The sequence below is a fragment of the Bos indicus genome, chromosome 7 (assembly GCF_029378745.1).
Source record: "Bos indicus isolate NIAB-ARS_2022 breed Sahiwal x Tharparkar chromosome 7, NIAB-ARS_B.indTharparkar_mat_pri_1.0, whole genome shotgun sequence".
Classification (NCBI taxonomy): Eukaryota; Metazoa; Chordata; class Mammalia; order Artiodactyla; family Bovidae; genus Bos; species Bos indicus.
Genome location: NC_091766.1, coordinates 62,121,420 through 62,193,117, shown reverse-complemented (window position 1 = coordinate 62,193,117; position 71,698 = coordinate 62,121,420). Strand labels below are relative to the sequence as shown.

The window sequence follows — 71,698 nt, the reverse complement described above, 5'->3', positions numbered from 1 at the left end:
TGGCATATTGAATGCAGCACTTTAACAGCATCATCCTTTAGGATTTGAAATAACACAGCTGGAATTCCATCACCTCCACTAGCTCTGTTTGTAGTGATGCTTCCTAAGGACCACTTGACTTTACACTCCAGGATGTTTGGCTCTAGGTGAGTGATCACACCATCGTGGTTATCTGGGTCATTAAGACCTTTTTTGTACAGTTTTTCTGTGTATTCTTGCCACCTCTTCTTAATATGTTCTGCTTCTGTTAGATCCATACTATTTCTGTCCTTTATTGAGCCCATCTTTGCGTGAAATGTTCCCTTGGTATCTCTAATTTTCTTGAAACGATCTCTAGTCTTTCCCATTCTATTGTTTTCCTCTATTTCTTTGCATTATTCACTTAGGAAGGCTTTCTTCTCTCTCCTTGCTGTTCTTTGGAACTCTGCATTCAGATGGGGATATCTTTCCTTTTCTCCTTTGCCTTTCGTTTCTCTTCTTTTCTCAGCTATTTGTAAGGCTTCCTCAGACAACCACTTTGCCTTTTTGCATTTCTTTTTCTTGGGGATGGTTTTGATCACTGCCTCTTATAAAATGTTATAAACCTCCATCCATAGTTCTTCAGGCATTATATCAGATCTAATCCCGTGAATCTATTTGTCACTTCCACTGTATCATCATAAGGGATTTGATTTAGGTCATACCTGAATGGCCTAGTGGTTTTCTCTATGTTCTTCGATTTAAGTCTGAATTTTGCATTAAGGAGTTCATGATCTGAGCCACAGTCAGCTCCCAGTCTTGTTTGGCTGACTGTATAGAGCTTCTCCATCTTTGGCTGCAAAGGATATAATCAATCTGATTTCAGTGTTGACCATCTGGTGATGTCCATGTGTAGAGTCTTCTCTTGTGTTGTTGGAAGAGGATGTTTGCTATGACTGGTGCCTTCTCTTGGAAAAACTCTGTTAGCCTTTGCCCTGCTTCATTTTGTACTCCAAGGCCAAACTTGCCTATTACTCCACGTATCTCTTGACTTCCTATTTTTGCATTCCAGTTCCCAGTGATGAAAAGGACACCTTTTTTGGGTGTTAGTTCTAGAAGGTCTTGTGTGTGTTCATAGAACTGTTCAACTTCTTCCTCTTTGGCATTAGTGGCCGGTGCATAGCCTTGGATTACTGTGATATTGAATGGTTTGCCTTGGAAACGAACAGAGATCATTCTGTCGTTTTTGAGATTTCACCAAAGTACTGTATTGTGGACTCTTTTGTTGACTATGATGGCTACTCCATTTCATCTAAGGGATTCATGCCCACAATGGTAGATATAATGGTCATCTGAATTAAATCTGCCCATTCGCATCCATTTTAGTTCACTGGTTCCTAAAATGCCAGTGTTCACTCTTGTCATCCCCTGTTTGACCACTTCCGATTTACTTCGATCCATGGACCTAACATTCCAGGTTCCCATGCAGTGTTGTTCTTTACAGCATCCGACTTGACTTTTGCCACTAGACACACCCACAACCAGGCATTGTTTCCGCTTTGGCTCAGCCTCTTCATTCCATCTGGAGCTATGTCTCCACTCTTCTCCAGTAGATATGGGACACCTACTGACCTGGGGGGTTAATCTTTCAGTGTCATATCTTTTTGCCTTTTTTTATTGTTCATGTGTTCTCAAGGCAGGAATGCTGAAGTGGTTTGCCATTCCCTTTTCCAGTGGACCACGTTTTGTCAGAACTCTCCACCATGACCTGACAATCTTGGGTGGTCCTACACGGTATGGCTTATAGTTTCATTAAATTACACAAAGCTATGTTCCGTGTAATCATTTTGATTAGTTTTCTGTGATTATGGTTTTCATTCTGTCTGCCCTCTGATGGATGAGGATTAGAGGCTTAAGCAAGCTTCCTGATGCCCTTAACTTTATTGGGCCTCAGTTTCCCCATTTGTTAGAAAGTAAGATCAAGCTAGATGATCCCCAAGGTCCCTTTCAACTTTGAGAGTCTGTTTATACATGTAGATTGAGCTTCCCTAATGGCTTAGCTGGTAAAGAATCTGCCTGCAGTACAGGAGACACAGGTTTGATCCCTGGGTTGGGGAGATCCTCTGGAAGAGGAAATAGTGGCCCACTCCATTGTTCTTGCCTGAAAAATCTCATGGACAGAGAAGCCTGGCAGGCTACAGTCCAGGCCAAAGGGTCGCAAAGAGTCGGACTTGATTGAACACCTAAACACACATACACATCAGTGGACCTGTGGCTGATTCATGTTGATGGTTGGTAGAAGCCAACACAATACTGTAAAGCAATTATCCTTCAATTAAAAATAAATAGATTTTTAAAAACACATACATACATACCTGTAGAAAACTGGTAGGAATGCTCTGGAAGTCATTTCAATCCCCTTTGGCTAGCCCATTTTAGAGATCAAGAAATTGAAGCCCAGAGAGGGACAGACCTTGCCCAAGGCTACCCAGCAGAAATGGGATGATAATCCAGGTTTCTGGCCTCTCGCTCAGGCTCGCACCTCTGGGTGGCATTGCCAAAGCACAGCCCCTTTCTCACTTCATCCTTCTGAACCAGGAAAGCAGATGGAGGCCTGCCAGGGCCTTGGGGAGCAGAGGCTGGACTGCTCAGGCAGGCCCGGCAGGGCTGGGGAAGGTGCCGCAGGAGTACCCGGGGTGGGACGCCCCATTCAAATTTGCATTGCTTTCATTCCCCCAAATTTTCATCTCATTACAGCCTTTGCCTAGAGCTGTGATTCTCAATGCTGGCTATACACTGGAATCACCAGGAGAGCCTTAAAGAAACCACCTAGGAGCCCAGGCCCAGGCTGCACCCCAGGGTGGGACCCAGGCAGCAACATTTTTTTTAAGTAACCCCCAGATGATTCCTAGGTGCAGCCAATTTGGAGAACTACTGGACAAAAGCAGCTTTTCTCTAACAGTAATAAACATGCACAATACCTGGGATCTCATTAAAATGCAGATTATGCTTCAGCAGGTCTGGGTAGAGCCCAAGAATCTGTGCTTCTAAGAAGTTGCTGATGAGGCCAGGGTTATCCAGGAGACCACAGGGAAGCAATGTCAGGTCCAGATACTCTCTCCAGCCCTGAGCTGTAGGAGTGGGATACAGATGGAATCTCTATTTCCTCTCAAGAAAGGCGTCTGGTGAACTTACTTCCCCCTCCTCTGTTTACTGAGACAGAGCAGAAAGGACAAAGCCTCAGCCGTTGCCAGATTCTCACTCTACACCTCATTGCCCTGCTACATGTTGAGGCAGGATGGATTCCATGATGTCTGAAGGTCAATGCAGATGTAGCGCCCTTTGGTTCTGTGAAGTGTCTGGCTCCAGTGAGCTGCCCAAGGGGAGCTGGGTGGATCCAGGCAGTCTGGCCTAAAGCCTGTTCTTTGAACTGCTCTCCTCAACCTTTCCTACCCTTTCTCCCGACTCCTTCCCTGCTCCTTCACTAGCCTCCAAAGTGGCTCTCAAAATAGTTTGAATCAAACAGACCTTGGCTGTTTTTGCCAGTAACCTTCCAACCAAGGACAACCCCACTGACTTATGAGGAAGGAGGGCAATGCCTAACTGAGGGGGAGAGTATTAGGAACTTTGTCCCTTCTAAGGGCTTGGGACATGAACTCAGGGACAGGGTCACAATGCAACAAATTTCAGTTGAGTGGCACCTTGGTCAAAATCCCTGCATGTGTGCCTTTACAATTGAAATTGAGTCCCCCTAAAACTAACTCCCTCTCTATCCACAACTTTATTCTCTTTCTTGTCCTCTCTGACCTCAAGCCTGTACTAACTGAAAACTAATCAACTAGAGTCAGATAACTAAAATTGCTGTTGTCAATAACATGTTAATGTACCAAAATTACTATTGTAGATATCATTATTAATGTACAAACTCAGGTAGTTTTTTGAGGGGCAAGATGAGCTAATAGACCCCTGAGCCATGGATCACCTGGCTCGAGAATCATAAACCAGAGATATCCTGACCTCCTGAAATGACGATTAAGAAATGTCACAAGGATAATTATTCCCAACCTCTTTGTTCCTCCCCTTACAGAAACCCCTAATCAGTGACTGCACTGGAGTGGATCTCTGAGGCCCGTCTCCCAGTTCCCTACTGTGGCACCCTGCAGTAAGTGCTGTTCTTTTCTTCACTACCACTCTGTGTCAGTACATTGGCTTTCCTGCGCATTGGAGGAGCAGATCCGAGTTGGTTTGATAATATTAATGACAGTTTCCAAAGATTTCTATCAGCTATCTAATTCATTCATTCATTCAGCAAGCATTTGCTGGGCAGAGCAATGCCAGTGTCCCAACTCTGGGATGCAATCTGCCGGCACTCAGTGTGCTCACTTCTATTGCTTCAGGCACCTCACACCCTGAAGCTACTGCTGCTGCTAAGTCACGTCAGTCGTGTCCGACTCTGTGTGACCCCAGAGACGGCAGCCCACCAGGCTCCACCATCCCTGGGATTCTCCAGGCAAGAACACTGGAGTGGGTTGCCATTTCCTTCTCCAATGCATGAAAGTGAAAAGTGAAAGGGAAGTCGCTCAGTCGTGTCCGACTCTTCGCGACCCCATGGACTGCAACCTACCAGGCTCCTCCATCCATGGGATTTGCCAGGCAAAACTACTGGAGTGGGGTGCCATTGCCTTCTCTGCACACCCTGCAGGGTTGGTCAGAAATGAGTAGCTGTCAGCAACTACCTGTAGTACATTTATGCCGCCAGCAGGGGGAGACCGCCACCCAATTTGGGCTCCTTGTTACCTGACACAGTGGCCCAGTGTGGACAGACCTAGTTTTTCAAGAGAAGCTGGGAGTCCAGATTTTTATGTGAATGTTTCAAATCGTTAAGGATGGGCAGAGAATTCAGATCGTAATAAAAAACTGTATAAGTTAAAAATAAGTCTGTAAGACAGATATCCCTAAATAACCCGAGTGGGCACACTCTGAAGTTGACCCCAAAGCGTGGGATCCTGAAATTCATTCAAAAATGCCAGGGCTTCACATAATTCATTTAATGCTTGCTTTTGACATGTGGGGAGACTGAGGATCAGAGAAAAGAGAGACTTGCCCAGGTTTGTTAGGGCAGAGCTATGAGTTGGTGCCCGGAGTCCTACTTCTGGTCCAGGTCATCTTGCCTTGGGAAGCATTCCCACCAAAACCCTGGGGTCCTAAGGGAGACGAGACTGGCATGCTCCGAGAGCTGGTCCTGACCAGGGGAGCCCTGACAGGACGGGGGAGGTCGCCAGAGCCCAAGGGCAGGAGGGGGAGCTGGAGTTTATTTTTAGCTGCCTAGAATGTGCCTCTAAGCCTTATTTAGACATCAGGCGACAGAGTGAGCTGGAGGCAGCAGGGACGGGGGAGGAGAGAGCCCCCCCCTCCCTGGGCTCCTCTTACAACTGCTCTTCCCTGCCCTGCCCCTTATCATCCTTTCTGGGGGCTCTGGGGCTGCTCTAAATAGCAGCCCTTGCTGGCGTGGGTGCTGTCCTGCTCTGGCTGGCTGGCTGGCTTCCTCCTCCACCTCCACCCTTCTTCCCATTCCCCACAGTCCCGCAGAGAAATAGAACTCCAGGATCCTGGGATGTTTTTTCTTCATCTTCTGGGGTCACAGATCCCTTTGAGAAGCTGTAGTAATTTACTATGGTGGTTTAGAGCTTACATTGTGGAGTGTGATGGACCTGAGTTCAACTCCAGCACACGACCCTAAGCAAGACCTTACACTCCCCAAACCTGAGCTTCCACTTCCGTAAAGTGGAAATAGTAACCCCCTCCCACCCCTGCCCACAACCTCCATCATGGTTCCTGAAGATTAAATGTGATAAAATATGTACAGACCTTAGCCTGTCATAACAAATCCTTAGTAAATTATGGCAAGAGTGATTAAAGCTACAGATCTTCTACCCAGAAAAAACAGAATTGCTCATACATGTACAGTTGTGAATGTAATTTCAGGAGGTTCAGGTAGCCCCTGAAGCCTGCTGATCCCAGTCCAACTTTGGACCCAATTCAGCTAATTCAACCATTCATTCATTTGTTCAACAGATTTTGCTAGAGTTTACTCCATGCCTGGCACTGGGTAAAGTGTAGGGTAGGGGGATGTGAGGCCTGAGAAGGGAATGTATGTGAATTATCCAGGGTTAAAAATGGAAACCAATAGCAAGTTAAAAATTAGAATGAAAGTCTCTCTCTTTTTTGAAAGAACTTTCTTAAGGTATAATTTATAAGCAAAATTTTTAAAAACTGTACATATTTAACCTATATGACTGAATGAGTTTGGTCATACGCATGCACCCCTGAAACCATCACCACAATCAAGGTAATAGACATGTCCATCACTTCCAAAATTTTCCTTGCTCCCCTTTGTTTTTTGTTTTTGTTTGTTTTGTTTTTGTGGCAAGAACACTTACCATGAGATTCACCCTCTTAACAATGTTCAAGTGCACAATACTACTGTTAACTCCAGACACTGTGTTGTTCCACAGAATCTCTGTAACCACCGAACTCCTCTCTGCTTCTAAGACATTATTTGAGATACCTCATATGAGTGGATTCATGCAGTATTTGTCCTTCTGTAACTGGTTCTTTTTGCTTAGCACAATATTTTCCAGGCTCAGCCATGTTGTCCCAAGTGGCAGAATTTCTTTTTAAAGGCTAACTAAACTTTGATTGTATGCATACAATCATTTATCTGTCATCAGACCTTTGGCTGATTCCAGATCTTGGCTTTTGTTAATGTTACAGTGGACATTAGGAGTACAAATAACTCTTTACCATCCTGATTTCAATTCTTTTGAAAATATACCCAGAAGTGAGATTGCTGGATTATATTACCGTATTTTTTCATTTTTTGAGAAACCTCCATACTGTTTTTCATAGCAATTGTACCATTTTATATTCCCACCAACATGTACCAGAATGCAAGTGTCTTGAGTGCCAATCTTGATTTCTTTGAGGAAGAATTTCTGTGTCTGGAAAAAAAAAAAAAAAATTAGTCACTCAACCTTGTCTGACTCTTTGCAACCCCATGGACTTGTAGCCCATCAGGTTCCTCTGTCCATGGAATTCTTCAGGCAAGAATACTGGAGTAGGTAGCCATTCCCTTCTCCAGGGAATCTTCCCAACCCAGGGATCGAACGTAGGTCTCCTGCATTGCAGGCTGATAGATTCTTAACCCTCTGAGCCATCAGACGGTGTCCCCATGTCTGAAAGGGGACCACAACGAAGACTTCTTCAAGTCACAATCACAATGGATCTGAGCGTCCACTCCCTCAGCACCCCTACCCCAGCAGGCCCTTGCGTGCTTTTTCCAACATGCTTTACCTCCCAATGTTAGCCTCCCTCAATGGGGACCTCACTCACTGCCAAGCTGGACCCCTGAATCTTGGACCAGCTGGAAGGTCTTTCTTCCCAAGGAGCTGGAGCTCCAACAATCCCTGATTGCTCTACCCACTGCTTCTAGTTTTCCAGGAACACTGATGATCTTCAAGTGCTTGAGATGCAAAAGTGCCTTGAAAAAGGCACAGTGGCAGTGGGGTGACCTGAAGATCTGGTCTCCTTCCCACTTTGCCCAACTTCCAAGGCCTTCCTGACCTCGGGCTCCCCCAGCAGTCCAGGTTCCAGCTCCCTCCCTCTGCAGCTGCTTCTTTAAGAAGCATCATAGGAACTGGTCCTGCTACTGTCCTTGGATCCTGTCCAGGGCCCTGATTTAAAAGGTATTGCAACGGTTTGAAAAAAAAAATATGTGTTGTAACCCAAGGCCCTGGTAACCACAACACTGCCGGCTGCTACAGCCGCCTCCTAGGCGAGAGGAGAGGAAACTGCTCCCCGCCTACCCGCCTACTACGGGACAGACACTCATGCTCAGCCTCCGTGCAGCTCCCGCCTCCCTACCATATTATCTCTGGCTGGAAGCTCAGCGGGGGCGGGACCTGAGCCGGACCCGGGGGCTGCAGGCCTTCTGGAACCTAGTGCCTTTGGGAAGCGCCCCCGTTCCCTCCTGAACAGTTCCAGGAGATGTTTGAGAGCTTCGGAAGAGCACTTTCTGTCGGCTCTCCACCTGAGCCCCGAGAGTGACCGTGAATAATAACACCAATCCGATTGCGCCGCTCTCACTGTCCACATGATTAAGTAAGAACGTCTTGGCCAAGATTTCAATGTTCTCTGGTCTCTCTCCGTCCCCCACACTTCTTGCTCTCGCCGGGCACACGCAAAGCAGCTGAGCTCCTCTGAAAACCCACCCAGCTCTGTGCACTGGACACACATGTTCTTCCCCACTTTCTTTTCATTTTATATATGTATGCTGCTGCTGCTGCTAAGTCGCTTCAGTCGTGTCCGACTCTGTACGACCCCATAGACGGCAGCCCACCAGGCTCCACCGCCCCTGGGATTCTCCAGCCAAGAACACTGGAGTGGGTTGCCATTTCCTTCTCCAGTGCGTGAAAGTGAAAAGTGAATGTGAAGTCGCTCAGTCGTGTCAGACTCTTCGCGACCCCATGGACCACAGCCTACCAGGCTAGATTGCAGAAATATCAGCACAATAAGGTCAGTTAACGCAGCCATGTCCTCACAGAGCTATACTTCCTCCCCACTTTTTTGATAAGAAGAATCCGTGCTTAGTCTACATAGCTCAGGTCAAATATGACATCCCTGGGGAAGCCTGCCCTTCCTTTTCCTCCCAGATAGTGTTGGCTACTCCTTTTGCTTCCATGGTATTTTTCCATACCCCTTGTTGCATTATCTGCCTACCTAGACTAGAAGAGATGTAACCGCCTGAAAATATTTTCTTTAGTTTGCCTGATGGTGTGTGTGTGAGAGAGAGGAAAGAAAAACCAGATTTTAAAAATCCCCCAAGATTTCTAGTTTCTCTTGAAAAGGAAGGTCAGGCCAGCTTGGGATTTCATTTCCTTCTAACACCATCCATCCCAACACATCCACTTGTGCTTCTTTTAGAGGAGTATGTGGTCCCTGATATACGCCCCCTCCCTGTCTTATGCCTCTCCTCATTTATGTACCTTCCCAGTCTCGTAGACAGGTTTTAAGCCTTGGAGCTGGATCATACCTCTCATATGTTCTGGGTTACTCCTGCTTACAAAATATTCTGCCTCCTTGTCCCCATAAACTGTTTGGATGCCCTAGAAATTCCAGTATGTTGGCAAAGAGTAAATGAATAGAATCAGGTAAATACAAAATGTACATGTCACAAATTCCTTTGCTAAATCATGTGTTCCAATTTTTGACTCAGAAAACAGTCCCTGCTTCACCATCTTCCAATTCTTGCTCCTGTTAGTTCCCTGTGGGGAAGATGCTCCCATTGGAGTTGAGCAAGGAAGGAGGCATCAGGGCAGGAAACAGATTTTCCAGGAAGGAGGGATTTAGGGCAAGTTATCTGTTAGAAAAGGATTGCTTAAATTTTGATTACATAGCAGGTGACATAGATGAGAAAATATGGAAAACGGGGCACCACTCGTGGACTCAGCCCTGGACCCCACTCAGTCTCTCGTCTCTGTGCCCATTAAAAAATGGATGTCAGGAAGACATAAGGTTGAAAGCAGTTCAAACATAAGCACACATCAGAATTATCTGGAGGATTCATAGAACACAGATTCCTGGGTCCCCCACCCAGAATTTCTGAGGCAGCTGGTCTGGGTCAGAGCCCCAAAATTTGCATTTCTAACCATTTCCCAAGAAATGCTGATGCTTCTGATCCCCAGACCACATTTGAGAACCACTGATGTTAAAAAAAAAAAGGGGGGGGGGGTTGCTACTGTTCATTACTAGCAGCCTGCAGACCCTAGAAAGCACTTAAAGAGGTAACGTCTATTAATAATTTTCCCTGGATTCCCTTGGCGATGCTCTCTACCCTCCTACTCTGCATCACCAAAGAAGCCCCTTGAGGCCCCTTGAGGACCTCCATCCAAACTGCATCAAACAGAGAAAGCAGCAACCAATGATGATTGCTGTTGTTTAGTTACGAAGTCATGTCCAATCATTTGCAAACCCCGTGGACTGTTCAGGCTCCTCTACCCATAGGATTTTCCAGGCAAGAATACTGGAATGGGTTGCCATTTCCTTCTCCAGGGCATCTTCCCACCCCAGGGGTCGAACTTGCTTCTCTTGCATTGGCAGGCGGATTCTTTACCACTGAGCCACCAGGGAAGCCCCTAAACGATGATTGTGGCATGAAATCATTCTTGGTTTAAAGGAAATGGTAAAGTGAATCTTGTTGCCTCTCCCAAGGCAGCCCCAAGTCCCAAACCACTGGTCTTCTGGGAAAATAGGCAGGGATGGCTTCTTGCTAATTATCATTACTCAGGCTCACTTCTCCTTTCCAAGGAACTCCCCATTAATTCAGTTCAACCCAACTCAATATGATTAATGTAGCAATTCAATTCCCTGGAGAGATGACCCACCACAACCATTGGAGCAATCAGGTTCAAATTTTAGTGTGAAAATGCCTCAGACTCAGCCCTGCAGAGCCTGACTGAATAGATAGCAAAAGGATCCAGATGATTCTGTAGCACACGAATCTGCCCATGCCTTGAGAAACACTCCAATGGAAGCCTAAGAATTCAACAATTTTAGGACCCCTCTCATTTATTTCTCTTATATATATTTCCAAGAGGAAGCTGTCAAAACTAACATTTCTGTCAATAGTCTGGCAGATCCAGGATACCTTTTCAGCAGGTCCTCCTGTTCTGCCCCTCGAACTGAAGCTGGGGTACATGCAGTATCTCTAAGAGTAAACTATTCTAATTAAATTAAATATAACAAACTTTAATTAGTGACTTATGAACTGATTAGAAATGGCATTCTACTGCAGAATCTCAGTGGCAGTAGCTTAAACAAATATTTTATTTATTCTATTATGTGGTAATATTAGGAAGAAATTGATCAAAGCTGGCCCTGAGGCTGCATCAATTCAGAGATCAAGGCTCCTTCCACCTTTTTGCTCAGGGTAATAAAATGGCTTCTGTAATTCAGCCATCATGTCTGTATTCCAAGCAGGAAAAGCAGGGGCAAGGAAAGGGGAGTCCTGCTCCCAGCTGAGTCATTCTTCTATGACATGTTTTCCTGGAAGCTCCAACCAGTAATGTCCCCTTACCTATCACTGACTAGCTGAGTAAGTAACGTGTTCTCCCAGCATACCGCTGACCCAGAGAATATCAGGATTCCGTCACTAAGGGAGGAGGAAGAATGGAAGTTGAGTAAGGTGACTGGAAGTCTCTGCCACAACCTACTAAGGAGCAGGGGGTGTGAGGAGGGAGGAGGCAGAGCTGTGTGACCTGTAGTCCCTTAGGGAGGACTCACAAAGCACACAAACAAGAGAGTTGTAGGGCAGGAGCTGTAGGGCTTTGGGAAGAAGAAGGGATTTGAGCTGCTTGCTGCTGTGCAGGTAGAATGATAACCACACAGACAGATGGTGAAGAAAGTCACTCCCAGCAGACAACATGTTTGGGAAACTACTGGGCCCAGTCGGAACCCACACAGAGAAAACTTTCAGGGCTAGAATGTGGTTAGCGATCACTGCATTGAGAGGTACTTAACCCAGTATCCACACACAGCCCCACTGTGTGTGGGCTGCAGGGAGCCCTGAGCTTCCTGAAATTCTAGGCAAAACTTGTTATGTGTGAGTATATTGTAATTTTCATATGAAAGATGTTCAAGATAAGTCCCATATCGGTCTTTCCAGTCTTTCCCCAAAATTGTTCACTCCAGTCTCAGCTTTTGTTTCTTTACACCAAGTTAGTCACCAACACATTCCTCCTTCCCCAGCTCCCCAGCCTCCACATTTATCCTGACTTGACCCATGCTCTTGATCCTCCCCCTTTTTTCCCTCTCTCTTTTTTATTTTTTAAATTATGAAAGTATGACAACACATTTACAGGAGATATGGAAAATGCAGAACAGAGTTATTTATAGTTCCACTGTATATTACAGTTATTTTAAAGTAGATAAAATAAGATTTTTAGTTAGAGTTTCGATATCAAACTCTGAAAAATTAATAGAATGAATATACAGGAAAGTAGACGGACATAGTAGACCTGAAAAGCACTGTGAACCAATTCATCATAATTAAGAATTATACAATTCTCACACAATGGTAGGATACAAATTCTATTCATGTTCCCAAAGACTATAAGCTAATCCTCCCTCTTGTATTTACTCCTTCTTGCTTCTCCTCTTCCCCCTAGATATGGAAAATAGGTAATCACTGGAAGTACTTTAACATAGACTTCACAAACACAGTCAGAAGGGTAATTATAGAAGAGAAATTATAAAAAAAAGATTTATCTGAGTTGCAAGCAATGAAAGCAAAGCATCAGATTCCATCTCAACCTGAGACTCTAGGATTCCTTTTGCCATGAAAGCCCTTTGGCTTTAGTGTTTCTCCAGGAAATGCCCCTTCCCCATCCCCATCCACCATGGTCTCTTATCTCCTTATAATTCTAACATTGCCCATGTGGATTATGCAACTTTACATTTGCTTTATAACCTGTTTTTATATTTTCCATCTTTTACTATGTATAGGTCTAATACCAAGAAAATAGGTTATAACTAATTCAAGACAAAAACTGAGTCTTCTCTATGCCTTGCTATAGGGTGACCAACCATTCCAGGGTACCTAGTACTGAGTTTCCTGGGTTGTGGGACTTTGAGAGCTACAAGTGGGAAATCCTGAGCAGACCAAGATGAGCTTGCCCAAGAAATGGGCACATCATAGTATTTACTTGTTGACTGCTGTCTATGATAGACATATCTGCTGTTCACCAGTATTTCTGGTTCTCCTCTCCCTCGGGGCACACATTACACGTTTCCATCCCCTTGAAGTTACCCATGGCCGTGTGACTTGCTTTAGCCAATAAAATGCGAGTGGACTTAATGTGTGTCGCTCAGACCCCAGCACCACTCTCCATATACTGCCTCCTCCTGACCTGAAAAACCGTGCAGCCCTGGTGTGGGGATGGCTGCATCCTGGGATGGTGTCGAATGTCTCTGTGAAGCACAGCCCTCAGCCTCCGCATACTGGCCTCACATGGTATGAGCAAAACTCCACTTCACTTATGATAAGCTGCTGAAACTTGTATGTTTTTCATCACGGCAGCAAAACCTAACCTAACCTGACTGGCTCAACAACTTCTAAAAATCTCATTAGCAGCTTATTCAAACTCAAATTCCTAAGGGGGAAAAAAAAATACTTAGGGCTTCTTTCTCAAGCGGAAACTTCAAAGCTTGTAGCCAAAAAGCTGGTTGTGTGAAAGTGGGAAATCTGAACCTGGTCTCCCAAGAAGTTTAAAGAAGCTGGAGGCAAGAGCTCCTGAGAACAGAGGCTTCAGAAACAGAATTTGCCTTCCTGGCTCCTACCCCCCCAGCCCAAGTTATTGATTTCAACTCCTGATATTAAAATTGGAGACCCATTTTAGAAAGCTCAATTGTTTGATGTTCAGACGGGAAACTCTCCCAAAGGAGAAACAAGAGGCTCAGGATCACTCAGGGCATTGCCAGTTAGGATCTCCCTACACATTTTTGGCCCTGTTGACCCTTTACGTGGTTTTTCTACCTAGTTCATCCAGAATCATTGTCTGTTTTTTTGAGATGTCACATATTTATACTTAACACTTGCTGGTGGAAAACTAGTCTCAATCTCATGCCTGGGTTCAAAAACATAGTTTTTAGAAAACTTTTTCTTATCACAATAAATTTTTTTTATTATAGCAAGTACGTACTCATTTTTTTTAATGTAAAAAAACGAGTAATCAAAATCTCACCCTCATCTAGAGGTAATCACTATTAACACTTTTTAAGTATATATAGATTTATTTATTCATTTTTGGCTGCACTGGGTCTTAGTTGCTGCCCATGGGCTTTCTCTAGTTGCAGTGTGTGGGCTTCTCTTTGCGGCCGCTTCTCTTGTTGCAGAGTGGGGCTTTAGGGCTTGCAGTCTTCAGTGGTTGCCGTGTGTGGCTCAGTAGTCTCGACTCGCCAGCGTAGTTGCCTGCGACATGTGGAATCTTCAACCAGGGATCGAAGCGTGTCCCCTGCATTGATTGGCACTAGACCACCACAGAAGTCCAATTTTTTTTTTTAATAAGAATGAATTTTTTACATTGTATGACATTTTAAAACTTTATCCTTATCAGTATGTTAGCAGGTTACATGATATTCTATCTTCATGGATATATCATAATTTATTAATCAAGCTCCTTTTCTTGGATATTTAGATTGTTCTAGTCTTTTGCTGGTTTGTTGGTTTGGATTTTTAGTAAATCAGGAGCATTGCTTCACAGTCACTGATAATTTAAGTAGACACTCTTTCCTCATTACCTGTTCAGCATGTTCTACAGCAGTGGTTCTCACACTTGAGCATGGCTCAGAATCACCGGGAGGGCTTGCGAACCTAGAGGTTGCTGAGCCCCATCTCAGGTTCAGGATATGTAGGTCTGGGTGGGGTCTGAGCTTTTGTATTTCTTTTTGTAAATATTTATTTCTATTTATTTATTTAGCTGCAGTCAGCTGCGGCTCACAGGATCTTTAGTCGCAGCATGCAAACTCTTAGTTTTGGCATGTGGGATCTAGTTCCCTGAACAGGGATCAAACCAGAGCCCCCTGCACTGGGAGCGTGGAGTCTTAGCCACTGGACCACTGGGAAGTCCCGAGCATTTGTGTTTCTCACTAAGATCTCTGGTAGTGCTGATGCTGTTGACTTGGGGGCCACACTTTGTGAATCACCATCTTCTATTATTCTTCTTTCCAAGGACCTAACATAACCTGTGTCCTCAGTTTCCTTTCTTGGAACCTACTGTGATTGGTCTACTCTGGAGGGGAAGTTCTTTTGGGGCCTCACGTTCTTTTTCCATTCCCGACTGTAAGTCCCTTTCATCAACACATCTTTCCAAGTGTCTGTGGGCTGTGTATCATTTTCTAACATACACACTCACACTGACTTTCAAAGTTGCCCTGCATTGCCACTCCCAGAAACCTCAGCTAATAACAAAGCAAGGGTAAACAGAAGTTCTTTTTCCTAGGTTCTGACATTGTATGTCCCTTATTCTCCCTGCATCTGCCTATCTACCTCACAGAGTTGTTTTGATTGGTAACCTCTATTCAAAATGGATACAGTAGAATATTACAGATGAGTGTGAGCTGGAAAGAGTTAGGGACCCAGAGTGAAAGATCATTATAATTAATTTTCACATTATTATGTATTTGTAGGGAAATGGCTGAAAGCTTAGGTTCTGGAGTTAGAACTGGTTTTTATCTGGGCTTTGGTTCTGACTAGCTAGGGGAGTGTAAGCAGATCACATAGCTGAGCCTCGTTTTCCTCACGTGTAAAGTGGAGGAACTAATAATACCTCTGTGGCAAGGAGATGGCAAGAAACAGAAATAATATGTGCAAGGAAGCCAGGACAGAAACAACTCTTGATAAATGATAGTTGTTGTGTTTACTAAATAGTTGTTGTAATTTTTTTCCTAGCCTTTTCTCTGCTGCGAGTCTGGAAAGAAAGCCATTGTTCATTGGGACCTTTTCGGCCCTGACCCGAGTTTCTGTCATTTACTAAGTTTCTGATCACCTGTCAGGCGGCAGCGCAGCGAGCCCCACGGGCTTCCCTGAGGCCCTGCTTTTCGGGGATTTACGGCACACGGCCGCCCCAGCTCCGGCTCAAGTCTGCGCTTCCAGGTTCAGTTTCAGGGTCTCGCCGGCTGCCCCGGCCGGCGGGCGCCAAGCGGGCAGCGGGGCTTGGACGGCAGGGTTCTCCGGGGGCCCCAGAGTTGGGAGGCGGAGTCCGGGAGCCCCCGGAGGAGGATGGGCTGCGGACACAGCAGACTGAGCTGCTGCAAACCCCCCAAAAAGGTAAAGGGCGCCGGCGGAGAAGTTTGCCTTCGGAAAGGAAGGCGGGTGCGGAACCGCTCCGCCGCTGGGGACCCAGGGCGCCCCGGGTGTACTGGGGATGCCCGGCGGTGAACACTTAGAGGCCGGCAGGCAGGGAGGCGGGTAAGGCTTGGTCGGGCAGCTCTCTCTTCCTGATCCAGGGCTGAGCCACGCGGGGCAGCCGAGTTTACAAACACAGCCCCAGGGCCGGGACAGGCAACTGATCCCAGCTGGCGGAGGTGGGAACTGTCTAGCAGCAGCTGCAGCAGGTGCCCTTTTCCGTTGGTCAGGCGCTGCTCGCTGTGTGGCCATGGACGTGTGCTTGACCTCTCTGGGCCTTTGGCTTTCCTACCATTAAGAGGCAGATTCTCTCTAGGGCCGCTACTTGCGCGGCAGAATGGCCCACAGATTTACATCATCGGCATCACCTAGGACTTGCAGAATCTCGGGCTGTGTTCCCGACGTGCTAAAATAGAACTTGTCTTTTAATAAGATGCCCAGGTGACTACAATACACTTTAAAGTTTGAGAAGCGCTGGCCTAGAGCCTCTTCAGGCCCTAGAGCCGGTGCATGTGGGCTGTCCGCGGGGGAGCTGGGAGGGGCCGACCAGGGAGGAGATTTGCGGCCTTCTGCTGCCCTTCCCTCCCTTCCTGTCGCTCCCCCAAGGGGCCTCCGAGCTGGGTTAGGGCCCAGGAGACACTACTCGGGTTTCTAGCAGTGGGACCAGCTGCCCCTTGGGTTCTGACAAGCCCAGAAGGTCAGAGCCTGGAGCCAGAGGACAACCTGAGGCACAGAGAGGGAAGGGTGGACCCTCGAGTCCTGAGCCTTCTTCCTACTCCAGTCAGGTGGGAAGAGGTGGTCCTAGGAACTTGAAGATCAGTCCCCTGAGGCCCTGAGAGGCCCCACACTGTGACACTATTCAGTAATTTTTCACTGAACTTGAGCCTCTGCTGCTTTGCTTGCGCCTGAGCCCAAGCTTTTCTGCCTGTTGAGCATGCCGTACTGTCCCGAACCTGGATGATTCTATTTCTGCTCTGTGCCTAGTCCAGGGAGAAGGACTTTTGTCCCAAGTACAGTACCTTCCCCCTTATCCTTGCTCCTCCTTAATTCCCAATTCAAAATACCTCATGGAGCTCTGACCCAGAAGCCCTTCTGTATTCCTGGCTCCAAGAGGGAAACTGAGGCTTGCCTCCATCCGTGGAAGCAGAAGTCTGGCTGATGGGATGATGAACAGATACACCTGAGACCTGCCTGAGACTTATAACAAAGCTGGTGATTGATTCTCAGTGTTAATCCTGGCTCTGCCACAAACATGCCCATAGTGCTCTCTGTGCCTCAGTTTCTCCCTCTATATGGACAGGGAGGGCTTTGAGCAGGATGATTTCTAGGAGTCAGAGAGCCTGTGTTCTCTGCACCTGTGTTAACCACTCAGCTTGCAAAGTCTGCCAAGGGTGAATTCCATCTACTCGGTGGCGGGAAGAGACTGGAGTAGCCCTGTTCCAGGCCTTGACTCTTCGGTAGTCTGGGAAAGGAGCCCACAGTGAGTAAGGATTCCCCTGCCTGTCTGAGAGCCTTGCCAGCTGTCCCTGTCCATCCCTGGCACAGCCTGAACTGGACCCCCTGTCCCAAGCTGTGAAGGAAGGGCAAGTACAGTCAGCAGAGACTATCCCAGAGGGAAAGGACCTTGGGTACCACCTGTGCTGATGCATGCAACATGCAGCTGGGAGGTTAAAGCCTGGAGAGGGAAGGGTCTTGACTGAGGTCAGAGAACAACTTAGAGCAGAACCCAAATTCCCAGTCCCCAAGCCCTGTGTCCTTTGTCTCTGCCTCTACTCAGTGCTTCCAGTGGCTTCTTGTTGATTCCAAAGCCCTTTGGCATTAAAGCCTTTGCCCTGTTGCCTCAGAGCAGCCTGGCTTGCCTTTCTGCCCCGGCAGTGCCAGGCTCCTGCCCCTGAGTGGCAGGATTTATAAGCTGATTTTGTTTAAAGTTCATGGTAGTTTCCATCCCTCTGTGCTATGCTTCTGCCTGGTTTCTCATCCAGGTGACAACCCCTAAAAGGCCTGAACGTCCAAGCTCACCCCCAGCAGGTTGTCAGCCCCCTAGGAGAGAGGAAACCTCTGAGGATGGGATGTACAAAAATGAGCTCAGACCCCCGGAGGCTCAAGTCACGACAACAATGACTCACCCTGAATGGCAGTTTACAGGGTACTTTCACATCCTGCCAACCTCACTAAAGCCTGGAAGCCAGGCTGAGCTGTGGGATCTTCTCCACTTTATAGATGAGGAGACTGAGGTTCAGGGAGGAGTGATGTCATTCAGTAGGTTGGTAGCCAAACCATGTAATGGAGCCTGGTTTTTCTGCCCTCCCCGTTGGTACTTACTGCCTTGCACAGAGCCCAGAGCTGGTGCCTCCTAAATATTTGAGTGTGAATGAGGGCCACATCAGAGCTGGACTAGAAGTTAACCCAGTGTGCAGCAGGAGTATCTCATCTATCCTTGAGAGACACAGGATGGCCTCTTGGCTGAGGGCTGGGCATGCCTTGGCTGGGTGATGAAGGTTTGGTAGGAATGACCCAGTTGAGGCAGAGAGGACAGCCTGAGTGGAGGCTGAGCTGAAGAAGCAGAGTGATGGTGCTGGTTGCGGAGAGTGGGAGTGGCCAGCCGTGAGGAATGAGGCCAGGGCTTTCAGGGGGGACTTGCCCGGCTAGGGATAGGGGCTTGACCACTAGGACTTCTCAAGGTCCCTCCCAGGGGCCAGGCCCTAAGGGTTTGCTGAGTCCTGTGGTTGGCAGTGCCAGTAGCCTTAGCTGGCCAGCTGTCCTAGACCCCACTGAGAGGCCTGACCTGGGGCCAAGTGTTACTGGGACTTTTGGTGACAAGTTGAAATCCTGGTGAAAAAATGAGTGGAGATCCCTAGCAGGTTGGGTGTAGATACTGAAGAATCATCTGTGTGATGTGGTCCTTCCTAAACCCTTTTTAACAAAGACTATGGCTGTTGTGGCCACGTCAGGAGGATGTGGGAGAAGGCCAGACAGAGAGGGCGTGGCCAAGGAAACAAGCCTCCGTGGACTTGCCTATAGGATGACATGGGGGTTTTTAGGGCCCTTCCATCCCCCAAAAGTTACCAGCCCCATCTGGGCCAAGGTGGGAAGGGAGACCTAGCGCCTCATGGTCAACCCTCTGAATGTGCCTCGTGTGGCCCAGGGTTCAGAGCTTTGGCTCTGGCCCCCATGCCACAGCCCTGAGCACCACACCTGAGACCTGGGCTCAGTACTGCTCCAAAGCGGGGCCTCGGGCAACAGGTTCTCTGGGGTCAGTATCCCTTCATGAGTGCTTCCAGGCAGCAGGCCAGGTAAAAGAGGCAGAGATACAGAAGTGAAAGACATGGAAGTTTGGCATGGGCACAACTAATTCCAAAACAAAACCGTGGACACTAAGGGCCTGGGCTTTAGCACTGAGTCCACGTATTCATTTATTGGAGCATCCCTGGTGGCTCAGTGGTAAAGAACGCCTGCCAGTGCAGAGAAGCAGGTCCAATCCCTGGGTCAGGAAGATCCCCTGGAGGAGGAAATGGCACCCCGCTCCAGTATTCTTGCCTGAAAAATCCAGAGGACAGAGGAGCCTGGGGGGCTACAGTCCATAGGATTGCCAAGAGTTGGACACAACTGAGCGCCTGAGCACATTCATTTATTAACTCTGCTCTCCAGACTCTGGGCCAGGTGCCACTTCAGTCCTGGCACCATCGTGGACCCATTAAGTGACCCTGGAAGGAATTTGGGTTTTCCATGCCTCGATTTCCTCATCTGTAAAATAGACGTGATGTAGCTCCTGAGTCATGGGGTTCTGAGATTAGATGAAAGAATGCATGTGGTAGAGTCCCTGGTACACTGACTGGTTAGCAGGGAATGTAGGTGAGGGACATCACCACCTGGATTGGACCCAAGGAAAGCAAACAGGGATGCGGGAGAAGGCGGCCATGAATGTACTTGGAAGGCCGTTTGGGGTTGCGAAGATAAAGTCTGGAGCCTGGCCACTGCCTTCCAGCCTCTGAAGTGTTGTCAAGCAGCATGGAGTGCAACCTGGTTCTCTGTTGACCCCAGAATGCAGATTGTGGCCAGTGAGGGGAAGCTAAGGGGAGCCAGATTCTACTCACCAGGAAGAAGGGTAGTGAGTTCCCCATCCTGGAGGAGTTCAAGCAGAGGTCAGATGTGATTGCGACAGAAATAGAAGGGGGGCGGGGAGGAATAGAAGAGGTGTTGCGAACCTCCGAGTAGGAAGTACTAAGATTCCACTCGACACCTAATTATTGTGATTATTCATAATGTTTGAGGCAAAATTTAAAATTTGGTAAAATATAAAGAAATTTTAAAATAGTTTTTAACCCCACCATGAAGAGATCACCTCTATGTACACTTTAGTGTCATTTTTCTTCTGTTTTTCCTCACTAGTATGCTATATGTGAGTGTGACTATTTTTGTAGAACTAGGGATATATTTTAAACGATTATATTGTATTAATAGTTATTGGGGTGACTAAAAAGTTTGTAACATCTTACAGAGAAACCTGAACAAACTTTATGACCAATCCTATACCTAATATTTTGCTGGGGGCAGTCTCGCATGTTAAAAGTCTGTGGAAATGTGATTTTTAATGGCCATCTAAGGTTCTGTGGATGTTCTGTGGCTTTTTTAACCAGTTTGGACACTTGGTTATTTACACTCTCCACTCCTACCCTTGTTATTCATGAGCATCCTTGTGTTATCATCCTAATCCTGGGAGAGTGTGCCTTTTGGTTGGAGGGAAGAGGTGGGGGGAGGGAAGGCCTCCAGAGAAGAGATGGCATCTTGGCTGGGTTCTGAAGGTGGGTGGGGGCCAAACACTTGTATCAGGGTGACTGGGATACACAAGATGCAGGGTCCCTGACACCTGATCCGTAGGAGTAGGGCAAACTTGAATTTTAAACTCATTTTAGACATAGGGTCTGTGAAAGAAAATGGCCTTTGCAAGGCACTGAGCCCCCCTGTCCCAGACACTGTGGGGACACTGGTGTGTATGTGTCTTCTGAGCTAGTGAGTTTTGCCCAGCTCAGTTCAGTCGCTCAATTGTGTCCAACTCTTTGTGACACCATGGACTGCAGCATGCCAGGCCTCCCTGTCCATCACCAACTCCCGGAGCTTACTCAAACTCATGTCCATTGAGTTGGTGATGCCATCCAACCATCTCATCCTCTGTCATCCCCTTCTCCCGCCATCAATCTTTCCCAGCATTGGGGTCTTTTCAAATGAGTCAGCTCTTTGCATCAGGTGGCCAAAATATTGGAGTTTCAGCTTCAACATCAGTCCTTCCAATGAATATTCAGGACTGATTTCCTTTAGGAATGACTCCTTGCAGTCCAAGGGACTCTCAAGAGTCTTTTCCAACACCACAGTTCAGAAGCATCGATTCTTCGGTGCTCAGCTTTCTTTATAGTCCAACTCTCACATCCATACATGACTACTGGGAAAACCATAGCTTTGACTAGATGGACCTTTGTTGGCAAAGTAATGTCTCTGCTTTCTAATACGCTGTCTAGGTTGGTCATAGCTTTTCTTCCAAGGAGCAAACGTCTTTCAATTTCATGGTTGCAATCACCATCTGCAGTGACTTTGGAGCCCAAAAAAATAGAGTCTGTCACTGTTTCCACTGTTTTCCCATCTATTTGCTATGAAGTGATGGGACCAGATGCCATGATCTTTTATGTAGCTTCAGTAATTTAGACCTTTATCTAGGTATGAAGTGAAGTGAAAGTCGCTCAGTCGTATCCAACTCTTTGTTACCCCATGGGCTATACAGTCCATGGAATTCTCCAGGCTAGAATACTGGAGTGGGTAGACTTCCCCTTCTCCAGGGGATCTTCCCAGCCCAAGAATTGAACCCAGGTCTCCCTCATTGCAGGCAGATTCTTTACTAACTGAGCCACCAGGGAAGCCCTGGTTTTTGCCCAACCCACAATATAATGTCCTCTCATCCCAGTTAAAGCCAATACAAGCTTTCATACATATGTGCTGTGACATATATAGGTCTGACAGAGGGACCAACCAGGACTCCACCGCAGGCAGAGAGAACGAGCAAGAGAAAATGAGAAAAATCCATCCATCTTTAGCATAGATACATCTAAATCTCTCCATCACCTGCAGACAAGCCATGTGACTTCTCTCACCAGGTAAATATGAATCCCTAAAAATCATTTATCTTGTGTCACTTTATTTTCAAGACTGAATCTTCCAGAACATCTAGGCCAAACGCCTCATAATACATCTATCCCACACATCCCACATCCCATGCTTTCTCCCCAGATAAGCGATGTACAGACTGGCCTACTTCCAATTCTCCTTCCCCCCTGGGAGTGAAGTTCTTTTTCAGAGTGTACAACGAACTTTGTCGTTCCTCCTCCACCCTGTGCACTCTACCCCCTCCTTGAGGAAACAGCTGTGACATCAGAAAAGTTACCTGTAGTGGGCTAAATAGTGTCCCCCCACCCAACTCATGTACACCCAGGGCCTGTGAGTATGACCTTATTAGAAACAGGGCTTTTGCAGATGTAATCCGTCAAGATGAGGTCATACTGGGGGATGGTGGGCTTTAGTCCAAGGACTGATGTCCTTGTGAGAGGAAGGGAATGTGGACAGAGAAGCACGGGAGAAGGCCATGTGCTGACAGAAGCAGAGATGGTAGTGATGCGTCTGCAAGCCAGGGGACGCCAAGGGTTGCTGCGACCACCAGAAGCTAGGAAGGACGGATGGAGCAGAAATTCCCTCAGAGCCTCCAGACTGACCCAATCCACCTGACACCTTGACTCTGGACTTCTCGCCTCCAGAACTGGAAGAGAAGAAATTTCCGTTGTTTCGAGTCACCAACTGCATGGCAATTTGTTACAGCAGCCCTAGGAGATGTATATATTTTATTAATTCCCCACCCTCTCTAACCCCTCCCTGACCTGGCCACCGGTTGAAATGGGCAGGGGAGACCCAGTGCCTCTTCTTTGGCAGCAAAGTAGGGAGCACGGCACACAAGGAGGTGCTTGGACACGGCCCCAGTGCTTTCAGACCAGCTGCAGCATCTGCAGGGGAAAGACCACTGGGCCGGGGGTCAAGAGTGGATCCTAGTCCTTCCTGGTTCACTAACTTGCTGTGTGATTGCTACCCAGGCCTTGACCTCCACACCTGTAAAATGACCCCCTTGGCTGCTTTTAGGTTCCAAGAGAGGTATTGATTCTGTCTGCTGTTCATTTCTTTGTACATGAGTCAAACTTGAATACTCCGTTGTTTTAAAAATTCTAAGAACTTGGGCAAAACTGAAGCTCCCCCTCCTTGACCACAGTAATTCTAGTCTTTTCTCCAGAGATGATGACTGACTGCCCTTGGTGTGTGCTTTTCTAGGTAGTTTTTCCTCTGCATGTTTGTACCATAGAAATCGTTTATTTTGCTATTGATATTCTACCAAACAACTTTCCACCTTTGTTGATAAATACCTACTTTGTTTTTTTAAACAGATGAGTGGCCTTGCATAGTGTCATGTATGGATATGTTAGTGTATGGAGCCAATGCCCCATTGTAGATGTGAGGCTGGTTTCCAGTGTTTCCTTGTTCTAAGTGACCCTGCCCCAAGCACCCTGCAGGGGCCGTCGTCCTCACTAATGGATGCCTCTTTCTCTGCTGGCAGTTCTGAGGCAGGGCGCTTGCCGCCTGTACTTTGCGTGGTGGCTGCTGGGCTATGTCCTCCTCTTCTCTAGGCACTCCAGTCCCCCCTTTTACAGCTTCCCTACAAGGGGCTGCTCAAGAACAGAGGGTGGTCTGAAGGGTTCAGGACACTCCCCCCGCAGGCCCTCCTGAGCAAGTACCCCTCCTGCCTTGTCCTGCAGAGAAGCCCTCTGCATGAGGGGGCTGACCGCTGAGTGTGTGCAGCCACCAGCCCTGCTGTGCTGGGAACCAGCAAGCATGACAGGACTGATGGAGGGTGAGGTGTCAGAATGAACTCACTCTGCCGCTTCTTTTGCGTCCATAGCATATCAAGGCTAGAAGGGCCATGATGTATCCCATTGCCCAACTCCATGCCAGAGAGAGGAGGAAACAGAAGCCCAGAGAGGGGAGGGTGCTCCCCCAAGGTCACACAGCAAGCAAGTAGCAAGTCAGGGCCCTGACTCTGGACTCACACTGCGGGGTTTCCCATTGGGTTGGTGAGACAGGCGGATATCCGGCCGTGTGTCTGCGTCCTCAGCCTGTCTCTTCTCCCGTGGTGGCTACTAACACCACTTTCTGTCCTGCTAATTCAGGGTCCTTCTCCCTGATCGGCTGACCCAAATGCCAGAAATGCTGCTGAGTGCTTCTGCCAGCTCTGGCCCCTCCCAGGAGATCAGAGGAGGCAGACCCATGCGAGGCTGATACAGGACAGGAGAAGGTGGGCTGTAGGGAGGAAGGAAGGGCTATGGTGTATTGGAAACCCTTCCCTAGGCCTCAGCCTCTCATCCGTGCAGGAGGGGCTGGGCCCTGCGCTCACTGTCTGGCGTGGGCGGTCTCAGCAGGTGCTTGGGGGGAAGTGGTTCTGTCCTCCCCTGAGACCTTTCATCGCCTGGTCAGATAGGAGGGATGGAGACCACATCCGCCCCTGACTCTGGGTGTTCTGGGGGCATTGCAGGTGTTTGGAGAATAGGCAGGGCCTCCTGACACAGCTGGGAAGAACCTGCGGTTGCTCCTGCCTTTCATTGGGTGGTGTGGTCACGTTGGTGTGTCCCAGGCAGGTACTGGGTGATGCTTGACACTGTAATGTGTAAAATGAACAAGTCAAAGTAAATCTTTAGCTGTCCTGGCTGCGTGAAAATAAAATCACGTTCAGGCATTACTTGGCAAAATACTTCTGCCCATCTTAGAGATGCGGAAGCTGAGGCCAGTGATTGTGGTATTCTTACCTCTGAGCCTCTGTAGTCTGGGTGTGAAGGCTAACATTTCTCAACAGCTCTGAACATTTAGGCCCCGCCTTTCCTCCACCCCAGGCCCTGGAGGGAGCCCCTTGGGTCTCTGCCCCCACCTCCTTCCTGCCTCTACCCTCAGCCAATGGGCTCTGCCTGTGGTTGTTCAGATCCCGAAACCAGGGCCCCACCCATGCACGAGTCCTGACACCGGAAAGGCAGCTCTGATGTTGCAAAGGAGTGTGACCTGAGTCCCTTGAGGCTCAGAATTCCCTAAATGTTGGATTACTTGGATCAATCTGGCATATGCACGAAGGAAAGGGAAGGGCTCTGGCTTGTCTGGACTCCCAGGAGGCTCTGATCCTGGTTTGTGGCCCCTCTGACAGGCCCTGCCCACTCCACCTCTGGGCCTCAGTTTTTCCATCTGGAAATAGAAGGTGGGGATTGGATAAGCTGTTTCCAGGATCCCTTCCAACCCTATCTTCTGGGTCCCAGTAAGCCTTCCACAGCCAAGGAGCTGGACAGAACTACACAGCCAAGGGAATCCAGGTCTGCAGTTTATGGGGACAGTGGAGGAGCTTGGTGAACTCTCAAGGGTCCTTTGATTACTAAATTCTCTAAGCTAGTCAGGGATAATGAGGCCATAAATCACACCACTCAGTCAGAAATGCACAATGCCTGAAGGGCCATGAAAAGGATGGCATGATCGTCCCTAAAGCAAGGTGAGACCAAGTGTCTTCAGGAAAGGCTGTGCCATCCTCAGGGTTCGACTTCCATCCTGGTAGGATCCCTGAGGGAGAGAATAGCTGGGCAGCTTCTATCCAAGTTGCTTCTGCCTTCCTCAGTCTTTCATGGTGTAAGAAATTCCCAGCTCAAGTTTGAGGGAAGTTGAGGAGTCTGTTCCTGACGCTTTAGTATAAGACTATGAAAGTTCACCCTGAATTCAACTTGAATAATACTCAGCAGAGCCCACTGAGACTCTGATACTATTGGTGGGTCTTTCATACCATCTGCACTAGCTAAACACTTTGTTTAACAGAGATATTTACTTCTTAAACATCAAGGATATCTTACAGAATTGGATTGTTGGAGTTTAGGGACCTCTGAGATCAGTCAGTCCAACCTGCAAAATGAAGTTTGCTTCTTACATGCTACCAGTGATGGAGAGCTCACTACTGCCAGCCCACTCCACCCTCCAAGACAGCAGCCTATCTCTGGGACCATTCTGAGATCCTTTATGTCGCACTAAAGCTTCTTAAAACCTCTAGTCCTTGGTCACCATCCTGTCTTCTGAGGTTGTGGGCCACACACTAGCAGCCTTTACCTCATGGTGGTCCTGCAGAGATTTGGAGCCAGAGTCCAGAGTCTTTGTTTTTCACATTTTTTATTTTTCAAGCCTGATCAACCGTTACTAGTCCCTCCTGTTAATTTACCCTCCAAAACGCAAGCAAGGTTGAGGGGGTCTTGCCAGGACCAGTCCAAGCTTGCTGCTCTTCCCGCCGCTCTGGGTGCTGTCCTTTTGCTCTGCCTGGACTCTGTGTTTGAAACCATGTTCTGCCACAGACCAGGTTTACCTCCGGTTGACCCCAGAGCAGGGCTCTGGTCCTTAGCAAGGAGCTGGGCCCCAGAACTGTGCATGTTCCCAAGACGGAGAGGCCCTGTTTCCAGCCCTCCTGGTCAAAGGGCTGCCCTGGAGCCCATAAGGAGTGAGAAGAACCTCTGTTCCAACCCTGACCCATCAAAGAGGGTCCAGAGAGGGGACAGCACTTTCCTAAAGTCACACAGTGAAGCTGAGACCTGGGTGTGCTGGCCTTCCCCTCCTCCCAGGTCCATTCTGTGCTGCTAGCAGCCACCTCATAGTGTTCTTCTCCCAAGTTTCCATTGACACAGGAAGCCTCCAGCCCTCTTCCAGAGCTCAGCTGGATGACCCTCCCAGCCTGAGGCCTGCCCCACTCTGCTTTTGGCAGGGGAAATCCTTGTGACCCCTTCCCAGCTCCCGTCCCTGCCCACTGTAGAGTGAACTCTGCTCCATGACCTCTGAGGAGAAAGCAGCCAAGGCCCCGCCGTGGGAATTTTCCATGCAGTAGTTGCTTATTGATTCCTGCTCAGTCCTGGGCTATGTGTCTTCAGGAGCCTCAGAATCACCTGGATGGGGTGGTAGATCGGAGCTTCCCAGACCGCACATACACCCTCCGATTCTGTAGGTCCAGAGCTGGGCCTGGGAGCTGTGTTAAGCAAGTGCTTCAGATAGTCCTGAAACAGGAGACCTTCTATTAGGCCTCAAAATCCCTAGAAATACTGTCTGGGCATCACAACAGGCATCAAATCCAAAGTCAGTTTCAAAATTGGTCCCTGTCCTCAAGGAGCCCCCTTGGATTAACAGAAGCACGGGTAACTGGGGAACTAATCGCATGGGTGTTTGAACCGGCCTGCTGATAGGAACTAACTCAGCCCTGGGGAGAGACCAAGTAGAAATTATATATGAGCTGGGCCTGGAGGCCTGAGAAATTATCGACCATATGTCATGCTGGGATGGTCTTGAGCAATTTGGGATCGTGTTGAACACATGGTTGTGCGTGTTGGGGCCAGGAGTACAGTAGGTTGTTTTTGGTTTGGTTTTGGCCTAGCAAATTGATCAACATTAAAAAAAAAAAAGACACTAGTCCATGTTGGCAGAGTTGCAGTAAAACTGGCCTTCTGTATGCTACTAGTAGGTTAGTTAATTGGTAGAGCCTTTTTGAAGTGTAGAGACAGTAACTTTAGATGTGTAAAAGTCTTACAATCATTATGTTCCCTAAGGCATGATTTGAAAATTTAAAAATGAAAATAATGTAAATATTCAACAGTGGAAAGTGAAAGTGTAAGTCACTCAGTCGTGTCCAACTCTTTGCAACCCCACAGACTCCACAGGCTCCTCTGTCCATGAGATTCTCCAGGCAAGAGTACGGATTGGGTTGCCATGCCCTTCTCCAGGGGATCTTCCCTACTCAGGGATCAAACCCAGGTCTCCTACATTGCAAACAAATTCTTTATCGTCTGAGCCACCAGGGAAGTCCATTCAACAGTAGATTATTGATTAAATGATTAAATTCATCATACTGAAGTCATTAAAATCAATTATAAAATATTTAATGCCATGTAGTAAATGCTTATATTTAAAAAAATGAGATGTAAGAGAATATATATAAATTCCAAAAGTGAATAAATGTGTATTCTTTATTACCCCTATATTTGGAAAAAGATGTTTATCAATATTTAAATGTTAATAGAGAGAACAGTAGCATGAGGACTATTATAATGAGTCTTTTTTAATTATTTAAAAATATTTATTTTATTTTTCAAATAGTTATTTATTCTGTGGAGTTGGGCCCTAGGTGTGGCCTGTGGAATCATTATGGGCTTGAGCTCTCCAGCTGGGGTGTCCCACATCCCCACATTGCAGGGACCTGGACCCCCAGGGATGTCCTAAGATGAGTCTTGAATGCCTTGATTCTGGATGGTTATCCTGGGGGCAGAGGTGCTGTCAGGATCTGGAGACTCAAGCACGAGGCCGTGTCCTGCCTAAGGTCTGGAAGCTGTTAGTGGAGAAGAGTTTTTCACCTTCCATGGTGGTTGTTTGGGAGAAGTTTATCATGAGCTTTATGATCTTATTTCAGGCAACCTGAGGCCAGTGGCAGCCTAAGCAGTCTAGCAAAGTACTGTGGTCTTAGATCCTGCCATGCTTTTTCAGATATAAAGTGATAAAAGTCATCATGCCATGTTTGAGCTGTTAGAATTATGGAGTTATAGGTGCTTTATCTTAGCTAATCCTTAAAATAACCTTGTGAGGAAATCAAGGCTTGGAGAGGCAGTGTGGTCACACAGTGTTAAATTTAAGGTTTGAATCCAAATCTGGGTGATTTTAGAATCCAAGAGTTTTTTCTTTTTTTTTCCTTTTCCTTTGCTGTGTTGTGTGGCATGTCGGATCTTAGTTCTCCAACAAGGGATGAAACCCATGCCCTCTGCATTGGAAGCATGGAGTCTTAACCACTGGGCAACCAGGGAAGTCCCTAGAATCCCTGAGTTTTTAACAATACTGTTCTGGTCTCTACTCTTCTGAGACCTGGTTCTCATGCTGATTTTGACATCCAGGCCGCATATGACTGTGTCTTACCTCCCTGAGCTCCAGTCTCCTCCCTCGTAATAACCCTTATCTCTCAGCGCAGTTGAGAAGAGCTGAGATCAAACACTCGGAGTTTGAATACCATGGGCATTGTTGAGTGAAAGTAAGAACGCCTCACACCTCCACTTCCTCTGCAAAGGAGAAAGCGGGAGCCCAGAGGAGGGAAGAGATTTGTCCAAGTTTGTAGAAGAGCTGGAACTGGAATTCTGGAAATCTCACTCCCATAAAAACATTGACCAGATTGACTGTAACCAGGAGTGGCAACAGGGACAAGGCAATCAACCTTTGGTGTTTGTCTGCCTCCTTCGTCCAGCCCAGGGAGAGAGGCTGGCTCCTGTCATTACCCCAGAGTCCTGTGTTGACAGCTTGTTTCTGGGCCAAGCGTCCCCTCTCCCCTGGGCGGGAAGAGACGAGACTTCACAGGGTGGGTGGAGGAGGGTGGCTGGGTTGCCAGCCACTGAACAGATCCTGGGGACCAGGACCTGGGGGAGACACTGTTTCTTGCTCAGTTTGCCAGGCTCAGTTTGCACCAGGCTCTGTGGTGGGCATTGTGGGGCAGGAACAGAAGGTTCTAGAAGCCTTCCCTTCTCATCCATCCCCAACCAGAACTATGCTTTCCAGCAGCATTTCATTCATTCTCGAGTTCAGGAAATTGTTAATAATTTTCATTCTATTAATCACTTAATCTATTATCACAGTAAAAAATAAAGTTTTTCTTTTACAGTGGTAATTCACAATTGAACACTTTCATAGTTTTTTCATGAGCTGACTTATTTAAGTGTTTTCTAAAATGAGGCTTAGAGTATCTTTTTTTAAAATCAGAAAACTTTTTTGAGGTACAATTGAAAAATAACATACTATTTCAGATGTACAACCGAATGATTCAATATTTGTACACATTGTGAAATGATCACAGTAAGTCTAGCTAACATTTTAGAACATTTTGAAAAGTATACAAAACGGCTTAAATTTTTTTCTACCCCACATCTTGGTCCAGTGACCAGTGCTGGACTTTGACCAACTTTTCACATCTCTGGGGTGAAATGAGAAAATTAAAGGTGTTCATTGTGTGTAACTTTGAGTAAGATGTTATTTCTCCTTTCCTGAAAGAACTATCTCGAGCTTTCCTTAGTAGATTTTGAAAGGTTAAAATGTCTTCTATTTTATGAAATGATAGTGGTAGTCTGCAAATTATTTTTTTTTCAGCATTCTTGCTTGTCAACCCATACCCAATCTCCTATTTGAAAATATTATTTATGAAAACCGAAATCTTAGAGCCACTGACACTGTTTTGTGGTATGGAAAACCCTTTTGGGATTTCCCAGGTGGCCAGTGGCTAAGACTCTGTTCCCAGTACAGGGGGCCCAGGTTTGATGGCTGGTCAGAGAACTAGATCCCGCGTGCCACAACTAAAAATTAGCATGCCACAATTAAAGATCCTTTGTGCTGTAACTAAGGCCCAGCACAGTCAAGTAAATAAACATTAAAGAAACAATTATTTCTAAAAGTTATTAGAGAAAGCCCTTTTGCATCAGTTCTCTCCTCTGATTCAACCCCCACTGACCAAGGTTAAAGTGCTTACTAGGTATGGGTCAAATACTTGACTCTGCCAGATGTCCCCTGATCTGCCTTGATGGAATCCTCTTTTGCCTCAGCCTTCTTATTTTTAAATTGGGGGACATACACATTTCCGGGGTTCTTCTGAAGATTAGCTGAGATAGTGCCTGGTATGACCTCGCTGCAGTATTTCACCTCCAGCTGTCACATTATATACTGCCACCTCCATATAGTTGGGGAAACAGCCCTTCTAGCAGAGAAGAAGCATAGTAAAACCACGGCTTGACGTGTGATGCTCTGGCTTCACTACAGCGAACTTGCTGAAAGTTGTGGTAGCCAAGGGCCCTGAGGAGGAAGGGGAATTGTCTCTAAACTGGGGGTTGGGAAGTTTTAGATACTTAAAGGCCATAACTGGGATGAGCGGAATAGCATAACGTCTGGCCAAGTCCATGGAGAAGGAAGATAAGGGCAGGGAGGGGCCCATGGTTGGTAGCCGAGCCAAAGTACAAGAATCTAAGGAGACGTCAACCAGCATCAAGCTCCCCGCTGAGGGGTTCCCTGGCCAAGATGAAATCCTGTCTGAGAACCCCTTCCCCACAGAGCGGGTGCTGCCTTGGGACTGTGAGGAAGAAAGCCTAAGGGAACTGGGCGTAGTGCAGGGGCTGGCACAACCGGAATTCCTATCCTGCCTTTGGAAGGATTACCATAGCGTCTATCCTCACACTCACCTCCGACCTTCATCCTCACTGTTATCTCATTTCTTCCAGAGGCGCCAAAGACCAGATCAGCCTCCCAAACCAGAGCCTCAGGAACTGGGTCCCCTCAATGGTGACACAGGTGAGTAGTCAGCCCTATAAATGTCCTCTCTGACATCTGTGAGGCTTCCTACTTTATAATCAACAAACACGATATGGCTATTTAATTATTTCCTGGGATTTTACTTCGGTTGCTTTAATAGGAGTATCATTTCTAAGATCAGGGAGGTGATAGTTCTTCCCTGATCCTGGCTATTGCTACCACACCTGGAGTGCTGAGTTTATTTCTGAAAAGTACATTTTCAGAAAAATCTGGAAAAGGAGAGACTACAGTGGAGAAGAATCAGGTTGATGAGGAATCTGGAAACCATGTCCTTTAAGGAACAGGTAAAGAAACAGAAGATGTTGCGATAAAACACAACAGTTCTCTCCAAGTGACTCACAGAGAAGAAAGATGAGCCTTGTTCAGTGTGACCCAGAGGTCAGTACCACGGCCCGAATGTAGCCAAACACACTGGCAGAATTCAGTTCAGTCTCAAAGGAATTTTTTTTGTCTGGTTGATGGTTTAAAGTCATCAGAGCTACTGATAGAATGCGCTCTCCATCTCTGAAAGTGTTTAATTACCACCTGGAGACTATCAGGATATTGCAGATGAAGTTAAAGTACCAGATAAGCAACTGGGTCAGAATTTAGATGTTCTCCAATCTGACTATACATAAGAATTACCTGGAGTGGATTTTCAAAAATACCAATTCTGAGGCCCCACCACAGACCAACTAAATTAGGATCTCTAGGAGTGGGGCTGAAGACTCTGCATTGTTAGTTAGCTGGCTAGTTCAGTTGCTCGGTCATGTCCAGCTCTTTGTGAGCCCATGGACTGCAGCACGCCAGGCTTCCCTGCCCATCACCAAGTCCTGGAGCTTACTCAAACTCATGTCCATCACGTCGGTAATGCCATCCAACCATCTCATCCTCTGTCATCCCCTTCTCCTCCCACCTTCAATCTTTCCCAGCATCAGGGTGTTTTCCAATGAGTCAGTTCTTTGCATCAGGTGGCCAAAGTATTGCAGTTTCAGCCTCAATATCAGTCCTTCCAATGAATATTCAGGACTGATTTCCTTTAGGATGGACTGGTTGGATCTCCTTGCAGTCCAAGGGACTCTCAAGAGTCTTTCTCCAATACCACAGTTCAAAAGCATCAATTCTTCAGCGCTCGGGTTTCTTTATAGTCCAACTCTCACATCCATACATGACTACAGGAAAAACCATAGCTTTGACTAGATGGACCTTTGTTGGCAAAGTAATGTCTCTGCTTTTTAATACGCTGTCTAGGTTGGTCATAACTTTCCTTCCAAGGAGTAACCATCTTTTAATTTCATGGCTGCAGTCACCATCTGCAGTGATTTTGGTGCAAAATCAAAGTAAAGTCTGACACTGTTTCCCCATCTATTTGCCATTAAGTGATGGGACCAGATGCCATGATCTCAGTTTTCTGAATGCTGAGCTTTAAGCCAACTTTTTCACTCTCCTCTTTCACTTTCATCAAGAGGCTCTTGAGTTCTTCTTCACTTTCTGCCATAAGGGTGGTGTCATCTGCATATCTGAGGTTATCGATATTTCTCCCATCAATCTTGATTCCAACTTGGGCTTCATCTAGCCAGCATTTCTCATGATGTACTCTGCATATAAGTTAAATAAGCAGGGTGACAATATACAGCCTTGACATACTCCTTTTCCTATTTGGAACCAGTCTGTTGTTCCATGTCCAGTTCTAATTGTTGCTTCCTGACCTGCATAGATTTCTCAAGAGGCAGGTTAGGTGGTCTGGTATTCCCATCTTTTAAAGAATTTTCCACAGTTTATTGTGATCCACACAGTCAAAGGCTTTGGCATAGTCAACAAAGCAGAAATAGATGTTTTTCTCGAACTCTCTTGCTTTTTCAATGATCCAGCGGATGTTGGCAATTTGATCTCTGGTTCCTCTGCCTTTTCTAAAACCAGCTTGAACATCTGGAAGTTCACAGTTCATGTATTGTTGAAGCCTGGCTTGGAGAATTTTGAGCATTACTTTACTAGCGTGTGAGATGAGTGCAATTGTGCAGTAGTTTGAATATTCTTTGCCATTGTGTTTCTTTGGGACTGGAATGAAAACTGACCTTTTCCAGTCCTGTGGCCACTGCTGAGTTTTCCAAATTTGCTGGCATATGGAGTGCAGCACTTTCACAGCATCATCTTTTAGGATTTTAAATAGCGCAACTGGAATTCCATCCCCTCCCCTAGCTTTGTTCATAGTGATGCTTCCTAAGGCCCACTCAACTTCACATTCAAGGATGTCTGGCTCTAGGTGAGTGATCACACCATCGTGATTATCTGGGTTGTGAAGATCTTTTTTGTATAGTTCTTCTGTGTATTTTTGCCACCTCTTCTTAATATCTTTTGCTTCGATTAGGTCCATACCATTTCTGTCCTTTATTCAGCCCATCTTTGCATGAAACGTTCCCTCAGTATCTCTAATTTTCTTGAAGAGATCTCTAGTCTTTCCCATTCTATTGTTTTGCTTTATTTCTTTGCACTGATCACTGTGGAAGGCTTTCTTATCTCTCCTTGCTATTCTTTGAACTCTGCATTCAAATGGGTATATCTTTCCTTTTCTCCTTTGCTTTTCGCTTCTCTTCTTTTCACAGCTATTTTATTTGTAAAGCCTCCTCAGACAGCCATTTTGCTTTTTTGCATTTCTTTTTCTTGGGGATGGTCTTGATCCCTGTCTTCTATACAATGTCATGTCCATACAATGTCCATCCATAGTTCATCAGGCACTCTGTCTATCAGATCTAGTCCCTTAAATCTATTTTTCACTTCCATTATCTAATCATAAGGGATTTGATATAGGTCATACCTGAATGGTCTACTGGTTTTCCCTACTTTCTTCAATTTCAGTCTGAATTTGGCAACGAGGAGTTCATGATCTGAGCCACAGTCTGCATTGTTAGTGATGGTAAGTCCCTGTAGTAAGTAGCACCCCGCACACAAGTTGGGACCAGTTTGGTACTGCTGACCAACATTTGAGATCTTGAGCCAAATGGTTTATGAGAGCCTGGAACTCCATGATCATGACCACTGCCTCCTCTCAGCCCCCCTCCCCCACACCCAGGGCTCCTATCTGATGGACTGACCACAGCCTCTGTCTTCACACTTCTCACTGTACCTTGTAACCAACGTGGCCTATGAAATTCTATAATAATATTATTGCTACATTTATAACAATGCTAATCTAAGCCTCCAATGCTGTCATGAGCCCTGAGAAACATTTAGAGAACAATGAAGAACATTTTTTTGCCACATCATGCAACACACAGGATCTTAGTTCCCCGACTAGGGATCAGACCTGTGCCCCTGCAGTGGAAGTGTGAAAGCTTAACCACTGGACCACCAGGGAAGTCCTAAAGAGCACTCCTTGAGCACCTCCAAATGCCTGGCACTACAGCTACTCCTTTAGTTTTTTATTCATTTGTTTGTTGTAGTTGTTAGATTCCACAAATAGGTGATTACCTAGAGTATTAGTCTTTCTCTGACTTAGTGTGCTAAGCATAATACCCTCTAGGTCCATCCATGTTGTTGCAAATAGCAGCATTTAATTCTTTTCTATGGCTGAGTAACGCCCCTTTGTATGTGTAGACGTTTTTTGTTGTACATCTTATTTATTCGTTCATATGTTGAAGATCCTTAGGTTGCCTCCCTGTGTCGGTACACTTACTGCTTTGATGCATGAGCAGACAGAACAACATGGTAGTTCAGAGTGTTTGCTGTGAAATCAGCTTGTGCAGGTTCACAGCCCCTTACCCCAGTTGTGAGCTGGGTAATCTTGGACAGGTTGCATAATTTCTTTGTCCCTCAGCTTCCTCATCTGTGAAATGGGAAGAATCACAGTACGCACCGCTCTGGGTAGCTCTGAGGATTCAGTGAGTAATACCTGGGAGACACTTGGAGCAGATCCGGGCATGTTTCTGAGCATAATAAGCTCCTGGTATCCTTTGTTATTGTTGTTTTTGTTTAGTCTCCACATTCTTTACATGCTGTTGTTATTTTCATCGCCGTTGTTTTCTGACTTAATCATCTCAATAGCCCTATGAGGTAGGTATTACTATTATCCTGATTTAATGTATTAGGTAACAGAGGCCCGGAGAGGGTGGATCCCCGCCTTAGGTGAGACCCAGAGCCTGCTGGACTCACCAGAGTGACATCACCAGGCCTGTTTCGCAGTTTCCCTCATCAATGGCTAGATTTCCTGTTTTCAAGGTCTTCTTCCTGCTCACAGCAGCCTTTCTGCGCTGTGAGGTGTCACACAGACACAGTGCCCAAATAGCCCCTTAGTGAGGAGACGAGAGGTGAGGACGGTGGTGCACAGCAGAACCACATCCTGGATGGAGGGGGAGGCCGCTGTTCCTCAGGCCAGCTTCTGCTGGACACTGAATCACACACTGCTACTTCTTTGGCTTCTTCAAGAAGAGTTGGAGGACTTCCCTGTTGGTCCAGTGGTTAATAATCAACCTGCCAATACAGGGGACACAGGTTTGATCCCTGGTCTGGGAACTAAGATCCCTCTTGCCACAACTGCTGAAAGCCGTGTGCCCTGGAGCCCCTGCTCCACAAGGAGAGGAGCCACCACAGTGAGAGGCCCATGCACTGCAACTAGGCCTTAGCCCCTGCGCGCCACACCTAGAGAAAGCCCACACAGCAATAAAGACAACAAATAAATAAATAAAAGCTTAGATCAGGACTTTTAAAAAAAGCTGGAAATCTGTAGGATTAAGTCAAAGCTGCCCAGTTATTAAGTCAGCCACTGTTTTTTTAATTTAGACACTGGATGGAGCAAACAGCACCTTTATAGGCTGAATGTGTTCAGTGAGTCACCTGCTCTCCTGTAGATCTTACGGGCAAGATGAGGCCTCTGGCTCCACTTCATGAAGGAGGGTCTCCAAAGGCAGGGAGATTTAAGGAGCTGCCTCTAGAAGTTGATCCCCCAACTGAAACCATTTTTGAGGGGGAAACCAGGCTCCCCACACCGTAGCTCCTGCCTCCCACACCCTCTCCATTGGGCCTGGACCCAACCTCCACTCTGTGATTTTTTTCTCCCTCACCTATAGCCACAACTGACCATGTATGTGCATCTGAGGAGGCTGAGCAGCACCAGAAGGCTATCACCAGAATCCTCCAGCAACATGAAGAGGACAAGAAGAAATGGGCGCAGCAGGTAAGTCCCAAGCTGTTTCTTTTCCTCCTGCTCCACTAACTTCATTAAATTCCAGAGCAAGACCAACTTTTGGTTTTATCATTGTTGCAAGTATCTCTTACTCCTTTTGCCCAGAAAAGAGTCCTATATCTGTTGAACAAATATTTGTAACTGTGGGCATATAATTTGTTTTATTTATTCTATGCAATAAAAGTGGGGAACCACCAACATAGCAAAGGTCCTTCTGCCTTCAATGGCATCAGGATTAGAAGACTCCAAAATCTCTTTCCACATGGTAAATCTCTGGAAGCCCCCTCTTAAGCCCTAAAGAGGGAGAAGTCAGTCACATCAGCTATGTCTTGGAGGCCTTGCGCCCTCTCTGCGCCCTCATAGGAATGTACGCATTATTTCCATCACTCAGATCACTGGGGCTGGGGGGACTCTGATCACCAATCTCCAAAAGGCTCCAGGGGTGGTAAGTGGATAAGTCAGGCTGCCCTGAACCTACTGAATCTCATTCTGCTCGGGACCCTCTGCCTCCAGGTGGAGAAGGAGAGGGAGCTAGAACTTGGAGAGAAACTGAATGAACAGCGAAAAGTCCTAGAGGGAGAGCATGCGGAGGCCCTGCGAGGTAAGGACAAGATGCACTTGGAAGGCTGTGGACAAGACTCCTTCTGTTCCACCTGCCGAGCTCACGTGGGACTCCCATTTTCCCCTCCCACCCACCTCTGGTCCCTAAGCAATTGTCACTTCAGGACTGGAGTCTGCAGAGTCCTAAGACTTGTCCTTTCAGGCTTACAGTATTTGACCCCATGCTTTGTTTTACCTTAGTTGAGAGGTGTTTTTCCTTTCCATTTTAAGAAACAATCTGTATTCATTATAGGAAAGTTGGAAAACCTAGACAAATAGGAGAATATTTAAATACCCATGTTTCTTCCCCACAATGACGACAGCTCTATGCTTCAGTTTAGTTCAGTTCAGTTGCTTAGTCGTGTCTGACTCTTTGTGACCCCATGAACTGCAGCACGCCAGGCCTCCCTGTCCATCACCAACTCCTGGAGTTCACCCAAATTCATGTGTATCGAGTCAGTGATACCATCCAGCCATCTCATCCTCTGTTGTCCCCTTCTCCTCCTGCCCCCAATCCCTCCCAGCCTCAGAGTCTTTTCCAATGAGTCAGCTCTTCCATTCAGGTGGTCAAAGTATTGGAGTTTCAGCTTTAGCATCAGTCCTTCCAATGAACACCCAGGACTGGTCTCCTTTAGGATGGACTGGTTGGATCTCCTTGCACTCCAAGGGACTCTCAAGAGTCTTCTCCAGCACCACAGTTCAAAAACATCAATTCTTCGACACTCAGCTTTCTTCACAGTCCAACTCTCACATCCATACATGACCACTAGAAAAACCATAGCCTTGACTAGACGGACCTTTGTTGGCAAAGTAATGTCTCTGCTTTTGAATATGCTATCTAGGTTGGTCATAACTTTCCTTCCAAGGAGAAAGCGTCTTTTAATTTCATGGCTGCAATCACCATCTGCAGTGATTTCGGAGCCCCCAAAAATAAAGTCTGACACTGTTTCCACTGTTTCCCCATCTATTTCCCATGAAGTGATGGGACCAGATGCCATGATCTTAGTTTTCTGAATGGTGAGCTTTAAGCCAACTTTTCCACTCTGCTCTTTCACTTTCATCAAGAGGCTTTTGAGTTCTTCTTCACTTTCTGCCATAAGGGTGGTGTCATCTGCATATCTGAGGTTATTGATATTTCTCTCAACAATCTTGATTCCAGCTTGTGCTTCTTCAAGCCCAGCATTTCTCATGATGTACTCTGCATATAAGTTAAATAAGCAGGGTGACAATATACAGCCTTGATGTACTCCTTTTCCTATTTGGAACCAGTCTGTTGTTCCATGTCCGGTTCTAATTGTTGCTTCCTGACCTGCATACAGGTTTCTCAGGTGGTCTGGTATTCCCATCTCTTTCAGAATTTTCCACAGCTTATTGTGATCCACACAGTCAAAGGCTTTGGCATATACTTAGGTTGACTATTTTTTTCAAATACCTTTCTTTCCTTTTATATGTGATAATGCTTATCATAAAAAATTTAGAATGTATGGATTAAAAAGATGATCTTGTAATGGCTGGAGCTCAGGCTCTGCAGCCATGGTCTCAGGGTTTGAATCCCAGCTTCACCACTTATCACCTGTGTAACCTTGAAGAAGTCAGTTAACTCTTGTTCATAGGGTCTTTTACAGAGTCAAACAATTTAATTTACAGATGGATAGATAGACAGAAAGAAAGGCAGATAGTGAAAGAATCTAGAACAGTCCCTGATATTTTGCAAGATACTTAGCAAGTATTTATTAGCATTTATTGTTTTATTACTGAGAAAATTAAAATTGTGTGTAATTCCACCCAGAACTAGTCACTGTTACCCCTTTGATATAGATCCCTTGTACTTCTTTAGTGTGTATTTACCTAGAATATACATCTATACACACACCTACTTTGGGGGAGGAGATAAATTGATTTTTCACTGTGCATTGTATTAACATCTTGTCATCAAACTCCTGTAGCACAACTTTTAGTAACTACTTAGCATTCCAGTGTGTTCCCTTGTTCTTTTAACTAGCCCCTTGGGTTAGGCATTTCAGCAAGTTCAAACTTTTACCATTGCTTATAACATCGATGATACACAGTGAACCCCATTTTGTAAAATCTTTGCCACATTCATGATTTTATCATTAGAAAAACATTCCAGTAGGGTTGGTATGACAAAGTTTATGTACAAATATCTTTTATTTTGGTAAAATAAACATAAAATTTACCATTAGTGACATTTTGTCTAGTCACAGTCCCCTGAAACCATCACCACTGTACCCTTCCAGAGCTCTCCCATCCTAAAAGCAAACTCCATACCCACTAAGCAGTCACTCTCCAACCCCACACTCACTCTTCCAGCCCCCCAGCAACTACCAATCTGCTCTGAGTCTCATGACTTTGCCCACTACAGACACTCATGTGAATGGAGTCCCACAGCCCCCACAGCTGGCTTCCTTCACCCAGCATAAAGCTCATCCATGCTGCAGTGTGCATGGACACTCCATTCCTTTCCCCAACACCATTTAAAAAATTTATTCCATTCCTTTTTGTGGCATGTAATATTCCATTGCCTAGGCACCCCACACTCTCTCTTATCCATTCATCTGCTGATGGATGGGCTGTGAACAAATGCCTTCAGTACAAGCCCCTGGTTGATCACCTGCTTTCAGTTCCCCTGGCTGTACCCCCAGGAGCAGAACTGCTGGGTCATTTGGTAATTCTATGCTTAACTTTTTGAGAATCCACCAAACTGTTTTCCATAGTAGCTGTACCATTTTTCAGTTCCAACAGCAATGCACAAGAGTTCCAGTTGTACCACATCCTTGCCAATGCTCGTCATTGTTGTCCTTCTTATTATTGCCATCCTAGTGAGTGCAAAGTGGTATCTCACTGTGGTTTTGACTTGTATTTCCCTAATGACTAATTTTGCTGAGCATCTTCTCATGTGCATGTTGATTATTTGTATAGCTTCTTTGGGGAAGGTTATCTAGATTTTTGATGCTATTGAAATTTACCTCAAAAAAGTGATAGCAATTTTTTTTCATCATCAGTATTTTTATGACTTTTCCCCAGAATTTTTTATCTTTTAAAAACACAGTTAAGATTATTTTATATGTAAAATGTATATACCGTTCTTTTTATTTAACATTGTGACAAACATGTTTGCAAGTACTTCGTCTGCTGCTAAAATGTGTGTAAAGTCTAGACCACTGCACACATGGTTTTCCTTATTTCCTGTGAGTCTAGACATAAAGATTTTAACTACTGTTTAAGTAATACTGCACTAAATGTGTTTTGCCTAAAGATGTGCCCATATTTTACATTATATCCTTAGATTTCCAGAAATGGAATAACTAGAACAGAGGTCTGAACAATTTTAGGAATCTTGAAACATATTGCAACATTAGCATAAAACGTTTTGAAATAGAACTGAAGCCTTTGCCCTGGGAATTTGAAGGGTACTAATGTACCCTGTGAAACTGGGCCTGTCAGTTGACCTCAGTTCACTTTCTACAGTATCTCTGAAACTTACTTTGAATCTCATTTCAGTATCTATATCTCTAAAGTCCTTCCCTCCTTCTCAAAGCTATTATGGGAAAACAGCTTTCTTCTCCAAGCAGAGCATTGACTTGATACTAGTTTTAGTGTTATAAAGATATTAATAAGACAATTTTCCTATTGTAAAAACCCAGAGGGGAAGGGACTGCCTGTCTTGTGTTCTTCCCAACAGTCAGAATTCTTTCATAGTTATTTTTCAGTTGCTTGGCACCTGTTAGGTGCTGCTTAAGGCCTGCCTGGTGGCTCAGTGGTAGAGAATTCACCTGCCAATTCAGGAGATGCGGTTCGATCCCTGGGTTAGAAGGATTCCCCTGGAGAAGGAAATGGCAGCCCACTCTAATATTCTTGCCTGGGAAATCCCGCAGACACAGGAGCCTGGTGGGCTATAGTCCATGGGGTTACAAAAGAGTCAGACACAACTTAGTGACTAAATGACAACAACAAAGTGAAAATTAAATAAATGACTAGAAATATACCATGGGGGAAGTGTAACTGGGAAAGGCTAGTGGTGGTTTTTTTAACACTTGATGACACTTTATTGTCTTTTATTTTCTATTTTTGTTTTTTAATTATTATACATTCAAATGGACTTTCTGATGTAGTTTCATAAATTTTAACACATATATAGATTAATGCAGCCACCACCATAATCCAATATAAAACAGTCCCATCACCCCCAAAATACTCTCTCAGACTGCCCATTTGTATTCACATCCTCTCCCACCCTAACCCCTGGGAAATACTGATCTGTTCTCCACTCATGGTTTTGTCTTTTTAAGATTATTACAGAAACAAAATAATACAATATAATATTTAACACTGGCTTCTTTCCCTCATCATGGTGCATTTGAGAGTCATCTAAGTGACTGGTTATATCAGGAATGCCTCCTATTTCGTGGCTGAATTGTGATCCATTGTTCACTCCTCCCCTTGTCCAAGTGGGGACAGGTCATTTCCAACTGGAGGTAATTATGAATAGTGCTCTCCTCAACATTTGTGTAAGGTTTCTGTGTGTTCTTAAGTTTCTTGGGTAAATATCTAGGAGTGGGATGGATAGGTCAGGTGGTACATGTATATTCAGCTTTGTGAGAATCGACTAAACTGCTTTCCTAAGGGACTGTCATTTTACCTTCCCATCAGTGATGAGTGAGTTCCACTGTTCCTTTTCACTGACACTTGTCAAGACTTTATTTTTTGCTGCTCTAATAAATAGGTAGTGATATCTCATTGTGGGTATAATTTACATCTCAATAATGATTAATCATGTTGAGCATCTTTTCTTGGGTTTATTTGCTGTCTGTATAACCTCTTTGGCAGAATGTCTGTTCAAGTCCTACGTATCTAATTAGCCTGTTTTGTTCTTACTGTTGAGTTTTGAGAGATCTTTATGTATTTTGGATACAGGTCCTTTGTATTTACAGATATTTTCTCCTAGTCCATGTGTGTGTGTTTAAGGTTTGTTTGTTTTTTCATTCTCTCATTAATAGTTTTCACAAAGCAAAGCCTTTAATTTTAATAAATTCTAGGTAATTTTTTCTTTTATCAATTATGCTGTTGGTATCATGTCTAAGAACTCTTTGCTGAACTCTAGGTAACAAAGATCTTCTCTCTTTTCTTCCAAAAATTATATGGCTTTAAGTTTTACATTTAGATCCATGATCCATATAATCATGTGATTTTCCTTTTTTATACTGTAAACATGGTAGGTTACATTAATTTGAGCCTTCAGTTTTTGAACTTGCATTAACAAAACCTCTCTTGGTATTTTTATATGTTGCTGAACTTGATTTTCTAATATTTAATTGAAGATTTTTGTCTGTGTTTATAAGGGCTACTGGTCTATAGTTTTCTTGTACCATCTGTCTGGTTGTAGTATCAGGGCAAAGCTTGCCTCATGGAACGAGCTGGGAAATGTCCCTTCCTCTTCTATCTCTGAAAGAGATTATAGAGAGTTGCACTATATCATTTTAAAATATTCAGTAGAATTTTTCAGAGAAACCTAAAGATTTAAACAGATATTTGACCATGGAGGATACACCAGATAAACACAAGAAAAGATATGCTTGGCCATTTCTTTTCTAGGCAGTATTTAAGTACAAATTTAACTTCAATGGGCTTCCCTGGTGGGTCAGCTAGTAAAGAATCTGCCTGTAATATGGGAGACCTGGGTTCTATCCTTGGGTTTGGAAGATCCCCTGGAGAATGGAAAGACTACCCACTCCAGTATTCTGGCCGGAGAATTCCATGGATTGTATAGTCCATGGGATCACAAAGAGTTGGACATGACTGAGCGACTTTCACTTTTCTAACGTAAGCCCTTAATGCTAAAAATTTCCCCCTAAGCACTGCATTATCTGCATCCTAGAAACTGACGTTTTATATTTTTTGTTCAGTTCAAAATTTCTTCTAATCTCCCTCAAGACGTCCTCTTTAGCTCGTTGACAATTTAGAAGGGTATTTCCTTCTAAGTGTTTGGACATTTTCCAGTTCTCTTTTTGTTACCGGTATCCAGTTTGATTCCTTTGCAGTCAGAGACCATAGTTTATAGTTCATTCCTTTTTTAACTTGTTACAGCTTATTTTATGATTCAAGATATGGTCTATCTTATGAATGCTTCATGTGCCCTCAGAAAGAATGTGTATTCTGCTGTTGAGTACTTTATAAATTAATCAGTTAAAACAAGTTGGCAGTATTGTTCAGGTCTATATTCTTACTGATTGTCTGCCTATGTTTTCTATCGAGTATTGAGGAATGTTTAAGTCTTAACTGTACTTGTGTATTCGTCTGTTTCTCCTTTCAGTTCTGTCGGTTTTTGCTTCATGTCATTTGAAGAATAACTATACTTGTATAGATATTTAAGGTTGTTATGTCTTCCTGGAGAATAGACCCCTTTATCATGATGTAATGTACTTCTTCATCCCTGAAAATCTTCCTTATTCTTAAATGTTGCTTTTTCATTCTTTTACTTTTAACCTACCTGTGACATATTTAATGTAGGTATCTTCTAGGGATTAAAATGAGCTAGTGAACTTTTGAAGATCCATAGAAATTACCATAAATCTGAACAAAAGCCAGAAAGATACTGGAAAAAAAAATGGACAGAGCCTCAGGTATCCGTAAAATAATCCTAAGATGTCTGACATTTGTGTCAGACTCAGAAAGGATGCGGTGCAGAAAAACTATTCGAAGAAGGAATGGTTGGACGCTTCCCAGATTTGGCAAAAAATCATCCTACAGGTGAAAGATGTGTATTGAACCCCAAAGCAAGCCCAACAAAATCCACACTCAAACATATCTCTTTTTTTAAACTAATGACAAAAAAATCTGGAACAGAACCAAAGAAAAATGGTGCATTACGTAGAAGAAATAAGTTTGAATGAATTGTGGATTTCTCATTAGAAAGCTTGGAGGCTACAAGGAATAAGAACATTTTAAAAGTGCTAAAATAAAAGAACTGTAAATCAAGAATCCTATCTTCAGAAAAAAATGTTCTTCGGGAAAGAAGGTGAAATAGAGACATTCTAGATGAAGAAACACTAAAAGAATTCATCACCAACAGACTCTTTTTTATGTCATCTCTGTTCCTCTATTGAGCCCCCCAAGTGAGTTTTCACTTCATTTTTTGTTGTTGTTGTTCTAAAATTCCCTCCTGGTGTTAATGTTTGGTTACACTTTCTAATTTTTCATTCTTTGTTTTCAACCTTTGTTTTCAAAGGTTTTTTCACCTTTGTTTCAGGGCTTCCTTATATATATAGTGGCTTCCTTAAGGTCCCTTCATAATTCCAACGGGCTTCCCTTGTAGCTCAGTCAGTAAAGAATCTGCCTGCAATGCAGAAGACCTGGCTTTGATTCCTGGGTCAGGGAGATCCCCTGGAGGACGAAATCTGTGGCACCTCAGTGTTGGCATCTGTTCAATGTCTTTTCTCAGGAGAGATGAGATTTTCCCACTTTGTATGCTGAATATTTAGAGTTGTCACCTGGGGAATTTTGGATTTGTATGCTGAGCAATTTTGTATTGCATTCTGAACATTTTGAGTATTTGAATACATCAGATTCTGGGTCCTGTTTAAATTAAATAAATACCTTGGTTGAGCAGTGCTTTGAATTCTGATCTTCTTGCCCAGTCTGCCTGCCACAATTTACTGTTCAGAGTCTGAAAATAGTTGTGCCATTCATTCTGTCCTGGTTTTATAGCTAAATTCAGGAGACCGGATGGCATGTGCTCCCTTCATCTTACTTGGAACCGAACCTGTCTTGGCAAATTACCTGTCCCATAATTTATCAAAAAGTTTTAAATTCGTTTTTATAACAATTTATATAGTTTTTCTAGAGCTGACCTTATCCATTTTGATAGCTCTATCACATTTATATTACTGAGCATTCTCTTCCTTGTGTCACTGCCGCTATGACCCAGGCCCCTTGCATCCCTGGGCTTTCGGCTGTATTACACTTTCCTGTTCTCTGTCCTGTTTCCCATCCCACCCAGTGACTGGTCATTTCCCTCTTGTCTTCTTTCAATTGAGACAAGGTTGGAATTTTCCGAAAGGAACTTTGTAGAGGAGGCAGGATGCAAGATCTTCCCAGGATCTCATTTGTTTCCCTTTCCATGAGCTTCTATTAAATATCTGCTATAGTTCTAGTTCAGCCCCAAGCCCATGAGATAGAAAGATGAATACAAGCACTCTCAGACTCGTGACCCCTATGGTCCCAAGGGGTCACCTGGGCTCTCTGGCCCTGTGGGGTGAAGTGTCAGGGCTCTGAGCTCACTGCGTCTCCTTTTCCTCCAGTCCTCCAGGCCTCCTATGAGCAGGACAAGGAAGCCCTTACCCACTCCTTCCAGGAGGCCAAGGCGGCCCTGCAGGTGAGAAGGGTTGGGCCATGTGAGTCTCTGTGATGTGGCCACCCTGCTGTCAGCTCAGGAGGTCTTGGTCTGAGATGAGGGTTGGCCTCTTTTTCAGGGATGGTTGGGAGCATCTTGGAGACGTCTTGGGCCTGGGGCCACGGTATGATTAGAGCCGAGGGTGGCTGCTCAGTGAGCTGTGGAAGAATGAAGGAAGGCCTCTGACCCAGATTGACTGGTCAGGGATTTTCTAGAGAGGGTGAGGTCTAAGCTGGAATCTGAGGGTGGGTTGGAATTTTTCAGATGAGAAAGGGTAGGAAGAGTGCCTTAGCAGAAAACAAACATACAAAAAACACGTGTTTAAACACATGGAGGAAAGGGGAAAAAGTACAGAGTAGCTGTGGAACTGAAACAAGTCCAGGAGACCTGGGTATAGAGCATGAGGGGGAAACAGTGGAGGCCAGAGAGGAAGGCAGGGACCAAACGATGGGAGTCTGTGAGCCCCAGTAAGGGGGTGCCCTATCCTAGAGGCGACGGACAAAGTTTAGGTGGAGGAAAATCCTTGACAGGAGAGCAGTATGGAGGCAGGCATGTACCTGGCAGCTGCAAGAGTGATGTGATGTTGGCTGCAGGAGAAGGCATGTAGAGGGAGCAGTGAGAGAAGAGACAGAGCAAGGATGCTGAGCCTGGCTTGCATGTACTTTGAATGCCAGTCTGCCACCAGCCGTGAATACCGACATCATCCCCAAGGGTATGGAGAGCTGGGGCTGTATGTTTTGAGCAGTGGTTGAAGTAGCTTAAGCCTGCAGTGCTGGGTAGAGCAAAGACAGACTGAAGAGGCCAACACTGACCCCTCCCCAAGGGGTGGGGAAGTCCACCTCCAGCCTTATGAGCCAGGCTTGCCTCATCTCCTGTCTGCTCCCCCTCCAGGAGACCATTGACAGACTGACCGCACAGATAGAGGCCTTCCAGGCCAAGATGAAGAGGGCAGAGGAGTCCATCCTGAGCCGAGACTACAAGAAGCACATCCAGGTAGGAGGCAGTCCCCACAGCCTGTCCTCCTTCAGTCTCCAGAAAGGTCCAGGTCTGGGCAACAGGAAAGGCCAGTCCCTCTTCCAGGTTGGGGCTAGAACTGATGCTGTTACCTTAATGAGGGTCTGGAAGAAACAGTGTCCCCATGTCACTAAGGGGGAACGTAAAGATCAGAGAGAAGCACGTGGGTGGTCAAGTGCTCATGCTCTGGACTCAGAATGAAGTGCCAAGAGCAGACCTACCACGTAGCAGAAGCAACTTAACCTCTGTGAACCACGGTTTCCTCGTCCGTGATGGTGCGGGCGCAGCAGGCACTGTTGGAATAGAGTAAGATACAGCACGTTAAGCACTTGCCACAGGCCAAGAAGGGGAGGTGACTTGTCAAACACCGTTGGGGGCAGAATGGGGAGGAGGGAGGTAGCCCACTCTCCCCACTGCTCTCCCCTCCCCATGCTGGCTGGTCTAAGGTTACTCTGTGTTCCTGTCTAGGAGCACGGGAGCCTCAGCCAGTTCTGGGAGCAGGAGCTGGAGAGCTTACACTTTGTCATCGAGATGAAGAATGAGCGAATCCATGAGCTGGACAAGCGGCTGATCCTCATGGAGACAGTGGTCCGTGGCTGGCAGCAGCTGGGATGAGGGATGGGGAAGGGGGCTAGGGGAAGGCAGCCTTACGCTTCCACTTTCTGGGTATTTCCTCTGTCATGTGTGCAGAGGGTAGGTACTGATTATACTCTGAGGAAGGCCCAGCCTGGTCCACACCAGCTTTGACTTGCCGCCCATGCTGGCCCTTGAGTCCCTGGGGCTGGTCTGGGCCCAGCAGTGGCTCCTTCTCATCCTGGTCTTGTACTTTTTGACTATGCGCGACGCTATCACTTGGGTGACACCAGAGCAAGTAGCCTGGCTAACCAGGAGGGCCTGGAAGATGTCACAGGTCTGGCAAGGGTTGAGGAAGGAGTCAATGCCGGAAAAAAAAAAAAAATCAGACAGATATGGGAAATCAGAGTCAGCAAGGACGGGCCTGGGCAGTGGTGGGCGTCAGGGACACGGTGGCTTTGTCTCCAGAAGGAAGGCCTTGGGGGATTTAGGATTGAATCCAAACAGATTATGTTACATTGTCCTGGAAGAAGTTCCCTGGCCTCTTGTGTGCCGCACAACATAAAGTTAGACCATTTCAGTGGACCCTTATCCATTTTGTTCAACCATTTTTTGTGGATTAGCATAACAGATACACTTACATTTATATACATTATTTATTTCTGTCTTTTGGAGAACCAAACTATTTTTTTTCTCTTGGGAACTGATGGAGATTTTAGATGGTAGTGGCTGTCTTCTTTTTTTAATACTCATCTGGCGAAGTGAAAAGTTGGCAGTCCTGCGTTCACGCCTTAGTTGCATTGTTCCAAGTAATCTTAGTGCCTCGTGAAATGTAACATTTGGTCTAAAGTGAATCAGTGTTTTTGGTGGCCACGGATAAGAGGGAGGTGATAGTACACGTTGTGCCGGGGGCTTTCTGAGCTCACTCTGATTTGTTATAGAAAGAAAAAAATCTGCTGTTGGAGGAGAAGATCACCACCCTACAGCAGGAGAACGAGGACCTCCACGCCAGAGGACGCAACCAGATGGTTGTGTCAAGGTAGCTGCTCCCATGCCCTGCTCCTCCCACCCCACCGCTTATTTTTTGTGAATTTCCAGTTGGGAGAGTCTGCAGGAGGCCCAAGCCTGTCTGGGGGAGGAGGTTGGCTCCTCTTTGCTTGGGGGTCAGGAGTCCCAAGGGACCAGCTCTGCCCGGAAACAGAAGTAGCAGGACTGATTAATATCTGTTTATCCCCATCCCAGCTGAGTGGGCTCCATGGGAAAGCCCAGTTCAGGAAGAAGGAACAGGAAGCTTAGGGTTCAAGAGGCCAAAAGAATGACTGAATCAGTGGTAAGGGGTCGGTCAATGACAGCTGAGATCATGTGTCAGATGTAATTTGTTGACAACATATTATCTCATCTAATCCTGATCATTATACTGACTCTGAGAGCCGGTCCTGTTAGCATTCCCATTTTGCAAGTTTGCCCAGAGTGAATACCTGGGGCAGAATTACAGTTCTTAGAGGTGGAGCAGATCTGAACCCAAAGCTGAGGGCCACCTTGGTCAACAGCTGGAGTTGCCTTTTCAAGTGGGGCCACCGGGCAGGCTTTCTGGAGGAATGGGCTGGTCTTTGCAGTTGCTGGAGGCCCTGAGAGGTGGTCCCCTCAGGCAGCGCCGGCTTTGTGTCCACAGGCAGCTCTCGGAGGACCTGCTTCTTGCCCGTGAGGCCCTGGAGAAGGAGTCGCAATCACGGCGGCAGCTCCAGCAGGAGAAGGAGGAGCTGCTGTACCGGGTCCTCGGGGCTGACGCTGCCCCTGCCTTCCCTCTGGCCTCTGTCACCCCCACTGAGGTCTCCTTCCTGGCCACATAGGGCCTGGGCCTCTAGGATGCCTGCGGTCACAGCTTCCTCTCCAGGACCTAGTAGAGAAGGCAGCAGGGGCCTCTTGTCCTTTTCCCAGAAGGGGATCAGGGCAGGAGTGACACGGGGAGCCAGGGTGTGTGCCCAGCAGGCCCTGGGGGCTTGGGCCACACAGAATCACCTGGGGGCTGCTTAGGCCCCGAGCAGCGCCCTCCCTCGAGCCGGTGCAGAGGACAAGCGAGAGGAATCCTTTTGTTCCCCGCCCCACCCCGACCCTTCTCTCTGTTCAGGTCAGGGAGTACTGAGGCTTTCCCCAGGGGCAACCGTGCCACACTGGGCATCCGACCAAGAGGGAACACACCCCTGGTCCTAACTTGTCAGCTTTGCTGCCAGCTCCTCAGTGACCTAACTTGCCCCAGCCACCTCACCCCGCCTGGCCTTTCCTCAGCCTGTAAACCAGTTAGGGCAACTGAACAGACCACCCTTGAGTCACTCACTGTTCCATTCTAGACTTGTCTGAAGGTCAGACTAGGGGCTGGGGGGTCAGCAGGGAAGGGTGGAGACCGCACGCTGTGAAATCAAAGTGGGGAGGCACTGGAGTCCCTTGCCCCCTGGGCAGAGCATCGGGCACGCCACCGGCCCCAGGCCCAGAGTCTGGTCCATCCAAGGGCTAAGGCCAGAGCTCCTCCTCCTGGACCAGGCAGGGTTCACTTGGCACCTTCCTGCTCCCGCAGCCTCAGCACCATCAGGACTCGGGTGCCCCCTAGTGGATCTAAGTACCCTCAACAGCCAGAGCTGGAACCTCATCCCCATGCAGATGAGGAAACCGAGGCGGGGAGAGGGACCCAGAGCCAGGACTGGGGCTCATCTGTCATCTGAGCGTACTTTGTCTTCCTCCCTGAAGTCTAGGAGGTCAGGTATGAGACGTGGTCTTTCTCCTTGCTCTGTTTGCCCCACCCTGACCAGTCTCTCAGTCCTGCTGTCCACTCAGTCCCTTCTAGCACCCCGACCCCAGGCCTGTAGATCCTGGCCCTCAGCCTCCCCATCAGTGCAGAGGGATGGCTGGAGGAACTAACCTCGGCAGGCCTGTCCAAGCCTGACCATCTGTGGATTCAAGATTCTTCTCAGGAAGCACTGGGTCATCTGGAGACAGTAACAATCCCGTCTCTGTATCAGCATTTTGATTAAATGCCTTCACATACACCTCACTCCCCTTCTGTGAAAGATCCTCCAAGCAGCTTCTTTCCAAGCTTTAGCAGAGGGCACACTGAGATCACAAGATCCAGTGGGCCTTGCCTGAGGTTCCCAGCCCCCAGGGGCCAGCGTGTAGGAAAGGTCGACTCATGGGAACAGAGGTTTCCTGCATCAACCCAGACCGCTTTCTTCATTCCCCTCCATCTGGGCTTCATCCATTTCTCCTTCTAGGTATTCAGATGTAACTCTGCTTCTCCAAACCTGTGCAAACACATTATCCAGGAGCCTTGGGGACAGCTCTGGATGTGAATGGTCACAACCGATAAAAGAAGGGGTGGCCAAGTAATTTGGGAAACTCTAAGTTCACTCAAGTTACACAGCTCTGCTGTTGGCTCAGACAGCTAAGAATCCACCCACAATGCAGGAGACCTGGGTTTAATCCTTGGGCTGGGAAGATCCCCTGGAGGAGGGCATGGCAACCCACACCAGTATTCTTGGCTGGAGAATCCCATAGAGAGGAGCCTGCCAGGCTAGAGTCCATGGGGTCGCAAATAGTCAGACATGACTGAGCAACTAACCACACAGGTTCACTCAAGTTACACAGCTCTGCAAACTGCAGGACTTTTCAGATCCTTTAATATGCTAATGTGCATTGCAAATTCACAAAGAAGGAGCCAAGAATCCAGCGTCTCTTAAACATCTTTAACCAAGTTTCTCCCCCAACCTGAGCTCTTCAGGCTGCAGAATGCAAATTAGAAAACATTGTTCTAATTGAGAAGGGTCGGGCCAGGCTGGAGAAGGGGCAGGTTGAGGGAGGTGGGGTTTCCCTCGTGTAGCCTGTGGTGGCTGTGAAGAGGTGAGCTGTGGTCATACCTTCACCCTGGGGCAGGCAAGCTATGGAAAATAAAAAGAACACGTGATACTGCATTCATCTGGCCTTGCTTTCCTGGGAGAGAGAGGAAGTGGGTCTTTACACAAAGCCTCTGCTGGGGGCAGCATTCCTTGCTGAGTAAGTCTTGGGAGCTGAGGGACTCACCAGCAGTTCTGGACTTCTCAGGAACTGGCATCCCATGGGCCCTGGCCTTACCCAGGCTTGGTGTTGGGGCTGAGGCTGGAGTAAAGGCTGGCTCAAATGCTGCCTGTCAGAATAGGCCAAGGCTTGGAGTGAGGCCCTGAGGCTGAAACAAGAGGTGAAAGCACTGATGGGCTGGCAGAGTGTAAGGGTGATGGTGAAGGTTCTTTCTGCTTTTTAGGGGCACCTCCTAGAAAATCCCATGGACGGAGGAGCCTGGTAGGCTGCAGTCCATGGGGTCGCTAAGAGTCGGACACGACTGAGCGAATTCACTTTCACTTTTCACTTTCATCCATTGGAGAAGGAAATGGCAACCCACTCCAGTGTTCTTGCCTGGAGAATCCCAGGGACGGGAAGCCTGGTGGGCTGCTGTCTATGGGTCACACACAGTCTGATACGACTGAAGCGACTTAGCAGCAGTAGCAGCCTTGGCATCAAAACCACCAAGGTTCACACAGTTACCTACCCCTGCTTCTACCCGCTGCTCTACACCTGGATGCCAGGGGTCAGGGTGCAGGGGGACACAAGGACATGGGTGGTAGCTGTCCCCACACCCTGGGGTTCCTGGCCTGGCAGGTATCAATGGCAGCATCCCTGGCCTAGGTCTTTTCCACACAGAGGGTGCTCCCTGCATCCCACCTGGCTCTCCTAGCACATCGTGTATCGCTGTGGGCCTGGCGCTGACATCAGGGGGTGGGCCCAGCTGCAGGGACAAAATTTTACTGTCTATCAGCTGCCCCATGTGCTGTCTCTGCATGGGGCATGGTGGGCAGGTAAGAGGCACAGTGAGAGAATAGTGACGTGGCCACCGTCACACGTCAGTATCAGAGCACCTGAAAGGCCAGGTGTCTGTGGACAAAGATAAGCTGTTCAGGTCCCTGGAGAGAAGCTGAGGGCTCCTCCCCAGTGGAGGAGAGACATAAGGTAACTCGGTACTTCCTGGAATGGGTTTTGTCGCACTCTTCTGTACCAAGATCGCTGAAGCTCGGATGGCGGGTTTAGGGGAGAAAGAAGGGTCTGCCATGGAGAGAAGGGGAGAGACATGGGTACACACATGTTGAACTGATTGTTAGAATGGTTGGAATAAAGATCTGAGTTGGAGCCTGAACAAAATAGCTGGGTATGAGGACATAGAGCTCACCTCCCCCCACAAACACACCAAAAACACATCTACGTGTACAATAAGCCTCTCAGAATTCTATCTGGAAACTGGAAGAGTTCCTGTGTAACCAAGGCTACGAAAAGATTCCCACAGAATCAGGTAGGACGGGAAGAAAAGCACTGGGTGAGCACCTGTGACCCTGGGAGGGGACTGAGAAGGAAATCTGATCACACGAGTGGACACTCATCCTGGGGAGTGAGCGGGTGGAGCCACAGACTGGACGTTCCAGTCCTAGGGTCCCACACAGAAGGGACAAGCCCTTGTGGCTGCCTGGAGAACCAGTGGGACTGACAGAAATGCTGGCAGAGCCTAGACTCCACTCATGAGGAGTACATGGGTGCTGACCTGTCAATAGACAGGGCAGAGAGGTCTGCCCTAGCAACAACCACCTCACCGATCTGAGCGAATGCCCGGCCCCACTCAGTCCACACCACAGCCTGGCACTGGGTCTAGGACAGCCAGGATCTGGGAACAGAGCGTCTAGGGATGCAGAGGCGACCCGTGGGCCTGGAGTGTGTGTGGTCCAGGTGGGGCAGCAGTGGCCACTGTGGCACCTGCTCTAACAGCATCACATGGTCTTATAATAGCTGTAAATGGAGTACAATATGTAAAAGTTTTGATTCACTATGTTGTACGCTTTTAACATGTCATATACTAACCATACTCCAATTAAAAATTATGAAAATGAAACTTTAAAAGAGGGAGACATTGGTCCCATCCACTGCCACCTCTAAAGTGGGGAACTGAATGCAGTGTCCCCTAGGCCAGGGGGTTGCTCATCTGACAGGGAAGCAGAACTGGCCGATAGCTGTACAGCTGTGCCATCTCATATAATCCTCCCTGAGGATGAAGAAGAGCTCCTCTGGGTCTGGAAGGAGAGAATGAGCTTGCCTGACTTCTAGCTTCCTGATGTTCTACCACTACCTACAAGCAGGAGGTCCCTGGTGGGGACTTGAAATCCCGCTTTTCCTCCCCATCCCCATTCTCCATGCTCCTTGCTCTCTTATATGGGGTCCTGCACTGAAGACTAAAAACCAGTTTACCAGTTTCAGTTTGTCATCAGTTTGCTGTGCATCTGCAGTCTCCCTCCCTTTCTGATCTTAGTGTTTTCGTTTATACAATGACGGTGTTCATACCAGTTGGTCTCTAAAGGGCCCTTTGTGAAAAACATCACTGGAAGTACTGAACTAGAAGTCCAGGTTTCTGATTTGATTCCTAACCTTGCCACCTGCTAGCTGTGGGACCTTAAACAAATCCCTTTCTTCCTGTGAGCCTTGGTTGTTTATCAAGTGGAAGCAATAATCCTACTCTGGCCTATTTTGCAGAGCTGATAAGAAGCAAATGAGATACTGGTTATGAGACGCCAGGCCTGTGGGAGGCAAACATTCGTCAAACTCTTTCATGGTACTCTGAGCAACACAATCTCAAATCAGATTCTTCGGTACATCATGGTGCAGTGAGTAGGAATTCTGAATATCTGGGGACCAGTTTTCTAGAGCAGTGCTACCAATAGAACTTTCTGCACTGACATCTGTGTTGCTGAATATGTAACCACTAGTCACATGTAGCGGAGAAGGCAATGGCACCCCACTCCAGTACTCTTGCCTGGAAAATCCCATGGACAGAGGAACCTGGTAGGCTGCAGTCCATGGGGTCCCTAAGAGTCGGACACGACTGAGTGACTTCACTTTCACTTTTCACTTTCATCCATTGGAGAAGGAAATGGCAACCCACTCCAGTGTTCTTGCCTGGAGAATCCCAGGGACGGGGGAGCCTGGTGGGCTGCCGTCTATGGGGTTGCACAGAGTCGGACACGACTGAAGTGACTTAGCAGCAGCAGTCACATGTAGCTATAGGGCTCTTCAAATGTAGCTAGTGCAACTTGGGAACAGGATTTTAAGCTTTTAGTTAATTTGGATTTAAATAGCCACATCTGTTAAAAGCCTTCTGTATTGGGTGAAGCAGCTCAGAGGTAGACAAATGCATAGATTTCTTAACTTTGACTGCACAGTAGAGTCACTGAGGTGCTTGTAAGATAACCAATTCCTGGGCCCCACCTCCAGACCAAACCCATTGGAACATGGCTTGAGGTGAGGATTTAGTGCCAGTAGTTTTAAAGTTCCCCAGTTGGGGACTTCCCTAGTGATCCAGTGGCTAAGACTCCATGCTTCCAATGCAGGAGCCCAGGTTCGATCTCTGTTCAGGGAACTAGATCCCGCATGCTGTAACTAAGAGTTCACATGCAGCAATGAAGACAGAAGATCCTGTGTGCCGCAACTAGGACCTGGCACAGCAAAATAATAAATCAATAAAAAATATTAAAAAGAAAACTCCCCAGGTGACCCTACTGTGCAGCTATAGTTGAGACACACTGCTTATCAAATCTTCCTGAATATTGAAATCACCTATAGGACTTGTTAGGCTTCTAGAATCTGTCCAGACTTAATGGCAGGGGGGGTCTAAGAATCTGTTTTTAACAGCCTCCCAAGTGATGCTGATAGTCATGGTCAAGACCTTCTAAACTGGATCATCGTTACTGTTACGGTTGGAATTGAGTAAGAGAGAGACACCGTTGAGTCTAGAAGAGTCACCTCTTTCCTCTGTTGGACAAAGGTGGACCCTGACTCCCCCGTTCCACGTGAAACTAACCATAAATCCCAGAATGTCACAAGAAGGATCTTAGAGAACCGCTAGTGCAGCTCCCTCAGTTTACAGGTGGGTCTAAGAAGAGATACTTAAGGCAGGTGTGAAGGACTTTCTGAGTTGAGGTTCTTGGAGACCCTGACTCCAGGGCCCTTGTGAAGATGCAGGTCTTTCCCTGGTGGCCCTCTCCTTCTGCATTCATGCTGTCCTGGCAGTGCAGAGCCCAGCAGCTGTATTTCCCTGTGTCTGCACCCACGGAGTCTCTCAGTTGAACTGACTGTGCTGGCTTCATTCTGGGGTGCTAGCTTGGGTGGGCAGGAGATGGGCAAGAGCTGAGACACCTAGTGAGCAGCATTTGTTCAGCTGACAGTCCCCTTCCCCAGCTTTTATCACTCCACCCACTCAGTCTTCCCCTCGTCCCCAGTCAAGCTGTCGGGATTTGTATTGGTCTCTGGCCCTACCCACCATGGCTTGCAAGATCTTAATTTCCTGGCCAGAGATGAACCCAACACGCACGGTGTCCTAACCACTGGATGGCCAGGGAATTCTCCCCACCCACAGTTTGACCAGCTCTCCTATCCCACTGGCCTCAAGTACAGCTTCTAATTGGTCCATCTACCACTCCCCTCCCCACCACCATCATTGACCTTGCCCACACTTTGCAAACGGAATTTCACAAATCCCTTTGCCCTTCTTGGCTTCTTGCTTGTGTCCCTTTGTTCAGGCCAGCAAATGCCCTCTGAATACCTCCATCTGCCAAAAGAGGCAGAGTCCCAGGAAATCTTATTTTAAGAGATTCAATCGAGAGAGGACAAATCTGAACTGTTTTTATTTCCCAGCCTCTGCCCAATTTTCCCCTGGACTCAAAGGGGCAACGCTGTGGGACCAATTTTGCCTTTATTCCTGCCTTCCCTGTGATGGAGTCCTTGACAGAAGGATGTCTCCAGCCTGGCATCCAAGCACCGACAGGTCATTCTTCTTGGCCTTACCACTGCCACATTTCTCCCTACAGGCAGTATTTGCTGCTTCGAGCAGATACGCTGCTGGTGGAATTACCACGTGCACACAGAAACTAGAGAGTAGCCCCAGCTCTCTGGAACTAGAAAAAAGCCCTTGGAGGATATAAAGCCTCAAAAGAAGCCTACGCACCTATGGTCAATTAATCCATGACAAAGGAGGTAAGATTATACAATGAAGAAAAGATAGTCACTTCAGTAAGTGCTGCTGGTTGCACTGGACAGCTACATGTAAAAGGATGAAATTAGGACATTCTCTAACACCGTACACAAAAATAAACTCGAATGGATTAAAGACCTAAATATAAGACCAAAACTATAAAAAACTCTTAGAGGAAAACATAGGCAGAACACTCTTTGAGATAAATCACAGCAAGATCTTTTTTGATCTGTCTCCTAGAGTAACAGAAAAGCAAAAACAAACAAACCGGACCTAATTAAACTCAAAAGCTTTTGCACAGCAAAGGAAACCATAAACAAAATTCAAAGACAACCCACAAGATGGGAGAAAATATTTGCAAACAATGGGACCAACAAGGGATTAATCTCCAAAATTTACAAACAGCTCATGCAGCTCAATAATGTTATAATTATATATATTTTTTTAAATCAAAAAATGGGCAGAAGATGTAAACAGACATTTCTCCAAAGAAGACATAAAAATGGCCAAAAAGCACATGAAAAGATGCTCAACATCATTAATTATTAGCAAAATGCAAACCAAATCTATGATAAGAAATCACCTCACACCAGTCCGAAAGGCCATCATCAAAAAGTCTACAAACGAATGCTGGAGAGGGTGTGGATAAAAGAGAACCCTTCTACAGTGTTGGTGGGAAGGTAAATTGGTGCAGCCACTATGGAAAACAGTATGGAGGTTCCTTAAAAAAAAACTAAAAATAGAGCTACCGTATGATCCAGCAATCCCACTCTTGAGCATACATTTAGACAAAATTCTAATCCAAGAAGATACATGTGCCCTCAACATTCTTAGCAGCAATATTTCAATAGCCAAGATGTGGAAGCACCTAAGTGGCCATGGACAGAGCAATGGATACAGAAGATGTGAGAGGCAGTGGAATATTACTCAGTCAATAAAAGGAATGAAATAATGCCATTTGTACAACATGGATGGATCTGGAGATTATCACACTAGGTGAACTAAGTCAGATAAAGACAAATATCATATGATATTGCTTATATGTGGAATCTAAAATAAAGGCTACAAATGAACTTATCTATAAAACTGAAATAAAGTTACAGATACAGAAAATAAACTTGTTGTTACTGGGGGTTGGGGAGGATAAATTGGAAGATTGGGATTGACACACACACACTACTAGATAAAAAGAGATAACTATTGAGGATCTACTTACAGCACGAGGAACTCTACTTAATACTCTGTGATGACCTATATGGGAAAAGAGTCTGGAAAAGAGTGGATATATGTATTTGTATTACAGATTCGCTTTGCTGTACACCTGAAACTAAGACAACATTGTAAATCAACTATACTTCAATTTAAAATTTTTTGTGGAGGCTTCTTCATGTAGACATCCTCCATCAACTCAGTCTCCGGCCCCTCTCTCCTTCCCAGAGGGCACGGGTAGAGCTGAAAGTGCCAAGCTTCTAACCATGGTTTGCTCTTTCTGGTGACCAGCCCTCATCCAGGAGCCCACAAGAGTCACCTCGTTAGAACAAAAGACACTCCTGTCACCTGGGAAATCCAAAGAGCTCTAGGAACTCTGTTGGGAACTGGGATCAAAGACCAAACATTTTAAGATGCTTCCAGTGCACCTATCACTTGGGAAATTCCGAGGGTTTTTAGGAACTGGTGTCAGGAACTGAGGACCGGTGTATATTTTTTTCTGTTATTTCACTACAGTATAAAAGGTCTCCCTGGTGTCCCTGGTGGGTTAAGTATCCTGGGAGCTGCTCCTAGCCTTGGAGGGAAAGGATGTTGCAATGGTTTGGGGAAGTCTTGGTACTTTGAAGAGGTTTATTCTGAATTACTTACATGGAGAACACTTAACAGTTCAGAGAATTTTACCACCCACATTCTGGTTTAAATCTTGCCATAGCCCAGAAGAGCACCCAATGAGCATTATGACCCTCTTTTTACAAGAAACTAAGCCTCTGAGAGAACAGTTGGACTCAAAATACTGAAGAGGCGGCCTGGAACTGTGGTCCCCAGCCTTTTTGGCCTAGTGGACCGGTTTCGTGGAAGACGATTTTTTCACAGACTGGGAAGTGGTGGGGGTGGTTTCAGGGTGATTCACGCACGTTACTTTTATACTGCACTTTAAGCTAATGCTGTTACTGATCCGACAGGAGGTACTGGGGACCAGAGGCTGGGGACCCCTGGCCTAGATCACTGAGGTCTGGCATCTGAAAACAAAGATTCCCTGAGGAGGTACTCTCTAAGCCACTCCAGATAAGCAGAGGTGAGCCTGGACAAGCTGATGGTACATGGCATTTAGAGCTAGAGGTGTTAGCCTTTGAATCTTTGCTCTGCTACACACTAGCTGTGTGACCTTGGCCAAGTCACTAAATTTCCCTGAGTCCCATTTTCTAAATTTAGAAAATGGGAACAAGAACCCCTGCTTTATAGAACTATTATATGTATTAAGTAATAAATGTGAAACACTTAACACAGTGCCTGAAATATGACAGAAGTTCAATAAAGAGTTATCATGAATAATTTATTCATTTCCTACTGGTGCTGTAACAAACTCAGTGGCTTAGAATGACGTAAATTTATTATCTTATAGTTCTGGAGGTCAAAAGCCTGAAATGGTTCTCATGGGGCTAAAACTCAGGTGTCAGCAGGGCCTCGTGGAAGATGTTTGTCTTTTCCGATTTCTAGAGGCTGCCCATATTCCTTGGCTTACGTTCCCCTTTTCTCTGTCTTCAAAGCCAGCCTCGTTGGACCAAGTCTTCATCATGGTGCCACCTCTCTGATCCTCTCCTGTGAGTCCCTTTGTTACAGACCAAGTTTGTTGTTTTCAGTGAATAGACGGTCAAGCACTGTGACGCCACTGGAGTTTGAGAACAGGAAGACCAAGTCTCAAATTCACATCCCAAAGGCAAGGGGCTCGGAGTGTCTACAGGATGAAAAATAAAGAAGCAGCTTGGTCTGAGGCATGGGGAAAGGTGATTCGGAAAAGGTTCAGTAAGTATTATTCTGTGCAGGCGTAACTAGGCCACATGTTCTGAACATGGCGTTTTCCACCCTCTGATATCCAAAGGTCACTAGCGATTGCCCAGTTGAAAGGTCTGTGGTCCACCCAATCTTCACCAGCTCAGCTCAAACTAGACATGGCTGATTCCAAGTCCTAGAAAATAACTTGGGCAAACATCTTATCCTTTAGGCTTCATGATGCTTGGGGGACATGCAAGTTTTACGATGACCTGGATTAGTGAAGGTAGGTGAACCGGATTTAACCCAAAGTTTCATTTCTTCCATGTTTAAGGATCCTTGTGATTACATTGGGCCCACCTGAATGAATAACCCAGCACACTATCCTTATTTTAAGTCAGTTGACCAGCAACCTTAACTCTATCTGTGAGCTTAATGCCTCTGCTATATAAGGTTCTGGGGATGAAGATGTGGACATCTTTGGGAGGCCATAGTATATTTTTTAAAACTAAAGCTAATGTTTTAATAGGCAAACCTCTATGGATAGGAGCCTTCAGTGAATCAACTAATCAGTAAGCAGGATAAAAGAGGGGCCAGGAACACTGGCTGGTTCTTTGATTGCCCAAATTGAGAAGATCTTATCAGAGCAACCAGCTGGGGGTATCTCTGGGACTTGGGTCTGAAACCCTATTTGGTCTGGAGTTAAAATGTGACCACTGACTGGGATAGAGCAGCTCCCAGTGCTAGGGTTGTCCTGGCTGGATTCAGCCAGTACCCAGAGCAAGCCCTGATTACAGGGTGGCTGCAAACACTTCACTAGCAGAGGCCGGACCTCCCAGGATGGAGATTCTTAGATGCTACCTCTTTATTCCTCATCTTGTTGTCTCTGGACCTCCGTTTTTGTACTTATAAAATGAAGAGGTTGGAAAACCAAGATTTTCCATTTTAAAAAACAAACCAATGAATAGACACACTCTGGATAACAGAACCCTCTCTAGACATGTTGAGAAAAAAAAGGGGGGTGGGATCCTTCTGGTTGAAGAATTGAGGGGGCTGTAGACTCACCCAACCAGCTTTTCAAACATTACTCTCCCCGTCTCTTGTCCTGACCCCAAAGTAGGCAGTAAGGCGATAGAATGGATTCCTTCAGGCATCATTTTTAAATTTCTGGTCTGGATGAGCTCTCAAGGATCATTCTCAGTGCCCATGCTCTAAATGTATGACCACATCACCTCCAGTATCCCCATCCTCCAACTCCTTCCCCTTCAAATAAACCCTCCAGTCTCAACAATTAACCCTTTCTTAAACTGCTGCCTTATTATCAAGAGGGTGCCTGCCCTTCCCTTCCATCTGAGGCTCTCTAAAGAGCATCTGATAGCACCACATGGGAATACCTGGTGCCAATGACCAGACACATCTGGGAGAGGACATCTGGGGTGATGCAAGCTCTCTAAATCCTATTTCAGCCACAGCTGAAATCTCGCAGAGATTGTTACGGCCCCAGCCTCTTCCTGGGATGGTTAGAAGCAGAGAGATAGAAGAACGTCTCCCTGGGGACTGAGCCTCCCCTGAGCATTTACTGACTGTCAGAAATCCTTCAGGCTGTATGCCTGATGGAGCCCTACAACTGTTGATCTTTGTGAGAAAAATCAGAGATTCTTAGAGAGGGGCTTCCTTGGTGGCTCAGATGGTAAAGAATCTGCCTGCAATGCAGGAAACCCAGGTTCAACCCCTGGGTTGGGAAGATCCCCTGGAGAAGGGAATGGCTACCCACTCCAGTGTTCTTGCCTAGAGAATCCCATGGACAGAGGAGCCTGGCAGGCTATAGTCCATGGTGTCACAAAGAGCTGGACATGACTGAGCAACTAACAGAGTCATAGAATCTAGAAATAAACACTTCTAGATGCTTAGATTTACATAATCTTGGTATGATCAAGTATAATCAAGTTCCTTTAAATTAATAGTGCTACCACTTATTGAGTGTTTGTGTGTGAGGCTCCAGGCCAGATGTTTATATCAGTTCAGTTCAGTTCAGTCGCTCAGTCGTGTCCGACTCTTGTGACCCATGGACTGCAGCACACCATGCTTCCCTGTCCATCACCAACTCCCAGAGCTTACTCAAGCTCATATCCATTGAGTCAGTGATGCCATCCAACCATCTCATCCTCTGTCATCCCCTTCTCCTCCTGCCTTCAATCATTCCCAGCATCAGGGTCTTTCCCAAGGAGTCAGCTCTTCACATCAGATGGCCAAGGTATTGGAGTTTCAGCTTCAGCATCAGTCCTTCCAATAAATATTCAGAACTTATTTCCTTTAGGATGGACTGGTTGGATCTCCTTGCTGTCCAAGGGACTCTTAAGTCTTCTCCAACGCCACAGTTCAAAAGCATCAATTCTTCGGTGCTCAGCATCTTTATATGACCAACCTAGACAGCATATTTAAAAGCAGAGACATTTCTTTACCAGCAAAGGTCTGTCTAGTTAAAGCTTTGGTTTTTCCAGAAGTCATGTATGGATGTGAGAGTTGGACTATAAAGAAAGCTAAGCACTAAAGAAAGATGTTTATATGCATTATATAAATTAATCATTGAAACTACTCTATAATTCTATGATTAACTGTTATACCCACTCTACTCACAAATAAACTGAGTCTTGGTTTTGTTAAATCTTATCAGTGATCATAGGAGCCAGGTTTTATTCTGTCAGATTTCAGAGTTCCACACACTGAACCACAGGTGAACCCCAGACTACTAGACTTCATAGTTTCTGACTTTCAGACCAGATAGGCTTGTTGGGTCTGGAAGAGACATGGGAGATAATGCACACAGTCCGTCCTTGTCACTATGAAATAAGGAAGCTGAGCTCAAAGAGGTGACAGGACCCAGCACAGAGAGTGGGCCCCAGACAGTGAGGGAGGAGCTGGGCTGAGTGCTCTGTTCCAGCATCACTCCAGTGCTGTCAAGAGACACTCCTGGGAAAGAAGAGGCAAGGTTGGGGCAGGGAGTCCTCAAGAGGACTGGGGAGGAAAAAGATCTGCTGAGATGGAAGAAGTCGTCCATACCTGACGTGACTCAGATGAGCAGACACCAGGACAGGAAGCAAGACGCTCTGGGGTCCATGGTGGAGCCGCCTGGAACTGAGATGCTGATGCAGCTGTGGGCCTGCAGGGGAGAGATGGCAAAAGCAAGGTGTGATTAGGGAAGTGGGAGGGATCCCTGGGAACAGCAGGGGAGGAGAGGGCTAATTTCAAAGGCAAATCAAAGTTCTGGTTCCTCCAGTAGGCTCCACACACAATTATTTTCTCTGTGTTCCCCCTGCTAAGGTGAATGGAGCCATTCAGAGGCCTAGCTCAGTGAAAAACGGCCCTGCAGCTCTGCAAGGTGGGTCCCAAAGGGCAGACAGGTGGACCTAGGAGGCAGCTGGAGGGGCCACTGCAGGTCACTAGAGGGCCATGAGGGAGCCTGAAGGACAGGAATACTTGAGGACAAAAAAAAATGTGTGTGGCTAGCAGGGAGGGGTTTGACTGGACTTAGAGCAGGGTCTGGCTACTGCCTTGGGGCCAGATCTCCTGTTGCCTGCTTCAAGAGAGCCAGTGACCTGAGAATAGTCTTAACATTTTAAAATGGTTAGAGAAAATATTTGATGACATATGAAAATATGTGAAATTCAAATTTTAGTGTCCATAAATAAAGTCGTATTTGAAAACGGCCACACTCATTCTTGTATGTACTGTTCAGGGCTGCATTTGCACTTACGACAGCAGACTATAGCCCACAGAGCCTAAAATATTTACTGCTACCTCTGGGCTTCTCTGGTAGCTCCAACAGTAAAAGAATCCACCTGCAATGCAGGAGACCTGGGTTTGATCCCTGGGTTGTGAAGATCCCCTGGAGAAGGGAACAGCTACCCATTCCAGTATTCTTACCTGGAGAATTCCATGGACAGAGGAGCCTGACAGGCTACAGTCCATGGGTTGCAACGAGTCAGACACAACTGAGAGACTTTCACTTCACTTCACAGACAGGAAAACTTTGTCAGCCCTGGCTCTAAAGGTATTTTTCATGCCATTTGCAGCAACATGGATGGAGCTAGAGATGATCATACTAAGTGAAGTTAGACAGAGAAAGACAAATATCATATGATATCACTTATATGTGAAATCTAAAACACACACACACACACACACCATACAAATGAATTTATTGACAAAGCAGAAACAGACTCACAGACTTAGAAAATAAATTTATGGTTCCCAAAGGGCAAAGGTGGGGCAAGGGATAAATTAGGAGTTTGGGATTAGCATATACCCACCACAGTGTACTGTATATAAAATAGATAACCATCAAGGACCTACGGTTTAGCACAGGGGGCTATATATGCTCAGTTGCTCAGTCATGTCTGACTCTCTGACTCCTGGACTGTAGCCCACCAGGCTCCTCCTCTGTCCATGGGATTTCCCAGCAAGAATATTGGAGTAGGTTGCCATTTCCTCCTTCAGGGGACCTCCCCGATCCAGGGATCAAATACACATCTCCTGCAGCTCCTGCATTGGCAGGCAAATTCTTTACCACTTGAACCCCTGGGAAGCCCATAGCACAGGGAATTCTACTCAATATATAATATTTTGTAATAACCTAAATGGGAAAATAATCTGTAAAAGAATAGTATATGAAATGTGTATAACTGAATCACTTTGCTGTACATCTGAAACTATACAACTCTGTAGATCAATTATACTCCAATATAAAAAAAAGTATAGTATTTCTATAAACTAGTGTAACTTGGGACTCCCCTGGTAGTCCAGTGGTTAAAACTCTGCATTTCCAATGCAGGGGACACAGCTTTGATCCCTTGTTGGGGAACTAAGATCCCACATGCCACACAGCATGGCCAAAATATAAATATTGATAAATAGATAAATAATTTAAAATAGTTTAAATAATGTGCAAATAAATTTTTCCTTGTCTATTCTTTTTTTAATAAATTTATTTATTTTAATCAGAGGCTAATTACAATATTGTAGTGGTTTTGCCATGCATTGACATGAATCCGCCACAGGATTCATGTCAGAATCTGCCACAGGATTCATGTGTTCCCCACCCTGAACCCCACTCCCACCTCTCTCCCCATCCCATCCCTCTGGGTCATCCCAGTGCACCAGCCCCAAGCACCCTGTCTCATGCATCAGACTGGTGATTCATTTCACATATTATAATATACATGTTTCAATGTCATTCTCCCAAATCATCCCTCCCTCGCCTTCTCTCACAGAGTCCAAAAGACTATACATCTCTGTCTCTTTTGCTGATGAGGTTCCATTTGACCAGTCCCTCCCCCAATACATAACCTCTTCCCCCAATACATGGCCCCTTCCCCTTGCCTCTGATGTTATTTATTAACTTGGTGTGTGTTTTTCCAGATTTTATTTCTACATTTATATAAGCACATGTGTATCCACAGAAAGATACAGGATTGTTTCATGAGTTCTTTTGTTTTCTGTATGTGGTTTTACACTGTAGATATTTTTCCTAAACTTGCTTTTTCGTTTTTTTTAACTCAACAATGAGCAGTAGCCCCCTGTATAGACCTACCGCTGTCCTTTTAAAGTGCTACCGAGTGGCCGATGCCTTGGTTCTACCACCGTTCATCTGTTGCTTTAGCAACAGATGTTAATTAGGCTGTTTCAGTAGCAGTCGTTTCCATTTTTTTTGCTACAGGAAACCATGCTACAGTGAGCAGGAACTAGCATTTCAAGGCTCACATAGCTATATTTACTCCAAGAAAATGTTTGTTAAAGGAAAAGAATATATTCAACACAGGCATGTCATGGATGGGTTTTCATTCACATATGTTTGTGACCTACGTGAACACGACCATGCAAGTCTTTCTAAACAGAGCCTGGTGGGGCCCTTGCTCTCCTGCAAAGTCTGGTCAACATTCTAACCAACATTCTGTGGTTTGTGAGCTGGTAGAAACCCTCCTGTCTCTTTGTTGAGACAAGACTCCCCATGTATATATGTTTAACAGTCATTCTTAGAAGGAGGGAAGTAGTGTGTAGCGGCAGGAGGCAGCAGAGCATGGGGGGCCTGAGGGGCTTGGGGTCTGGTGCTCACTTTGCCACTTTCTGTGTGACCTTGAGGAGCCTCTTCTTCCCTTTGGGCCTCAGTTTCCCCATCAGTTCCAAGAGGAGACACCTAGAGCTCCCGGTTTAACTCCCAGTTTCATGGGCACAGTGCTCTTAATGGAGGTGCTAGATGCTGGGCAAGTCACCACTTCATACTCAAGCTTTTGTTGACCATTCCCTAAGGGAGCAGTTTCACCAGGAGAGCAGCCATGTGTCCCAGATAATGAGCGTGGCGGAGCCACTCAAGATTCTGGGTCTAGACTGCAGGTCATTACACAATCTCAGAGACCCCCATCCCTCTTTGTCCCACAGCATCTAACTCAGTTTGTAATTTTATGATAATTTGTCATTGTTCACCTGCAACGCTCTAGGGTGTGAGCTCTGTGAAGCTGGGACCAGGTCTGCTTGGCTCCCACCTTGTTCCAGCCTCCTGCACGCTGCCTGGCACTTTGTGGGCACTAGACACACATGTGCTAAATGAATGACTGAATGAACTGCTCCAGGCTGGTTTCAACAGAGGGACATAGCCCAGCCTCTTCTCTAATCCAAGAGCTCCCAAAGTGGCAAGTAACAGAAAGGTGGGGAATAGAGGGGGGCAGGACATAAATGGTGGAGGAAACATCATGGAATTGGAAAGGTCACTGCCTTCCTGTCAGCCCTCCGAAGGGGTAAGGGTGGGACTAAACACTCATGGAATCTTAAAATTGTGGAATGTGTTTATTTATGGCTGCGCTGAGTCTTTGTTGCTTTGTGTGGACTTTCTCTAGTTGCATCGAGCAGGAGCTACTTTTCTGAAGTGGTTCGCAGGCTTCTCATTTTGGTGGCTTCTCTTTTTGAAGAGCACAGGCTCTAGGCGTGCAGACTTCAGTAGCTGCCGCACACAGGCTCAGAACTTGTGACACACAGGCCTCGCTTTTGCTTGGCATGTGGACTCCTCCCAGACCAGAAATCGAATCCATGTCCCCTGCACTGGCAGGTGGACCCCTAACCACTGCGCTACCAGTTTATTTTTCATTCATCCGAAGTGATGAATGAAAATCTACAATCAGTGGAGACATGAAGACAGTCATTAACCAAACACACAAGTAAATATATAAATACCAACTGGGGCCCAAGTTGTGATGAAAAAGGATAGGATTCCATGAGAGACAATGGAGAAGGGTGTATAAAGTGCACTGGAGGAAGGGCTGAAAGGAATTTCTGAAGAAGTGCTATTTAAGGAGAAACCCACAAGAGTAATGAGAGCTAGTCAGGCAAGCTTTGAAGGGAAGCTCTCATTCCATGCAAATGGACTCTTTCAATAGAATTGTGAGTGAGGCATGGGATTTCAGAATCCCAGAGAGATGACCTTAAAGTTACAGAGCCTTCATCTCACAGAATCTTGAAAGAAACAGATTCCTCAACAGCAAATGGAATCTTAGAATGTTACAGACTAAATCTTCACAGACAAATAGAAAGGCAATCTTGAGATCATTTTTTCCCCATCCCCTCCTCTCTACTAATGTACAGATAGTAACAAAACAAAAACTATACTGCAAGGCCATATAACCCAGCCAGAGTAGCTCCTGCCTCTTACTATTTACAGACCAGGATAACATCCATTTAATAAATAGTAATCATGGTGGTGGCAGCTTGGTGGTGGCTTAGTCGATAAGTCAAGTTCGACTCTTGCAACACCATGGACTATAGCCTGCCAGGTTCCTTTGTCCATGGGATTTTCCAGGCAAGAATACTGGAGTGGATTGCCATTTCCTTCTCCAGGGGATCTTCCCTACCCAGGAATCGAGCCAGGGTCTCCTGCATTGCAGACAGATTCTTTACTGACTGAGCCATAATGATGCTTAAATTGATAGTCTCTACTAAGTGCTAATTGCTGCTAAGGGATTTATATCATTATATCAGTAAATTCCAACATCAAACTTGCAAGGTAGATACTTTTATAATATCCATGTATTGTAACTGAAAAAACAGAATCTCAGAAAAATAAAGGGTTCACAGTTGCTCTGCTAGATGTGGTGGAACCAGACCCCTACAGCTTTGATGGTTATTTGCTTTTTAATTTAAAGACTATGCTCTAGAGACTTCCCTGGTGGTCCAGTGGTTAAAAATCTGCCTTCCAATGCAGGGGACAAGGGTTCAATCCCTGGTTGGGGAACTAAGATCTCACATGCCTCAGGGCAACTTAAAAAAAAACAAAAAGCCTGCTCTAAAGCACTGTACTATGCCTCCTTTTCTAATTACGGTGGCTTTCAAGTCTGCTTTTTCCACCATGACCCTAGCTTTGCTGTGACCTTCTCCTTAGGGGTTAAGGGAATCTCGTAGTTCAGCTTTGCTGTGGGGTGATGAGCTGTCTGGAGGGTCCACAGTACATTCTCCAGTCGAAGAAGCCTTCTGAAGACATAGATGTTGTTGTTGTTGTTCAGTCACTTGGTTGAAAAGCTGGCTTTAAAAAAGCTGGCTGAAAACTCAACATTCAAAAAATGAACATCATGGCATCAGGTCCCATCACTTCATGGCAAATGGGAAGAAAACTGAAGACCTAGATGTGGTGTCAAATGTAAAAGAAGTGAGTTTGCTTATGAGACTCAAGAGACACAGTGAGAGAACCTGAGTTCGAGTCTGAGCTTGGGCACTAACTAGCTGTGTTATGTGACTCAGTCACGGAGCTTCCTGGGGTCTCAGGTTCCATGTCCTTTAGATGGGACTATAGCACCAGATCTGTCTGCCTCAACTGTGCTGAGATAATGGAGGCCAACGTGTTTCTTGATGTATGAAATACAGGTAATGATTCTACAGTTCAGGGGTTTCTCTTTGACAGTGTACACTGATTTCCTCTAAATGGAGGGTAATTTGGTAATATTTATCAGAAGCCTCAAAAAATATTCACTACTCTTTTTATTTGGAATTCAAGTTTTAGAAAATAATCTCAAAAGTGTGCTGAAAAAAACAGAATCAACCTAAACATTCAACATCAGGCAATTAGATAAGTAAATTATACTATTATCATGGAAAGGAATTTGATCCAGCTACTTAAATGTTTTGAATAACAATATTCAATTGCATGAAAAAATGTTTAAAATAAAGATTTATGGAGGATAAAGTAATATTTGCGAGACTTCCCTGGTGGTCCATCAATTAAGACTTTGCAGAGTGTTCGGGTTCAATCCCTGGTCAGGGAAATAGGAGCCCACAGGCTTCATGGCACAGTCAAAAATAAATAAATAAATACGACTTTTAAAAACAAGTTATTTGTTAAAAAAATAAAAATCAACTTATTAAAAAATATTTTCAATATGTTACAGTTTTTTTGCAAAGAAAAGTCTGTGTGTGGCACATAGTTCAGTTCAGTTCACTCACTCAGTCGTGTCCGACTTTTTGCAACCCCATGGACTGCAGCATGCCAGGCCTCACTCTCCACCACCAACTCCTGTAGTTTACTCAAACTCATGTCCATTGAGTCGGTGATACCATCCAACCGTCTCATCCTCTGTCATCCCTTCTCCTTCTGCCTTCGATCTTTCCCAGCATCAGGGTCTTTTCTAGTGAGTCAGTTCTTCAGGTGGCCAAAGTATTGGAGTTTCAGCTTCAGCATCAGTCCTTCCAATGAATATTCAGGACTGATTTCCTTTAGGATGGACTGGTTGGATCTCCTTGCAGTCCAAGGGACTCTCAAGAGTCTTCTCCAACACAACAGTTCAAAAGCATCAATTCTTCGGTGCTCAGCTTTCTTTATAGTTCAACTCTCACATTCATACCTGACTACTGGAAAAACCATAGCCTTGACTAGATGGACCTTTGTTGGCAAAGTAATGTCTCTGCTTTTTAATAATGTTATCTAAGTTGGTCACAACTTTCCTTCCAAGGAGTGTCTTTTAATTTCATGGCTGCAATCACCATCTGCTGTGATTTTGGAGCCCAAAATGGCTGCCACTGTTTCCCCATCTATTTGCCATGAAGTAATGGGACCAGATGCCATGATCTGAGTTTTCTGAATGTTGAGCTTTAAGCCAACTTTTTCACCCTCCTCTTTCACTTTCATCAAGAGGCTCTTTAGTTCCTCTTCACTTTCTGCCATAAGCGTGGTGTCATCTGCATATCTGAGGTTATTGATATTTCTCCCAGCAATCTTGACTCCAGCTTGTGCTTCATCCAGCCCAGCATTTCTCATGACAATATACAGCCTTGATGTACTCCTTTTCCTGTTTGGAACCAGTCTGTTGTTCCATGTCCAGTTCTAACTGTTGCTTCCTGACCTGCATACAGGTTTCTCAAGAGGCAGGTCAGGTGGCCTGGTATTCCCATCTCTTAAACAATTTTCCACAGTTTATTGTGATCCACACAGTCAAAGGCTTTGGCATAGTCAACAAAGCAGAAATAGAAGTTTTTCTGGAACTCTCTTGCTTTTTCAATGACCCAGCAGATGTTGGCAATTTGATCTCTGGTTCCTCTGCCTTTTCTAAAACCAGCATGAACATCTGGAAGTTCATGGTTCATGTATTGTTGAAGCCTGGCTTGGAGAATTTTGAGCATCACTTTACTAACGCATGACATCTGGTTCCATCACTTCATGGGAAATAGATTGGGAAACAGTGGAAATAGTGTCAGACTTTATTTTGGGGGGGCTCCAAAATCGCTGCAGATGGTGATTGCAGCCATGAAATTAAAAGACACTTACTCCTTGGAAGGAAAGTTATGACCAACCTAGATAGCATATTCAAAAGCAGAGACATTACTTTGCCAACAAAGGTCCATCTAGTCAAGGCTATGGTTTTTCCAGTAGTCAGGTATGGATGTGAGAGTTGGACTGTGAGGAAAGCTGAGTGCCAAAGAATTGATGTTTTTGAACTATGGTGTTGGAGAAGACTCTTGAGAGTCCCTTGGACTGCAAGGAGATCCAACCAGTCCATTCTAAAGGGGATCAGTCCTGGGTGTTCTTTGCAAAGAATGATGCTACTGAAACTCCAGTACTTTGGCCACCTCATGCGAAGAGTTGACTCATTGGAAAAGACTCTGATGCTGGGAGGGATTGAGGGCAGGAGGAGAAGGGGATGACAGAGGATGAGATGGCTGAATGGCATCACCGACTCAATGGACTTGAGTTTGAATGAACTCTGGGAGTTGGTGATGGACAGGGAGGCCTGGCATGCTGCAATTCATAGTGTTGCAAAGAGTCGGACATGACTGAGCGACTGAACTGAACTGAACTGGACTGAGATGAGTGCAATTGTGCGGTAGTTTGAGCATTCTTTGCCTTGTGTTTCATTGGGATTGGAATGAAAACTGACCTTTTCCAGTCCTGTGGCCACTGCTGAGTTTTCCAAATTTGCTGGCATATTGAGTTCAGCACTTTCACAGCATCATCTTTTAGGATTTGAAATAGCGCAACTGGAATTCCATCCCCTCCCCTAGCTTTGTTCATAGTGATGCTTCCTAGGCCTGCTTGACTTCACATTCAAGGATGTCTGGCTCTAGGTGAGTGATCACACCATCGTGATTATCTGAGTCATGAAGATCTTTTTTGTACAGTTCTTCTGTGTATTCTTGCCACTTCTTCTTAATATCTTCTGCTTCTGTTAGGTCCATTACCATTTCTGTCCTTTATTCAGCCCATCTTTGCATGAAACGTTCCCTCAGTATCTCTAATTTTCTTGAAGAGATCTCTAGTCTTTCCCATTCTATTGTTTTTCTTTATTTCTTTGCACTGATCACTGAGGAAGGCTTTCTTATCTCTCCTTGCTATTCTTTGGAACTCTGCATTCAAATGGGTATATCTTTCCTTTTCTCCTTTGCTTTTCGCTTCTCTTCTTTTCACAGCTATTTGGAAGGCCTCCTCAGACAGCCATTTTGCTTTTTTGCATTTCTTTTTCTTGGGGATGGTCTTGATCCCTGTCTCCTGTACAATGTCACGAACCTCCATCCATAGTTCTTCAGGCACTCTGTCTATCAGATCTAGTCCCTTAAATCTATTTCTCACTTCCACTGTATATCTGTAAGGGATTTGATTTAGGTCATACCTGAATGGTCTGGTGGTTTTCCCTACTTTCTTCAATTTAAGTCTGAATTTGGCAATAAGGAGTTCATGATCTGAGCCACAGTCAGCTTCCAGTCTTGTTTTTGTTGACTGTACAGAGCGTCTCCATCTTTGGCTGCAAAGAATATAATCAATCTGATTTTGATGTTGAAAATCTGGTGATGTCCATGTGTAGAGTCTTCTCTTGTGTTGTTGGAAGAGGCTGTTTGCTATGACTAGTGAGTTCTATTGGTAAAACTCTATTAGCCTTTGCCCTGCTTCATTCTATACTCCAAGGCCAAAATTTGCCTGTTATTCCAGGTGTTTCTTGACTTCCTACTTTTGCATTCCAGTCCCCTACAATG

General features: G+C 45.9%; 1 protein-coding gene across 1 annotated transcript; it reads left to right on the top strand.

Moving 5' to 3' along the window:
* The first annotated feature begins 15,660 nt into the window (after nucleotides 1-15,660).
* CCDC69 (coiled-coil domain containing 69) lies at nucleotides 15,661-51,095 on the top strand. Its single transcript, XM_019963519.2, has 9 exons — nucleotides 15,661-15,841; nucleotides 31,291-31,360; nucleotides 36,424-36,530; nucleotides 37,053-37,140; nucleotides 45,458-45,531; nucleotides 46,441-46,542; nucleotides 47,032-47,151; nucleotides 48,078-48,175; nucleotides 48,809-51,095. Exons 1-9 carry the CDS (start codon nucleotides 15,794-15,796, stop codon nucleotides 48,984-48,986), a joined length of 885 nt encoding a protein of 294 aa, XP_019819078.2. The 5' UTR covers nucleotides 15,661-15,793; the 3' UTR covers nucleotides 48,987-51,095.
* Nucleotides 51,096-71,698: the final 20,603 nt, after the last annotated feature.

Excerpts from the sequence above, each read along its gene's own strand:
- CCDC69 (XM_019963519.2), top strand. The coding sequence starts at position 15,794 with ATGGGCTGCGGACACAGCAGACTGAGCTGCTGCAAACCCCCCAAAAAG. Across the intron at positions 36,531-37,052 it reads AGAAGAAATGGGCGCAGCAG|GTGGAGAAGGAGAGGGAGCT; the intron begins GTAAGTCCCAAG and ends CTCTGCCTCCAG. Across the intron at positions 46,543-47,031 it reads ACTACAAGAAGCACATCCAG|GAGCACGGGAGCCTCAGCCA; the intron begins GTAGGAGGCAGT and ends GTTCCTGTCTAG.